The sequence below is a fragment of the Labeo rohita genome, chromosome 11 (assembly GCF_022985175.1).
Source record: "Labeo rohita strain BAU-BD-2019 chromosome 11, IGBB_LRoh.1.0, whole genome shotgun sequence".
Taxonomy (NCBI): Eukaryota; Metazoa; Chordata; class Actinopteri; order Cypriniformes; family Cyprinidae; genus Labeo; species Labeo rohita.
In genome coordinates, this window is record NC_066879.1 from 2342388 (window position 1) to 2414476 (window position 72089).

The 72089-nt window shown below is 35.3% G+C and overlaps 4 protein-coding genes across 5 annotated transcripts in view; 1 reads left to right on the forward strand and 3 right to left on the reverse strand.

The window, feature by feature from the left end:
- Positions 1-44: 44 nt before the first annotated feature.
- On the reverse strand, positions 45-9909 carry agtrap (angiotensin II receptor-associated protein). Its single transcript, XM_051123226.1, has 5 exons — positions 9752-9909; positions 9203-9237; positions 8575-8686; positions 6966-7179; positions 45-1828 (listed from the first exon to the last, which is right to left on the reverse strand). The coding sequence occupies exons 1-5, from the start codon at positions 9776-9778 to the stop codon at positions 1701-1703; spliced, it is 516 nt and encodes a 171-aa protein (XP_050979183.1). The 5' UTR covers positions 9779-9909; the 3' UTR covers positions 45-1700.
- Positions 9910-15961: 6052 nt separating this feature from the next.
- On the reverse strand, positions 15962-44266 carry draxina (dorsal inhibitory axon guidance protein a). Its single transcript, XM_051122564.1, has 7 exons — positions 44161-44266; positions 30153-30630; positions 27801-28000; positions 20981-21101; positions 20618-20710; positions 18233-18322; positions 15962-17989 (listed from the first exon to the last, which is right to left on the reverse strand). Exons 2-7 carry the CDS (start codon positions 30610-30612, stop codon positions 17877-17879), a joined length of 1077 nt encoding a protein of 358 aa, XP_050978521.1. The 5' UTR covers positions 30613-30630; positions 44161-44266; the 3' UTR covers positions 15962-17876.
- Positions 44267-47046: 2780 nt separating this feature from the next.
- On the reverse strand, positions 47047-68451 carry pank4 (pantothenate kinase 4 (inactive)). Of its 2 annotated transcripts, none has more exons than XM_051122563.1 (19): positions 68322-68451; positions 67846-67928; positions 63947-64155; positions 63669-63852; positions 63460-63552; positions 63227-63380; positions 62778-62959; positions 61208-61289; positions 61015-61115; positions 55306-55461; positions 53505-53617; positions 53195-53282; positions 52825-52976; positions 52697-52752; positions 51480-51529; positions 50686-50790; positions 50462-50562; positions 49133-49201; positions 47047-49037 (listed from the first exon to the last, which is right to left on the reverse strand). In XM_051122563.1, the coding sequence occupies exons 1-19, from the start codon at positions 68437-68439 to the stop codon at positions 48809-48811; spliced, it is 2325 nt and encodes a 774-aa protein (XP_050978520.1). In that variant the 5' UTR covers positions 68440-68451; the 3' UTR covers positions 47047-48808. The 2 variants fall into 2 exon arrangements, with proteins under 2 accessions (XP_050978520.1, XP_050978518.1); XM_051122561.1 differs by having other exon boundaries at positions 67834-67928.
- A 3575-nt stretch (positions 68452-72026) lies between these two features.
- Positions 72027-72089, forward strand: part of rap1ab (RAP1A, member of RAS oncogene family b) — a 13263-nt gene continuing 13200 nt past the window's right edge. The window contains exon 1 of the mRNA XM_051122828.1: positions 72027-72089. This exon is cut by the window's right edge and continues 2 nt beyond it. The gene's annotated coding sequence lies outside the window, so the exon portion shown is untranslated.

Sequence of the window (72089 nt, forward strand, 5' to 3'; positions counted from 1 at the left end):
CTGAGCACAAAAGATTGATCCAATGGCAAAAAAAAAGTAAAAATTTAAGATTATTAAAAACACTTTATTTTACAGTGTCTTTATTACACATGGTACATCTATTGTACTTACGAATCAAGTAAACTGTGTGTACTTACAAGCAAGTGATTCTAAACATAACCCTAAACCTATTATGTACATGTTCTTTATTAATATTACTCAGTACTTATTGTGTACTAATTACACTGTAACAAGGACACCTTAAAATTAAGTGTAACACAATCATTTAATAAATGCTTAAATGAGATTTAGTTGCATCTGTCAAGAGACAAAATTTAGAGAACTATGGCACATCACTTTTTTGCTTAGCATTGTTTGGGATCTGTCCAACATACTGAATCAGAGTTCTGGTTTCTGTGGTTAATCTGGTGCAACTTTAACATGTTGCATCAAGCAGTTTGACTCAACAACAACAGATGAAGCCAAACTGACATACATAAGTCAACCACTGAACTGTTGAAAAGGACAGCGAACTACTTATAATAACAAGCTATTCAAGCAATCAAACTCAAACAGATGACAGCATGTAAATGTACTAAACAACTCAATATTCCAGCATTTATTTTCAGTTAATGAAGCAAAAAATGTATCTAAAACACTATCATATTTTGAAAGTTTAACATGATGTTGACCTGTAAAATCTTATGTTGTCTTCTGTAACTGTTAAAAATTACACACACCTGTGTTAAGGAATAGCTCATCCAAAAATCAAATGCTTGTGTCATTTCATATGACTTTAATTCAAACACGGAATGCAAAATGAATGTTCTCTATTCACTGACATGACAGAATTCTTATATTTGGGTGAGCTAATGTTTAATCTAATCCTTTAAGAACTGACATTTAGGGACGTGAATGTCCAAAGCAATCATAGAACGCAACAGATGAATTAATTATGTTACAAATCTATATTCTCAGAATTTTCCTCAAAATACATCATCTCCATGTTTTAATGTTTGACAAGTGCTTAATGCTCATTTACATACTTGTTTGCCTCTAAAAACATTCCGTCATTCCTACATCAAATTTATCCTTTTTGACTTACAGGTCTCAAAATCCCAATTCTCAGAGGCCCAACCTTAGCATTACCAAGCTTAACAAATAAATAATCCAGTGCATGAGCAACCTAATGAATTTCACTACATAAATACAGAACAGATTGCATGGCATAACAAGAATCTTTTGAAACATTGCAGTTCCACTGAGAATAATAAAAATACATGAACAAATCTAGAAAATCAATGCATGGTCTTGGAAAAGAAGCAGCAATTCACCTACAGTAACAGATGGACACTTAGCAGGAGAGCTACTAAACACCCCAAAATACAGCTTCAGGAGGCTTTTCGAAGGTGAAACTGCACAATAGCTTCACAAACCTTTGGAAACACTTAACATCTTACATAAAACTATACTGTTATAACCTGCTGTAAGGATCAAAGCATGAGCCTCGGGACTGAAAACAACAAACACCAACCAAATGTTGTTTGAACAGTATGTTGTTTGCCTAAACCTTTTCATTCATGTTTTGGAGCTTGTTTATTCATGAAGAAAAAAAAAAGAAATATTCTAAAACAAAATAATTCCATAACCCAAACAAAAACCCCTTATACATTATGGCAGCAAGGAAAGCTGGTTGGCTATATCTTGTGTTTGGTCTTTTTTTAGTAGGAACGTGGCGCAGATTTGCCACCTTCTGTTTGGTTGTAGGAGCTGGCGGAGCTGGCAGACTGATCCTGCGGCTGGTCAATGGACTGGTAGTTATCTCTGTTTCGAGTTATTGATGGAAAACCTGAAATTAAAAAATAAGAAAAACTCTGAAGTACTGAACCTGTGCAGTCTGCATTGATAAAATATATTGTGATTATAATAAAATTGTGAAATACATCATAATCCTAATTGCTTTGAAGCAATTAAAAAAAAAGTCTCAATAATGTTCACCAGCTGTTTTAACATTGCAACACAATCTAATAGCAGTTTGCAACTTGGTTGCTAATTCATATGAATTCAGATCCAATCTCATTCATACATCTCAGTGATGGACAGTTAAGTTTAGGCATGGGGTTAATGGTGAACCTTCATGCATTTTTCCATGAGATCAGGTTGAATATTTAGGCATGAGTTAAACACACTTATTGATAAACAATACACATGCTGATTTGTTGTTCACACCATTCCTGGACATTTGCAGCATATGTGATTTACACAGGTATCGCTGGAGCAATATGCTAGCTTGATCTTCTTTATTCAACCTGAAGATTCTCTATTAACTGAAGAAATCCCATCACACATCAATAGAATACCAATGAAGGGACGGTTTCAGCATTGTGTGCAATTCAGGCATAGAGGTAAGCTGTTCTCAATTACATTATAGGCCTAATATCCAGGCAAGAGAAAGTGCTTTGTAAAAACAAAAACATCATTTAAGAAAAAGAATCAATTTGCTATTGCTTCCATTTATTAAAACACGACTTGAGAAGTCCAATGTCAATAAATAATTTAAAATAACACAATTCCCTTATATTGCGCAATAAAAACACTGGCAAATATTGACTGGTAAGACACTGCCGTAAATCAGCACTTCTGTGACCATTCAGGCAGAAAATACTACATACAGCTAGAAAATAAAAGCCTCGTGTTACACGTGGTGTGGTTTTAAATAATGCTCTTGGAAAGTTTTCAACACAGAGACCCATATCCAGATTCTCAACCAAACCAAAACTTTATTTTCTCTTTAGCGTTTCATAATAACTTACATTAACAAACAATATTATGGTCAAAATAAATGTGACCCTGGAAAACAAAGCCAGTCATAAGGGTCAGTTTTTTGAAATTGAGATTTATACATCGCTTGAAATCTGAATAAATAAGCTTTAAATAAATAAATAAGCTTTGGTTAGGATAGGACAATATTTGGCTGAGATACAACTCTTTGAAAATCTGGAATCTGGGGGTGCAAAAAAATCTAAAAATTGAGAAAATCACCTTTAAAGTTGTCCAAATGAAGTTCTTACCTATTTATGATAGGAAATGTACAAAATATTTTCATTGAACATGATCTTTACTTAATATCCTAATGATTTTTGGCATAAAAGAAAAGTTGCTAATTTTGACCCATACAATGTATTGTTGGCTATTGCTACTGGTGCAATCATTTTTTTCATCTCATTAAAAATGTATTATATATTTAAAATAATAATACTAGTACTAATAGTAAACTACTTTTCGAGCTGGATATGTTGAGATGTTGTATTCTACTGTACACTAGATGACTATACTGGCATGATATAACAATGACTGCACTCACTGCAATAAATAAATTAATTAATAAATAAATTGGCTATTGCTACAAATATACCTGTGTTACTTAAGACTGGTTTTGTGGTCCAGGGTCACATTTCTGAGTGAAAGTAAATCAAAGTAAATCCCATACTATTTATTTATTTTATTTTATTCATGTATGTATGTATGTATGTATGTATGTATGTCAGTATAAGAGCACCTTTACCTGTATTTTAACAACTTTTGTCATGTGCTGGATTCCTCACACCACTGTATTGTCAAACAGTAAAATCCATGCTTTCATTTATTTGTAGCTTTTACACTGTCATGGAACAAATTAACAACAAATTTCGAAATATACTAAATATTTTATCCATCTGTTTTCCAAAACTCTTGTCCTATGTTGAGTTGTGGGGATACATGGAGCTGAGTGTCACAGGCCGTAGGCAGAGAAACAACTTGGATTCATGGCCAGTAAATATTTTGTATTATATTAATCTATTATAAACCTATAAATATATTTATAAACATTCTGTAGTAAATTCAGTCAATTTTGAGCATTGACACCTCATGTAAACATGCACACACACACCGAGTAAACGAATGTCATGAACATCAAGCAAAAGGAAATGCACAAAAACTTACAGTAGACATTAAAACACAGGACTATTTATGATAAATAGCATGAGTGCAGAAAAACATAAATAACAAGCTATAATGTAAAGAAAAGCAAGAAAATAAGTCAACATGAAATTCACCACAGCAGCTCAGAGATGACAACTGTTTTAAAGGAAGCTGAACAGGACTGCAGGGGGGAAAGGAGGGAAGGTTCAGTAGCGACGGCTGAGCAGTGTGCTTTCAGCACTGTCTGTGGTGCAGCGACTGTCCACGGATGTTTCCAGGTCTGAGAGACAGATACAGAAGACGGCAAGACAGCAAGCAGGGCAGTGAATCAAGACAGGAAGTCACAGAGTATGAAGGACAGGAGTAAACACAGTGGAAATAGATGAATAATGAACACACACACACAAAACAAAAGCCTGAATCTAGTGAAATGTGTCTTAATTGAGTAAAAATAACATTACTGGTTACAGTAAATCAATCATGTAGAAAATAATCTACAGTCAGTCAGTATAAACCCCAACGGAGTTTTTTTGCAATAATTACGGTTGACTGTACACTGTTCTGTTTATTTCACAGTATGGACACTTACCAACTAAACAAATGTAGGTGAAATTCTGATTTGAGTTGAAATTATTTGATTATGTTACTACGAAGTATATCAATGACCTTCAGAATTTAACAGGATATATTAGTTAAAGGATTAGTTCACTTCCAGAACAAAAAATGTACAGATCATGTACTCACACCCTTGTCATCCAAGATGTTCATGTCTTTCTTTCTTCAGCCATAAAGAAATTACGCTTTTTGACGAAAACATTTCAGGATTTCTCTCCATGTAATGGACTTCTATGGTGCCCCCAAATTTAAACTTCCAAAATGCAGTTTAAATGCAGCTTCAAAGGACTCAATAAGGGTCTTATCTAGTGAAACGATCGGTAATTTTCCCAAAAAAAGGTACAATTTCCATACTTTTTAACCTCAAATGCTCGTGTTGTCTAACTCTGTCAACTCTGTTTTTTTCCGGTCATGACAGTTAGGGTACGTCTAAAAACTCCCATCTCATGTTCTCCAACTTCAAAATCGTCCTACATTGCTGTTTTACCTTTTTTTATAAAGGGTGTTTGATCTTCTTTGCATGTTCACTTTGTAAACTCTGGTTTGTTACTTATGCAGCGACGTAGGGCGATTTTAAAGTTGGAGGAGAAAATGAGATGGGAGTTTTTAGACGTACCCTAACCGTCATGACCAGAAAAAAAGTTCTGAGTTCACACAGAGCTAGACAAGATGAGCGTTTAAGTTTAAAAAGTATATAAATTGTAATTAAAAAAAAAAAAAAACAATCATTTCGCTAGATAAGACCCTTCTTCCTTGGCTAGGATCGTTTAGAGCCATTTGAAGCTGCATTTAATCTGCATTTTGAAAGTTCAAATTTGGGGACCACAGAAGTCAATTATATGTAGAAAAATCCTGAAATGTTTTCCTTAAACTGAAATGTTTTCCTTAAACTGTTTTACTTTACGACTGAAGACATGAACATCTTGGATGACAAGGTGGTGAGTACATTACCTGTAAATTTTTGTTCGGTGAAAAGTGAACTAATCCTTTAAAGGGGTCATCGGATGCAAAATTCACTTTTACATGTTGTTTGACCATAAATGTGTGTTGGCAGTGTGTGTACACATCCACCCTATAATGATAAAAATCCACCCAGTGCTTTTTTTTAAATCCCCAATAATAATCACTTTCTCAGATCAAGCTGTTCTGAGATTCTTGGCACAGGCCCCTCCCACGATTATTTATTGACATGACCATCTTATCTTAGACACTCCTTGAGTGAGCTATGAACTGTCCACCATTGTTTCAACACCGGAGCAGGGCAGTGTTGTTAAGTCCTTCATGTTCGTGAGTTTAAGCGACCCCAATAATGTGATATTTATCCCTTGAAATTCTAATTTTACCAGGAGAATCCTGCCAAAAATGTGTATTTTACCCCTTAGAACGCAATTTTTACCAGGGGACCCCCACCAAAGCATAATTGGGCTAGTTTTGAGTAGCAGTTGGGCGGGTTTTCTTGTTAAAACCTGGCAACCCTGGAGCAGGTGTAGACAAGAATGTCTCTGATTGAGCGACTGAGGTGTTTTGTTGTTGGATGTAATAATGTACATAGCAGTTGTCATTTACTTTTGTTTTTGAAGGGAATGCGCCCCCTGATCTACCAACTTACGACTATGTTCGCGCGAATCATTCGTGATCCAGCTTCACCTACAGAAGAAGTGAGTATGTTTTTTTTAATGAATCTATGCAAATCAACTTTCCTAATGATGTGCTACTGGCTAAATGTGGCTAAACTCAGAGAAGAGAGGGGGCGGGGTGAGCAGAACTCATTAGCATTTAAAGGGACATGCACCGAAACGGGTCACTGTGAACAGAGCTGTTTTTGACAAGGTCCAATGACCCCTTTAATATTCTCATGGCTGAGACATTATAGACACGATTTCTGATGATTTCCTTAACACTGTTAAGCTTACTGCATCATGTTTGATACACAACTTTCTAAGGGGATATACTGAGATAACATGATCAATCAAATACTGATAAATCACTTTAGAAATGGATTCAGACCTCAACAAAACAACTAAGATCAAGGATAATAAAGATCTAACACTGAGGAATCAGTGGAAACTGGCCTAATCCCTTTAGGCCCGAGCACTGTTTTTCTGCAGAGATCAGTCAAGCTGTCTGTCTCTTTTCTTTTTTCTGTGAGCCGCTCTGTCAGGCATCTGCCTTGTGACCAGCTCTAAAACTCAATTACCCGCTCCTCTTTTTAACTTGCCATTTTGAGTGAAATGCTCTGCTTGTGCTTCACAGTCGGTGACCTCAGAATTATAATGCTTAAAACAGGCTCAAACAAAAGCAAACAGAAGCAAAATGTAAGACTTTCACGTGCGTCAGAAAGCACTCTGGACCAAAATTAATCAGTCACCCATTATTGTTTCTCCTTCTGGCCTTCATCATCCACTTACCAAAGTTGACGTTGTATTCCCCACCTCGTTCACGGTACATCTGGTAGACAAAGAAGCAGGAAACAGGTTTGAGCAGCAGGCTCAGGATGGCCATGCCCCCACTAAAGCGGAACAAGTCTCGCCCTGCTCTCTCATAACCGATTTCAGCCGCCGCATAGTACAGCCCAAGATGAACAATGTCTGTCAGGATGGTCACTGCCAACCCAATCAAGAACTGAATGAAGAAGAATAGAGATCAAATATTAGAATGACAGATTTTACTACATACAAACATATGTCTCAGCGTGCTTATGGACCATTTTGTAAGCTCTAAACTAATTGGCCGCCTTTACATAACTTTCAGAAGGGCACACAGATTTTTTGTATGGACAAGAGCACTAAATAATTAAAATTAATTCAAACTCACAAATTAATTAAGTTACAAATATTGATAAAAGTAATGTGTTAAACAAAATAAAATCACTTTCAGATAAATCCACTCCTAAATGGCACAAAAATACCAAACAAACTGTCATTTCTTGCATTACATGTCAGTTACATTACATGTCAGCCAGATGGCTGGACCAGACTTTAAACAAAAATATAATCCATATAATGGATTTCTATGGTGCCCGCGAGTTTGAATTTCCAAAATGCAGTTTAAATGCAGCTTCAAAGGGCTCTAAACAATCCCAGCCGAGGAAGAAGGGTTTAATCTAGCGAAATGATTGGTTATTTTCTAAAAAAAATAAAAAATACAATTTATATACTTTTTAACCTCAAATGCTCATCTAGCTCTGCGATGTGCATATGAACTCTGTGTAATCCAGGTCAACAGAGTTAGGGTAGGTTGAAAAAGTCTCATCTCAATTTTTCCTCCAAATTTAAAATCATCCTACATCGCTTTTTTACTTTTTTTTGTGAAGAGCGTTTGAGCTTCTTTGCATGTTCACTTTGTAAACACTGGGTCGGTAGTTCTGCTAGACAAGATGAGCATTTGAGGTTAAAAAAACATAGAACAATTGTACTTTTTTAACAAAAAAAAAACAGATTTTTTCACTACATAACAGCTGGGATCATTAAACTGCGTTTTGGGAGGTCCAACTTGCAGGCACCATAAAAGACCACTATATGGAGAAAAATCCTGAAATATTAACACTCTATTGACCTGGATTACACAGAGTTCGCATGCACATCGCAGAGCTAGATGAGCATTTGAGGTTTTTTTTTTTTTAGAAAATAACCGATCATTTCACTAGATTAGACCCTTCTTCCTCGGCTGGGATCATTTAGAGCCCTTTGAAGCTGCATTTAAACTGCATTTTGGAAATTCAAACTCGCGGGGCACCATAGGAGTCCATTATATGGAGAAAAAGGCCTGAAATGTTTTCCTCGAAAAAACATAATTTCTTTATGACTGAAGAAAGTAAGATATGAACATATTGGATGGCAAGGGGGTGAGTACATTATCTGTAAAATTTTGTTCTGGAAGTGAACTTTTCCTTTAAATTCAAAATGTCATAAAGCTGTGGATTTCTAATCTGTCATCAATACTGAATAAAATGTTTGCTTTTCAGTTATCATGACCTAAAAATCATGCTCTTCTTGGATGAAAAACAGTCACACCTACCATTAATACAGCATCTATGGAGTCTCTCTGTGCAATGGCCCACACTCCTACTGCAAGAACGCTCACGTTGCTCAGCACATAAGAACTAGGAAGCCAGGGAGTCACTAATGCCCTGCACACGCACACACACACACACACACACACACATTTAAACCTGTTAAGACTAATATTTTAATTAGGGCTGGCAGTATAACTCAATTTGGTAAAATAAATAAAACAATAATGTAATTAAAAAAAAAAATACAGCAGATGAACATTGAATTAGCTTATGATCCATAGGTAAATTCATTTTTGTACTGTCTGAGTATTTAACAGCTTGAAATACCACCTAAATGCAAAGCATATTTTTGTGCCATGTGCAGTCAGCACAGCTCCAGCTGCTGCTATAGACAACACTGAGACAAGAGATTAATTCAAATGAATCTATGATATATATTAGAGGGCTTTATGGCTTCAAATGTTTTATATACACACATACACACTTAAAAGCTTAAATTTTTCAGTTTGAAGAAGAAATGTATTTTTTGCTGAATTGAGAACTGGGTGATACAGTTTTACTAATGGTGAAATTCCTCAGGTTAGTGTGAGAAAACAGGCATGAGAAAGGCAAATGCACCATAACTCTCACCAGACTGTCAGTAACCAGTGAACCAACACGATGGCCTGCAAAGGAAACACACACACACACAAACAGCGCAGCTCATGAGTAAATGTACAGATCTGTTCCCTAGACACAGGCCGTGGCTCAAAACCCAGTAAGCATTCAGTCTTACCCAAAAATGTTGCTGCACATTTGATCTCAAAAATTCACAGTGCCCAGAACAAAAACAAATACATTTGATACAGGCAATGCATTTCTAAAACTCACACAAACTCACACAGGTTTTGCAAAACAGCCATTGACGTAAGAAGTGGAACTAAAATCATGGAAACACAACTGAGGAAATAATGTAACATTAAACTGACACTTGCTTTAATACATAAAGGTTAATAGATAATAAATAATAAAGTTACTGATTCTAGAATTATTTAACACATTTCTTTAATAGTTTTCTGTCATAACAGCAATGACCTTTAAAGGTTTTGATGGATCATTTAGCAATGAATTTATTTTTACATCAATGCACTCACTACCCAACACAAATGCTGTAAATGAAACTCAAACAGAAGCAAATACCTTGAGATTTATGGCTGGTATTTCCATAGTTTTATTGCCCCTTTCGATGTTGTGTCCCTCTGTAGTTTTCAGTATTTCACAAACGAAGCTTGAAACACTTTCATCGTAACTGTGTGTAACAGAAGTTTGACCAGCTCTCTGAAGTGACTGCAAACATAACCATGTGATATCAGCCTGACCAGAGCCATGTGACTACACCTCCCCACTGCTCATTACTCCATCTCATCATATGAGAGCGGAACTGGATAACCTATATGTCTCTGTTTATGGCACTATAAACAACTATATTTCATTTTGTTTTCTAAAAGCCAATTAACCATCCACATATATATATTTGTGCTTTTCCTTTATGTCTTCTGTCATTGTTTGGCACTAGAAAAATATCAATGCATCTACACAGAGTTTAGACAGGTTATTCTTCAGCTCCCATCGATTTGTGGCTCATGTTATTTTAATGCACAGCCCTTTAAAGACTTGTCATAGCAGAAACAACCAAAATAAATTGCACATAAGTCTTGCCACATTCATTATAACTAAATAAAATATAGCCTGGCTCATAAATAATTTGTTAAATGCTCCTACACACACACATACAAACAAACACACTTATGGACTTAAAATGACTAAATACAACAAAGCTGAATTTGATAGATCATGCTGCTGGTCCAATTAGCCAGCTGTGGTCTATGATTTTAATAACATCTGGGAGAGTTCATTGGAAGCAGATGTCACTATCTAAGTCTGATGAATAGCTCAGATTTGCTCAATTAGCTTAAAGGAACCAAAATCTGCTTTGGAAGGTTTTCGCATGTCATGTGGGAAATTAGTTCCTTTGTTGTTCGAGAGTCTGGCAGACAGGTTCATCTTCCTTTTTGACCTCTGATATGTATTAGGCTTGTCTTCACAAATTACAGTGTTGTGATGCACATAAGATGTAGCTTGTGTATGTCTGCGTTTATGTGGTACTCCCTTCTTCATGCAAACCAAATTTCCCCAAATTAAAGTAATTTTGACCAAGTGGGGGCATTTTAATATAATAGATCAATAAATCATATAAATGTTTTTTTTTTAATCTAAAGATGCAGAAAGTTTTGTGAGGGGTAGGTTTAAGGTAAGGGTATAGAAAATACTGTTTGGATAGTATAAAAACCATTACGTCTATGGAATGTCCTCATAAAACTCCCAAAAACCCAAAAGACAGCACAAATATAGTAAAACAAGGAAAGGTCGACATTCCTTACATTGGACCCCACAAAGGCATGATCTTTTACAAAAAACTATAAAATGTGACCCTGGACCACATAATCAGTCTTAAGTAGCACTGGTATATAGACAAAAATACATGGTATGGGTCAAAATTATCCATTTGTTGAACAATTTGTTCAATCAACTTAAAATAATTTGTTACCTGGCTGCCTTTAAAAAATTAAGTTCAGTCAACTCAAAAACGTTTAGTCAACGTGAAAAGTTGTACTAAGTGACAACTTATATAATGGAGCTGATTCAATTTTAAGGCTTTTAAGGCTTTTAAGTTTAACAAAGCACATTTTTAGTTTAGTCAACTCAAATATCTAAGTTGTGACTTAATACAACTTAATATTTCAAGTTGACTAAACTTATTTGAGTTGACTGAAGTTACAATTTTAAGGCAGCAGGGTAACAAATTATTTTAAGTTGACTTAACTAATTGTTTTTTATGCCAAAAATCATTAGGATATTAAGTAAAGATCATGTTCCATGAAGATATTTTGTAAATTTCCTACTGTAAATATATCAAAACTTAAATTTTTGATTAGTAATATGCATTGCTAAGAACTTCATTTGGACAACTTTAAAGGTGATTTTCTCAATAATTTGATGTTTTTGCACCCTCAGATTCCTGATTTTTAAAATAGTTGTATTTTGGCCAAATATTGTCCTATCCTAACAAACCGTACATCAATGGAGAGTTTCTTTATTCAGCTTTCAGTTAATGTATAAATCTCAGTTTTCTAAAAGCTGACATTATGACTGGTTTTGTGGTTCATGCACCACTCACATATTCATCAGAATATGTTGAAAAACATACAATCAGTGCAAATCCATACTGACACACATTTAATGTTAGAAAAAAAGGAAGTATCTACCGGATGTGTTACAAAACTTACTAATACCATGCAACACAGTAAAATTTCCAGTGTTACTTAAATTTGTAGAGTTACAGCATTTCAACAGCAGTGCGTAAGGAGACATATCTTTTTCTGTCTCTCACTCTTATCCTATGCTTTATTGACTGTTTTATAGTCAATGCAGCTCCTGAGGTGTTATCCAGTAGGGATGTGTGTGAATGTGATATATCATTTCTGTGGCCTTGGCCCAAGACCGACCAAGCCCAGCATGAGACTGCATCAAAAATACATCAGCTCGATCTGCTTAAAAGCACAAGAGTATGATGCTCTCAAGGGTGAATTACAGATGGTATAGGAGGGAGGTAACATGTCTTTAGATTTTTTGCTTTGTAGCAGCTCATTTTAAACATTTCTGAATGCAGTAGATTATTTTCATTTAATACTGCTTCACTACTTATTGTCAGAACTACGTGCTGGAGTGAAGAAGGAGAGCGCACAACAAAGATAAACTTGCTAAATAATGCTAAATAAATCAGCTAATAATGACACAAGGAGGACAGAAACAGGAACAGCCATATATGGGCACATGAGGGAGAAACCAAAACAGTCCAGGGGTGTGACACTTATGCTGTATAAAATATATTTAAAAAACTTTTTACATTTAATTAAAGTCATACGGTGCAACATGCAGAAAACATAAAACACGATATTTAATTATAGAGAGGATCCCTGCATGACCCTTATCACCAAAATGTAAGCCTTTTATGACAAGGCATTTAGTTCAGGTTGTAAAATATCAATGGTACAACTCCCTAAAAAGGTAATGATATTTATGAATAAATAAACATATAAATAACATTTTAATTTGATATTTTAGCTTTTGCCACTAGGAAAAAAATATAAGCTAAATTTGAAACAGTTGGCATAAGGTAATTTGAGAAATGGTTACACCACGTGATATTTTAGAATCATTTAGAATCAATTTTTTTTTTTTTTTTTTTCAAACCAGGTGAAACCAACACGAAAAAAATATACATTTTCGATATAAATATATGGACAGAAATGTCCACTTTTGATATGGTTAAAATTAAGTAATCCATTTGTATTTTTTTTTTTTTTTTTGCAATTCACTAACAATAAAGTAGGTCACACCAGTGACTTCAACTAAAAGCTTCATATAAAATCATGAGATAAATGAAAGCATTTCTGATAACTGAAAAGAGACAGCTGACTTAACATTTTTCATAGATCTTTAAGAAATAGGAAGAAGAAAGTCAAGTGATGTCATGTGATTTTTAGAAAAAACCTTAATATAAAGCCTTTTTCCTCTGTATTTTGCAGATTTGTGGTGCTTGGAATTCTGTATAATTAATTTAAAAACAAATATTGGCACATTAATGGCTAAAGAATAATTGTAAGTGTAATTGTTCAAATAACATATTGTTTCATTTTGAAATTGTAACTCTAAAGTGTTTTTCAAGTGTAATATTTCTGTAAAGGCAATGGGACAGAAAAATGTATTGTCATAGAATGAACCTATTTAGACTAGATTTTTAAAACATTTCTATATTATAGACACCATTATTTTTTATTGACCCAGTTCTGGTGTTTAGCTTGCATTGTGCAGGTGGAATCACCTGGGGGCCCTGTTGTTCAGCTCTGAGGGCCCTCATTTAAAAGTTGCAGTTATCTCATACTGTATACATGAATGGCCTGGAGGCTTCAATGGTCAGCATGTAATGTGGCGTTAAGCTTCTTTTTTTGCAGTTCGAAGCCATACAGCCTGCGGCTTTGAAAAGTCCCTGGCATTCAAAGGCCTTGTGTGCTATTAACCCACTAGCCTGGTCCATTAACTAGCACCAATGTGCAAAAACTAATTTGGACTCTACCTCGCAAATATTGACATAGGGTGATAAATTGAAGGTGAGAATCAAGAAACAGTGATACTCGGGAATGAAATGTGACACAGAATACACAGAGAGAATGGGAAGATAAATAAACAGCAAGGAAGGCAGAAGGATACAAAGAGAGAGAAAGCAAGGTCACCTGCTCTGCAGAGATCCTCCCTGGACAGAGACGATGCCACAGACTATTAGTCAGTTTAGAGGACACGTCCATGCATTGTAGAGCTCTCGGAGGAAGTTTTTCTGAGCCATCAAACAATGCCTGAGGTTCTAGAATCAACGGCAAGCCTGTTCACTCTAGCACCAATGCTCACATTTTTGTGTCATTGCAATTCAGCTAAAACTAAATATTCTGCAAACCATTCCAAATTTTGCAGCGAAAAAAAAAAGCCTATAACCTAATAACCTAATCAATAATAATAAATTTGTATCTTCTGTATCTTCTTCTGCCTGTTTAGATAATGTCATCAGATGCCCATTTTCCATAAGTTGATATGATTCTTTAGGGTCTTAATGAAAAGTCTCTAATATACTTTGGTTAAAAATTCTAAATGGTTGTGTAAAACAACAACCTTTTTACCTTGTCAAAATGAGCTCTGCAAAAATCAACCAATTCTGATTAAATGCAAATGAGCTCTGCTCGCCCCGCCCCTCTCTTCTCTCTGTGGAGTGACGAGCCTGTTTACTTTAGCCGCATTTAGGGCGTTTAGCCACAAACTAGCACATCATAAAAAAATGTGATTGCAGAGATTCATAAAAAAAACCTTATACTCACTTCTGCTGTGGGTGAAGCTGGATCACAAATGATTTGCATGAACATAGAGGGATATATGTAGATCGGGAGGTGCATTCCCTTCACAAACAAATGTAATCCACTGCATCTTCAGCGGCTCAGATGTCGGGAGTAAATGACGACCACTATGTTCATTATTACATCCAGCAACACAACACCTCAATCGCTCAATCTGAGATATTCTTGTCTAACTTGCATCCCTGCTCTGGCATCGAAACAATGGAGGTCGGACTGGTACAGCTGATCTGAGGTAAGATGCTCATGTCAATCAACTATCATGGGAGCGGCCTCTGAGAATGGCTCGATTTGAAAAAGGGGATATTATTTTTACAGATTAATAAAATACCACTGCATGGATTTTTATCATTATAGGGTAGATGTGTACATACACTGCCAACACACATTAATGTTCAAACAACATGTAAAAGTGAACTTTGCATCCGATGACCCCTTTAATAATCAATATAATTCTTGGATGCGTTTATATGACAACGGTTTGATATTTTAACTTGATATAATGATAATCTATATTATGTCCAGTTTAATCATTGTTGCATTGTGGGATATTGTACCCGGCACAGTATGCTTTCATATACACATATTATCAGAAGTGTATGGTAGCATGCAGTGTACTATTCCAAACATAGGTGTTGTCTTTCCACAGTTTAAAAAGGTTGTAGGAAAAGTTAATATTTTTTTGTGACCTAAATGTTTGCAATAATTGTCACGCTTTGTCCAATTCTCACTGTTAGCTAACTATTAACTATGACTTTTGCCTCAATAAAAGTAGTTGTTAAATTACTAGGTAGGACTAAGGGATCTAAAATACGGACATGCAGAATAAGGCATTAATATGTGCTTTGTAAGTACTAATAATCAGCCAATATGCGATTAATATGCATGCTAGTTATTAGTGAGAACTGGTTCTTAAAACAAATATTACCGCTATAACGTACAATATGTGATCCTGGACCACAAAACCAGTCATAAGTAGCACAGGTAGCCAAAAATAGGCAAAACACATTGTATGAGTGAAAATGATTGATTTTTAAATTATGCCAAAAATCATTAGGATATTAAGTAAAGATCATGTTCCATTTAGATATTTTGTAAATTTCCTACCATAAATATATTAAAACTTTTTAATTAGTAATATGCATGGCTAAGAACTTCATTTGGACAACTTTAAACGTGATTTTCTCAATATTTTGATTTTTTGCACCCTCAGATTCCAGATTTTCAAATAGCTGTATATCGGCCAAATATTGTCCTATCCTAACAAACCACACATCAATGGAAATTTAAAAAAACTGACCCTAATGACTGGTTTTGTGGTCCAGGGTCACATATATCACAGTGTGCTATTGTCTCAGAGGATCTGTGATGGATAAAAATACTGTTAGGATTCTAGTGTCCTTAGTGAAGTTTATTTCTGGTATATCAGTTAAAAATAATCAACGATTTATGCAGCTTGAGAAATCTCAAGCTGAAAACAAGGTGGCAGAAAGGACTTTACAAAGACTAAAGCATATCTACAGCCCCACTAACATAAAAGTCTATTAAACAGTTAAATCAAGACAGTGATGGGACACAGAGGTGTGTCAGACCATAAAAAGCTCAGTGATTTAAACTGACAAGTCATCCATCTCTCGCTCAATCTCCTCTGTCCATCTCTATCCCCATAACCCATGCAGGTAACAATCACTCATTCACCCATCCATCTTTCTGTCAGAACACACAGTCGTTAAAAAACAGCACATTTCCTGTCCATGATAACATCTCTCAATAAAGAAAGCTGTTGGGTACTAGAATAAATAAAGCATATATTACAAATAAATCAAACAAATCAATATCCATTAGAATACAGGAGTAGCAGTAGTTATTGACAGTAGTATAACATTAATCAGTAGAAAAAAGCCTTCCGTTCAGACACAAAAGAATCTGTACGAAATTAAAATGCAACTTTTCACAAACAGCAGGGTTGGGCAAAATTCAAGAATCGGCTTTCTTTCAATGCATAAGTGTGAACTGTGAAATTAATCTGGTGAATTGGAATTGAATGATAAAGAGGAATTGATTGAACTGTAATTGAAAATATAAATCTGATCACTATAATTGAATAATTATGCATATGAAATCCCTGATATGTATTTTACGATACTCCAAATACTAAGAGCTACCGAGCAAGTTTACTACACTAAAAAAGCCATACATATGGAGCTGGTTATATGATGCCAATGTAAAAATATATTTGTTTACAAATCATGTGCTATGGTAAAAACATTCTGAAATTATGTCATAATATGTGCAAGGAACTACACAAAAATAACTGTTTATTAATGGATAATATGTTCCCATATTATAATCAACATTTATTTAACAATTAATAAAATGTGTTGCCATTTTACTGCCTTTTGTTTTTTTGCAAAATTCTAGGTAGAGCCACAAATGTGACCCTGGATCACAAAACCAGTCTTAAGTAGCACGGGTATATTTGTAGCAATAGCCAAAAATACATTGTATGGGTCAAAATGCTAGATTTTTCTTTTATGCCAAAAATCATTAGGATATTAAGTAAAGATCATATAGATATTTTGTAAATTTCCTACCATAAATATATCCAAACTTAATTTTTGATTAGTAATATGCATTGCTAGGAACTTTTTTTTGCACCCTCAGATTCCAGATATTCAAATAGTTGTATCTCGGCCAAATATTGTCCTATCATAACAAACCATACATCAATGGAAAGGGTGATGTATACATTTAAAAAAATTGACTGGTTTTGTGGTCCAGGGTCACACATTTTGCTTAATTTTCCTAATTACTTCATAAAAAATAAAAAAACTTATTATACAAGTTACATAATATATATGTATTATTACATATAACATAATATATTGAGGTGTAAACACACAAGTGTAATAGTAATAAAAGTATATTTAAAAAATGTAATTTGATTATATTTAATGAAATCACAAATTACAGACTAATTTTAATAGGTGGCACTACAAAATGTTATTATTAATATCTTCTAGTGTTTCTTGAAATATCCCCTGTGTTGTGTTGTGTGTGTGATAAGGTTCAAAGTTAATTCAAACTGAAAAATAAAATTCTAAAATTACACTTCCAATTCAGATTCAAGAATTAAAAAAGCCATCAACATGTAATTGTGCGCAACCCTGACAGACAGATGATCTGAGTATGTACAATGATACTGTGGGCTGAGGACGTTCTCAAAACTCAGTCCACCATCAGTCATGGGGTTTGAGGATGTGGTCTCTCGTTTCTCTTTGTCTCTGTTTCTACATTTCTATATGTCAGATGGTGATGAAGGCTCCTTGGTTGCTGTTGGCTGATTCTGGTTCCACACAGCGGCCACGTCTTCGGGTCACCCTCCGCTTGCGGTGGAACTTGGCATAACAGCGCAGCCCTAAAGAATTTTACATTTACATTTATTCATTCAGCAAACACTTTCATTCAAAATTATTTTTTGCTTTGCCCTTTTTTATTACATTTTCCCAGGTAAGAGCCCTGATTTACTGTAACAAATCTTTATAGTTTTAAAAATAAACTTCATCTTCACTTCATTTTTTATGAGATGCCTATGTATAGTTTGTTTGTATCTCTTTAGAATGTCATGTTTCCTTCTAAGAAAACCAAAAGTCATACTCACCTTCCTCACACATGCAGTCATCGTAACACTTGTTGTTCAGGCCGCGGTTGTGAGGTTTGCACTCGTGTTCTCTGAGGTCACAACAGGAACCTGTTCATAGCACAGCAAGATAAAGCACAAATGCAAACAGTGGGAAGTATTTTCTAGTATTTTTGCTAATAAATGTCATATTAAAGAAACAGTTTACAGAAAAAAATATTTTAAAAAAATTGTTCATATCATCCCAACCCATTATGACTTTTGTTCTACTGCGAAACAGGTGTATTTTTTTGGGGGTGGAATCCTTTTGTTCATCAATTTGGCATTTCCCGAAACCAAAGTTCTGCTAACTCTTGCAAACATCATCGAAAAGTTGTGTGGTTGAAACTACTGTATACTCGTGGTTAGAAGCATATGACGTGTGAATATTGGCAATTGCATGGCCTACAACACCTTCTATTCCTATGGCAAAAATCAAACTTTGTCACGCCGCCACGGACATGCCCTTTATTAAAAACTCTAGATCTTCACAATTTAACATTGCAAAGGCATTTAGAGTAGACTGACCAAATATAATGTTGATGTCATTAAATCTGTAGGAGGAGTTTTTAGAGTAAAACATGCCACTTCCCGTTGCCAGCAGGTGGCGCTATGACTATAACTGAATTTGGTCATGGGCATGTGTTCAGGACAGGACTCTTATCAAATATGTGAATTTTAGTGCAGATCAGACATTGCATGCCTGAATTATTTCCACTTCCTGGTTTTTCTTAGTGAAGTTTGTCAGGCCGAAAATATAATTTTTCTATTTTCTATTTCTATTGGAACTGATCAGATTCTTCTTCTTCTCCAAAATTAATTGCATTTTTGAGGGCCTAAACATTCTCAAAAACTCATGAAACTTTGCACATGCCAGAAGTGGTGAAAATTTACATTTGATATGGGTTTTAGAAGTGGGTGTGGCAAAATGGCTCAATAGCGCCACCTATAAAATTTCAATGAAGTGCCCCTCAAGCTATGTTTCATGTACATGTACGAAATTCGGTAGACACATGTAACACACCAATACCTACAAAAAAGCCCTTTGGTGCGAAGTCATAAACCCGACAGGAAGTCTGTTATTGTGAATTTTCTCGTCAAGTTTTGTGTAGTTTCACGTGATGTATTTAAACAAACTCCTCCTAGAGATTTCAACAGATCAACACCAAATTTGGTCAGTGTAATCTAAAGCCCTTTGTGATGTTAAATTGTGGAGATCTTGAGTTTTCGTTAAAGGGCGTGTCCGTGGCGGCCTGACAAACTTCACTAAGAAAAACCAGGAAGTGGAAATAATTCAGGCATGCAATGTCTGATCTGCACTAAAATTCACATATTTGATAAGAGTCCTGTCCTGAATACATGCCCATGACCAAATTCAGTTATAGTCATAGCGCCACCTGCTGGCAACGGGAAGTGGCATGTTTTACTCTAAAAACTCCTCCTACAGATTTAATGACATCAACATATATATTTGGTCAGTCTACTCTAAATGCCTTTGCAATGTTAAATTGTGAAGATCTAGAGTTTTTAATAAAGGGCATGTGGCGGCGTGACAAAGTTTGATTTTTGCCATAGGAATAGAAGGTGTTGTAGGCCATGCAATTGCCAATATTCTGTTATGATCACAGCACCACCTGCTGGCAACAGGAAATGACTTGTTTTACACTAACTTAAACATGCAATGTCCAATCTGCACTAATCTTCACATGCCAATATTCAGTTATAATCATAGCGCCACCTGTTGGCAACAGGGTATGTCATGCTTTGCACTAACTCAAACATACCATGTTCAATCTGCACCAAACTTAATGTTTTATGAAAGTGCTTGCCCACATGCCAATATTCATTTATAGTCATAGTGCCACCACCTGGTAGCAGGAAGTTTGGCACATATAAATGACGTTGACATATTCTTTATATATTTACCACTTTAAATGCATATTGCCCACCGTTCGCTGTTTTCCTAAAGCCACCGGATGGTGGTGAGCCCCGGTGCGAGGGCCCTTTCAATGCTGCTTGCAGCTTTAATTTATTTCTATCTTTTGATTTATTGGTGAAATATAACCCAGACATGTTCCCAACTAAACCAATGTGGTTCGGACAACAAATCTTCAACAAAGTTACTATGGTTTCGGGAAACAGTTGTGACTAGCTGGGTATTTTATTCAACAATGCATCAAGGCAGAGATTTACATCATTGTACCCCAATTGGACTGCGTTCACTTATGAACAATCCCAGAAGATACATTTTTTAAATGTACCTTCTGTGTTCCATGGAAAAAAGAAAATCATACAGGTTTGGTAAAAGTAAATAATGACAGATTTGTAATGCTTGGGTGAACTATACAATTAGAGGGTTGCACTGACCAGGAAGGCAGTCGAGATGATGGTCACATGGTTCAATAGCATCAGCATCAAGCGTCGTGTTCCCATTGCTCTTGTTTTTGCCACGACGCTTATCTTTATGGAGGAAATAGACAGACACAGGCCTCCTATGAAATCCTTTATTCAGAAATCAGCTGTAAGTTTGCAAATTATTTATGCTTAGAGGTTTCATCTGGAAGAACTACTTCCGATCTTATAATCAAATATTTATCCTGATCTTTTTGGTCTAAACTAAGATTTTGGCCTTAAATATTGAAATAAAAAAAAAAAACGGCTGCGGGAAACAAATCTGACAGATTGTAAAATCACTGTTATTGATTAGACCTTGAGAATGTGCTTTCATACCTTTTTTTTTGTTGGATGGCCAAGTGTCTACGGGCTTCATATCCTCATAATCAGTCCAGTCAAAGAGTGTCATGTCCAGAGTCGGCATCACCTCCCCTTGAGTCTTCCCTCTGCCTGACTTCTGAAAGAGACAGATTTAAATCATGATGTTAAAAAGATTTATTCTGGGTGCTTCACTTGATGTCACTTTTAAGCAAGGTGCTAAAACCTGTGATATAACAACTTTGCATTGATTTATATTACAGGATTGCTGTGAAAAAATGGTAAGCACTAACAACACTAAAATAACAAAGAAATTCTTAAAGATACTAAGCTAACTCCTGTGACTTGACATATTATGGTTGTCCTGACTCATACAGGCAGAGCAAGCATCAAAAAAGCCAAGTTACCAACTGGATGCCTTCTGGACAAAAGGGTTTTTGTATTTTAGTAGTGCAAGCAGCAATATGCAGTTATGCCATTACAATCGATTAAGCTCTGGAATCATAATAAAAGGTTATAAATTCAAATCCCACATGGGATGATCTTGAGATTGTTCCTTGGTTGAGACTGACTTTCTCTGGTATTGCATTTAGTGGAAGGTAGCCTGTGTTTGGCCCTGTAATTTTTGCGTACAACTGTGTTGTTTATCACCTTCTGCACAGCTTTGGAAACGTTAGGAAAAATATTATAAGATTTTTTTGTTTTATTTATTTATGAATATTATGAATATTGCATAATAAGATTGGGGACATTTACAATCATTAATAGGCTCAATGTTGATATCATGTTGATTTTAATCAGCACACCATTATTCCAGTTTAAAGGGTTCTTGATGTCCAATTGTCAAATAATTTTAAAAACAGCATATTAAAGACACCCGATCGACCCCCGGGGGGCGGAGATACGGACCCCTGAAGCCCGGATGACTGGATGACCAGTCATTTTATTAGTCAAAGGACCAATATGTTACTCCCTTCTTTATAATTAAAAATCAAGGCAAGAACAAAAAAACAAAACAGCCTTCTTTCACCTTTGAAACAACGCCAAGTTACGGAACATGTTATCTGTTTCTAACGCAGAAAAGTTACCTCATGCATTAATGACCTCAAGACTAGATTATTGTAATGCATTGCAAAGTCCCTGTCCTGCATCCATAAGCAAGCTACAGTTGATTCTAAATGCAGCTCCTGGTGTTCTTGCCAGGTCAAGAAAATATTATCTTATCACCCCGATTTTATCGTCTCCAGACTGGCTACCTCTTAAGTTCCGCATTTGACTTTAAAGTATTGCTTCTTGCTTGTAAAGCCCTAAACAGCCTAGCTCCTTTGTGTTTAACCAATCTTCTATCTCATTACAATCCATCAAGCTCTTTACAGTCACAAAACTCTAGCATATCAAAGTCTGCTAAAGAAGATTAAAAAAATATCTTTAGCCAAGCATTCACATAATGCATTTCATAAAATAGAATTCCAGTTACGTCTAATAAAATTGTAACAAATGCATCATCTTTGTCTAAGATAACAAGCTTTTTGCTTTCAGGTCTCTATCTTAGTATGCCCATGCCAAGGTTGAATCATCACCTTAATGCACTGAAGCATAGCATCATTTTTTCTGTTTAACTAAACCTCAACAAGCTCATAAAGAGCCCTATTGATTTTCTATGGATTTTGTAAAATAAATAAATAAATAAATAAAATTCCACTAACCAGGCATTTTGTGCTCCCTAACATGCTCAAAAAGCACTGAAACGCATACTGGAATTGTTGCCCATCAGGTTTTCATGGCCTAATGGTTAAAGAATCAGACTTGTAACCCAAAGTTTGCAGGTTCGAGTTTTGGTACCGGCTTTCCTTTCATGCAATTGCCACCAATTTCGGTCAACATGATCTCAAGGCATTGAGGATGCTAAATTGTGAAAGAATTTTTGATATCTCGAACGGTTTGGCCAAGGTGAGGAAACTAATTTATGGTGAAAAACAGAAACAGGAAGTGTGTTATAACTTAGCATAAATAACCTGACTTTGCTGAAAATTCAGCAGAGATCATATTAATGTGACTATTGTGAGTTACTGTTATAGCACCACCAACTGGAAGCAGGAAGTGTGCCATTTTCAAAAAGACACGGCAGATGTAAAACTATGAAGGAATTTCTGATATCTTAAATACTGCTGACATGGCAATGCATCAAACTTTAATATTCTTTTATTCTCCTTTTAGCTGTTATCATAGGATTCACAGCAAACTTGATTGTCTACATGATGGCAAAATGCTGAGGAACTAAAAGTATGAATGCTTTTTAGATATCTCAAACGGTGTTGCCATGGCACTTTATTAAGATAACAGCCAAAAGAAACAGAATTTGTCTTATTTTAAAGTGTATTTTTCAAACTCCTAAAAACCTTTTTGCATATGGAGAACTAGTCATTCTGAGGAAACATGCTTAGTTTCATGAATTTCTAATGCTCTGTGGCCTGACAGCAAAAAATAAAGTACCAGGCATTTCAGCTGACAGATGAAGGCTGTAATACTAAAGCTGTCAACTAGATGGAGTCATAGGATAAGAAATCTTGTAAGCTTGTTTTTTTCTGTCTGTTTCTATATGTTAGAATGACAAATAAGTACATAAAATCAGTTGATACGTACTGTACTCTCAAGACAATTTCCTGTCAAAGTCATTTTTGGTTGTGTTAAAAATCCATTTAGGACAGGAAATATAATGCTATGTTTCCCGCAAATTTTACCATGCAAATAATTATTTATTTATTCTACCACATGTCAATTCATAATTTTGGCTGTTATTGTTTCCAATAGAACACAAAGAAAAATTATGAAGAATTAAGAAAAAAAAATGACTCCCGATCTCCAAAAGAAAAAAAGAAAGAAAGAAAACACTACAAAATCAGTGTAAAAGTCATAAGTAGACCTGGATTGGCAATATTCATGACTGCAAATCCCAATTCTAAAATTCCCTGAAATTCCCTTAATTTAAAATCCCTAAAAAGAGAATAAACATTTAAATGTATCTGTTTGTGTTCTAAAATGTAACAGCATAACTAGGGCTAGATTTAGTAAACAAGGCAAATTAACATGAGACCGCAATCCCGTAAGAGCACCGATGGGAATAGAGTGTTCTGCAGGTGACCAACTGACATTGTGCAAATTATAGAACACAGACACAGTAAACTAATTTCCTTATTTACAATAAGGTCGCTAATTTACCAAAAGTTTTGCATGTCTTTAGTTAATCATGAAAGTATTACCAAAAGAGGGTTTGCGCTGGTGTAAGCTGTTAATTAATCTGGCTCCTAGATGTATATACACTGAAGTCTGCACTCTACAGCTTCTGCCATCACATGCTGATTTGTGTGTGAGCTCCTGTAGAGTCTGTCTTTGCCAGCGGCTGGAGCAGCAGCGGCACTGACGCAGTACAAGTCAACAGCACTGAGGACGGTGCTCCTCTGGGAGCCAAATGACTGGAGAGGAGAAGGACAAAGAGAATCTAACCAGAGTAATAACTGACTTTTGCTGGGTTTTTGTGTGTGCTATTCGAAATAATTGCATTTCCATTACATTTTGAGAACCATATTCACTCAGTTTCCCCTACATAAACTTTATTCCTGATGAAAATATACCTTATAATTAAACTACAATAGTACCACAGATAGATGGATAGCTATAGATTGTCTGTAAAGGCTACAGCTGATCTACTACAGGAATGGCAGTTAGATTAAAAGCAAACTGGAGATGTGTTTTTGTATTTCTTTATCTAAGGCTGTTAATGATCGAAGCCTAATTAGAAGTGTCTACAGTACTTTAAGTCATTGAACTGCAATCCACAGCATTTGAGTATCATCTGGGGATTTGTGTGTTACAGCCTGAGCTCTGCAAAGACACAAGCTATTTGCAATGCAGTACTGTTTTGAAATTCTTTAACATTTCTTCTTTTTCTTCTACATCATTTTCTGCAATTACTTCAGCCTGGACTGCTTGAAAAAAAAAAGTTGATTGAGTTCAAAATTGACTGAGATCAGGGTAATAATAATGATAATAATAACAATTGGCTGGTGAATGCCCAATTGTACCAGGCAATTTTTCCAGCACCAGCCATTTGACTTAATGCATTTGACATGCAGCTTTGACAGCTTTTGTTCTGTCTGTTTATCAAGATGTAATAAAATGTGTTTATTCAAGCATGTCTGCTGCTTACATCTAAGCAATAGCATTTGTTGTTAAATTTCAAAGACGTCTCACAGGTCTGGCACCACAGTTGCGACACATAACATTATAAAACGACATGTCATTGCCTTTAAAATAATGTGCAGAGCGGCTGGTGCTACACACAGCCAGAAGCACCACAAGGTTTGACAGACTTTACTGTATTTTGTACTTATATTGTTGTTTATAAAAAGAAATAATAGTTTCTATCCTACCTCTGTTATTTTACCATGACTAGGTGAACTGATATGTACTATCAATTTGTACTATCAGTTAATAGTCATATCCATTCATGTAAAATAAATTTCTGTCAAAATTTGCCATATAGGCTGTTGTTTATGTTATTCATGTAATACACAACTGAACGTGATTAGACAAGAAGCATTTCTCTATTTTTAACATATTAGACACACAAATAATATTGAACGGATGAATATTTCAAAATAAAACAATTCAACTTGATTACAAAAAAGTTTCATTCTTGTTCTTTTTTCTTCACTTCCATAAATCCATTAAAATTCTTTTTTTTTAATTTCTTTAAATAAAAAGACAATTGCCATTGTGGTATTTTAAATAACAAGCATAAATATAATAAAAATTGTCCATTCAATGTTTAATACGTGGTTATAGCATGCTAAATATATTTAGTTGATATTTAGTTTTTGATATTAGACAAGAGTTAAAATTACAGTTAGTTTTAAACTGAAGCATTTGAATTTGAACTCCTTTGTCCCAGAAAATAGAAAGTATATATATATATATATACAGTATATATGCAAGTCCAGCAGCCAGCAGATTTACTTTGTTTTATTGTTATTATTATTATTTGTGTTTATGATTTTTTATTTTTATTTTATTGATAAAGGTTTGTATGTTATGTTTGTTTTATTTGTGCACATTTGTGTATGTGTTGATATAAATAAATATAAACTGATACACATTTATGACCCTGGACAACAAAACCAGTCATAAGTATCATGGGTACATTTGTAGAAATAGCCAAAATTGCATTGTATGGGTCAAAATGATCAATTTTTCTTTTATGCCAAAAATCATTAGAATATTAAGTAAAGATCATGTTCCATGAAGATATTTTGTAAATTTCCTACCATAAGCATATCAAAACTGAATTTCTTATTAGTAATATGTATTGCTAATAACTTCATTTGGACAACTTTAAAGGCAATTTTCTCAATATTTAGATTTTTTTGCACACTCAAATTCCAGATTTTCAAATAGTTGTTCTATCCGAACAAACCACATATTAATAGAAAGCTTATTTATTGAGCTTTCAGATTATGTTTACATTTAAATACAAAAAACTTGACCCTTATGACAGGTTTTGTGGACCAGAGTCACATTTGTTGGTTTTGAATTCAGTGTACATCTTGAAAATATGTCAGTTGTGTGTGCATATTTGGTGTTTTGAATGTAATATATTTACATATTCTTGTACACTTATTTTGTAAACATTTGCAGTATGAATTTATTGTATTACTAAAACTGTATTACATTTCAAAATATATTTGTTAAAAAATATATTTGCATATTTAAATAAACAAACTTTTTTTTTGAAAACAAAGTAGTGTTATAATGTATTTTTATAAAAAAAAAAAAGAAAAAAGATGTAAATTAATCTAAATAATTAACTCAAGTGTTGGGTTACTTTTAACCCAACTGGATTTTAACCCAATTCATTGGGTTAAAATAACCCATAGATGGGAAGGTGCTATACCAACCCATAGTTGGGTTACTAGTTGGGTTATTTTTAACCCAACATTTTTTAGTGAGTATACAAGTTTTCACCAGTATCATCTTATGCTTAAATCGGCCAAAACATATCAGCCTGCTTTAGATGCTAATGTCAGCTGAGTCCTGATATCTCTGTGTCCACTTCTTGCATCTTATTTCCTTTCTGTATTATTTTAGTAAAAACACTATTCTTTTGCTGCCTTGTAAGCATTTGCATTTCCTTGAGGAAATGTAAATCTGTTTTTTATTAATATTAGTATCCAGGCCTTGTGATGCCTCTCGAGAATTTGAATATATACAGTGGTAAAAAGATTTCTAGGAAGGGAATGGAGCAGAACAGATGGCTGTGAAAAAGAGGAGCAGGAGGATGGGCGAGCGACATCTCACCCCTCACTCGCTCTGGTGACAGCTCCCCTCCTCCACCTCCTCCCTAGTGCAAAGCGAGCCGGGTAATTTTACTCATGTATGATCCAGCCCCGGGCGGCACTCAGTAATAAGCACGGCACAGAAGCACAGGTAAATAAATCTGTGTGATGAAGCGCCGCACACCACAAGGATGACAACTACCTCCCGTACTGGCTCCGAACAACATTTCAGTATCTATATCTGCCACAGTGTGCGGTTCAAATGAAGATGTTCATTTTGGGATCTAACAACAAAATGACAGAGTGGAAAACGACTTAAGGCAGTTTAACATAGGCTGAACGCAGCAAAACCTCCCAAGAGTAATGCCACTGACTATTTCCAAGAATAAAATCAGGATGCTGGTGAAATGTTTAACAATAGTTTTCGCAACAGCATTTGGAAAACGAAACACTCTGAACAACACAGCAGACCTTCGTATTCAAGGACGTTATGCTTGCCAGGGTACCTGGGGTTTGGTGGAGGCTGGGGACAGTGTTGGGGGATGCTCGTTGATTGCCGTGGTTACCAAAATGGGGAAGAGAGGGGAGGGAGCTTCAGTGAGCGGGGCACCGTCGTGATTGGGTGGGGACGTGTATAAACCATCCTCAAATGCATTCATATCCTTCAACAAGGAGCCTAATTCTGGTTCAGGGTCATAGAGATCCCCTAGGAGAAAAAGAGAGAGAAACTGTTGTTGGTCTTTCATAAAATTAGCATTCACACATTAAAAAGGAAACATTACTACTCTACTCCATAGGCCCTGGGCTTTATTGTTAAATATATTTAATTCTATACAGTATGCCGTATAATCACAATATTGGAATATACAAATTTTAAAGAAGTCTCTTACGTTACGTTACACTGCGTTACGTTAAGCCAATTAAGGCTGTATTTATTTGATCAAAACACTGTAAAAACAATAATATTACAATTTATTAAAATTTAAATGTAAAATAACTGTTGAAAAAATAAATATAAAATCTTTTTAAAAATTGATGACCCTTTGGTGCAACATTTCTAGATATTACTAATATTGAAAATAGTTGTGCTGCTTAATGTTTTTGTGAAAGCTACCATTTAATTTTTTTTTTTTTTTTGTTACAACGTTACATTTTTATTTTCAAGAAATGCTGTTCCACTGAACTTTCCACTGATCAAAGAATCCTGCTGTTTTCAGCATTTTTATACTAAAAAGAACCATAATAGGAACAATTATTAATAAGTGAGTACCAAATCTGCAAATAAGATTTCTGGTAATCTACTAGTAGTGCATACTACTTTATGTACATATTCCTTGTTCTCTGAATGTGGCTTGAAACTTTTTTGAAATTTATGCATCATCTAAAAGGTGAATAATTAGCCTTTCCATTGTTGTATTGTTTATTAGGATAGGACAATATTTGGCCGAGATACAACTATTTGAATATCTGAAATCTGAGGGTGCAAAAACATGAAAATGTTCAGACAATCGCCTTTAAAGTTGTCCAAATGAAGTTCTTAGCAATGCATATTACTAATCAAAAATTACATTTTGATTTGTTTATGGTAGGAAATGTACAAAATATCTTTATAGAACATGATCTTTACCTAATATCCTAATAATTTTGGCATAAAAAAAAATCAATAATTTTGACCCATACAATATATTGTTGGCTATTGCTACTTATGACTGGTTTTGTTGTCCAGGGTCACATATAATACTGTGAAAATGTGCTGCCAAGCTCTAAAAAGGGCAAAAAAAAAAAAGCATCATGAATGATGCAGTGCATTTTTAAGAACGAACTGTGTTAATTTATATTTAAATATTTGCTAAAACAAACAAACAAACAAAAAAAAACATACTTTTTAGCATTTTTTAGATTACTAATGAAAAAGTGTGTAATTGCCAAAATTAAAGATTGCAGGTTTAACTTGAATAAAATGCTTCCATTTACAACGACTGTATGATTTTAAGACCCATCTTTTCTCACTGAAGACAACTGAGGGACCCATATGCAACTATTACAGAAGGTTCAAACACTCACTGATGCTCCAGAAAGAAAAACTATGCATTAGGAGCCGGAAGTGTAAACTTTTAAACAGAATGGAGATGTGTTAATTTTTCTTATCTTGCCTCAATATCTTTTTTTTTTTCATTTAGTACTGCCCCTCAGAAGCTACAGAAGATACTTACATGTTTCCCAGAAGACAAAATAAGTGAAATTTACGCTGATCTTCAAATTCAAAAAGTTTTCACCCCCGGCTCTTAATGCATCATGTTTCATTCTGAAGCATCATTGAGCGATTGAACCTTCTGTAATAGTTGCATATGAGTCCCTCAGTTGTCCTCAGTGTGAAAAGATAGATCTCAAAATCATACAGTCATTGTTGGAATGGGATAAAATAAACAAAAATGCTGAAAAACCACCGAATTTGTGGGACCTGAAGGATTTTTTTGAAGAACAGCAGGCAGTTTAATTGTTCAGGACAAACAAGAGACTTCTGAACAACTATCACTAAACCAAAAAAAAAAAAAAACACAGCTGTGGATCATTCAGGTAAAAACACAGTATTTAGAATCAAGTGTATGTAAACTTTCAAACTAGGTCATATTTATAAATGATAAACTATTATTTTCTCTTGTGGACTATATGTGAACATCTTTTATGTGAAATATCTTATTCAGGTCAGTACTAAATAAAAAATAACATGCATTTTGTTTGACCCCTCTTAATTTGGTAAAATAATTAACATTTTGCAGATTCTGCAAGGTGTATGTACATTTTTTATACAGTTTACCTCTAACTGTATAAGTAAAAATTCAGCAAATCGCTGTTACCTTTACTTCGACTTTTATCTCTTTTGCCTCCCTGCTTTCTGTGCTCAGCCAGATGTCCATGACCATGTCTCCTGCCTTTACGATTGAACTCTCCCTCCAGTGGATGATTTCCCCGCCGCATATGAGCAGGACGCCTGACCTCATCATGACCCTCCATCCTCATACTGTTCTCAGGCCCCATCTCCAGCCTTACAGGGCTCAGACCCTCCAAGCTCGTCCCATCATCCTCCGGTCGATCCAGCGGCCTTTGAGAGTGAAACCCAGCACTATCCCTGTCTTTACGTGACGAGTGTCTCCGTCGTTGACTGCTGCTTAGAAGTCCCGTGTCATGGTCTTGCTTGGAGTCAGAGGTGGTCAGGCTCCGTTTGCTATTTTCAGAAGGGATTTCAGAGCTGTACGAAGTGTGGGACAGTGTGAAGAAGAGCAGAACTAAGAGACGACACAAGCTGGGAGCCGCCATCTTCAAACACAGCGCCACCTGTCGGTTAGGGCAAGATCAGGTCAGTTCAGAAACAGTAGACTTTTGCACTTCGAATACATGTAACTGTACACATCTTAATTGTTATTTTACTGGAAAGGAGGAGTGCTAAAATAAACCCCGCCTGTTTAAGTTGGAAATACATCACTATACTGAAATAAAGTTCGCAGCATCTTCCGGATCACACAGACTTTAGATGATTCAGATCGGAAACAAATATAAGAAAACTTGCAAGGATTTTCAAGGAAACTTTTGAATTTGAAATCAAGACATTTCAAACCAGAGCATCATGTTACACCCACAAATATACTACCATATTTAAATAATGGCTTGGCTTTGCTTTGCTTTGACATGAAATAAACAAGAGCTCAAAGGCAGCCTAAATGTGTTGAGAAAACTTGCCAGACTAAATATCAGGTTTGGATTCCCGTCAGCCAAGAATAAGAGGATCCAAAGGAAGAATCTTTCCTCAGGTGGCATATCAAAGTCAAGCTTACGAGGAGGTTCTCACCATGCATCTCACCATGCAAATCAGTGACATGGGTCTTACTTTGATCATCTGAGGTCTCTCATCCTCAGATGCTCCCCTCAGTAAATCTGGCCCCTTAATTCTGTCTTTTGTCCCTAAGAACTCCTCACGTTACCCCAAACAGCAGGCATCCATCCTTGCATTTAACACTGGCACCAATGGTACTAATACAAGCATGCTAACTTTACATTCAAGACGTCTTTACATTTTCTGATGGTTAGTCATGTTTGTAATGAGGGCGCAAGACTACTCTTAGGATGGCTTCAAGTCATTGTATTTACAAAAATGTCACCAGTAATTACTTCTGAGATACATTTGTATCCATTTTGTGTATTGTAGATGGGGAATAGCAATAAAACTTACCAGGAAAGAATCACTTAGCCGGTTTACGAGGAGTTTGTGCGATCAAACCACTTTTTAACTAGTGATGACCATGCACAAACAGTAAATCATGGTGCTAGAAATGCCAGTGTCATGCACTGTAAATGGTAAAAGACTGTAAAAATGCTACAGTAAAAACCTATTAATTGCTTAACGGTAAGTTTCCCTAGTATATAAGGTGGAAAACTGTATTGGACATTATGTATAATTTTACTGTAATATACAGTTTATGTAAGTGAAAAAATGTAAATTGACATTCCCAGAATTCCCTGTGTTACATTTCACATTAGATGTTCTTTCGTTGAAATAACTTGAATGAAGAGATGTTTCTTCTAATTTTTTCTCTTATCAGTACTTTAACGCTGTTGCAATCCTATAACATGATATTTATTCCTTTGAATGTGAATTTTACCAGGGGAACCCTGCCAGAAACTTGTACTTTAGCCCACAGAACATGATTTTTAACGAGGGACCCCGCTCAAAACACAATTGGGCTAGTTATGGGCTAATTTTGAGTAGCAATTGGGTGGGTTTTGTTGTGAAAACCTGGCAACCCTGTTCTATATATTAGTATTTTCTTTCTCAGCTTGTGGAAAAGCTGCTTGAAATAAACTTTGATTCATCATGTGACTTTCTCATCACCACCTGTTTTTGGTGATTGTAGGTTGGTATATTAACATTACATCAGTTAAATGTAAATTTAAGTTTAATCCATACAACCTAAAATTATGCATTTTTTACGATAAATTCTGGCAACCACAGCTGCCAGTTTTTACCATAAATTTTACTAATTTTGTTTTTTTACAATGTGGGTTTGATCCCCAGGGAGTGAATAAATTATAAATGTTATAATTCTGAATCCTGTAAATGTTATCGGCAAGTGAAAAAGACAGCAAGAAATATAAACCTTCCCAACAAGTCAATTTTATTCAAAACCCAAAATCACTTAATGCTAAAGATTCCTTGCAGGTAGTAAGACTGTTCTGGCCAATTTAGCTTATGCAACAAATCTAAAAACTGAAAAGATATCAACTAGAAATGCTCTGATGCAGGAAGGCGCAGATAATGAATAACAAATTTCAAAGAATGATCTGAAAAATCTGTTAAATACAGTCACTCCTTGTGTTTGTAATTGTAATTGTAAAATTATAAAAACAAGTAATTGCTGTAAAATTCTATGCTTCAAATGCAATCATTTATTTATTTCTACTTGTGATTTCTTGTTGTGCCAGAATAGAATTTAATGGTGAAATAAATCAACAGTTTCACCATTGTGTCAAAAGTTTCACCGAAATTAATACAAATTCAAAAAAATGTAACATATGATTGCAAAAATATACTTAGATGATATCTTGGTTTTATATTATAACATATATAGTAAAGTAATTTCACATAAGCAAGAGAGATGTTTTCATGAACAAAGAGCTGCTTTAAATGAATCGGATGAATAAATGTTTCTGTGACTCATTAAATGATCTTTCGCCACCAAGCCTCCTGGCAGTTTTAGTTTCATAAAACATTTTATTTTTCGTTCACATTTATATTTTTAAAATAGTTTTTTTGTTTAAAATGGCATCTAAAATTACACTGGAAAACTGCTGAGTGCACCTATAATTCATTTGATGCGACTGAACAAATGATCATCCAAAACTGTACAATTTTTACATCTTTAAAAATTCTTATTGTCGCATAAATTTATCAGAGGAGAACATTACTCTTCATTACCTTTGCAACTGGAGAGCGCATTAGGAAGGCAAAACTTAAATTGCACCTCCATCTCTCACCATTATTGCCTTTTAATTGGTATCTCAGTGTTGTGATTTAGGTAATGAATCAAGCTCAATGAAATAAAGCAGAATTTAATGAGAGGGGTCTGGGACAACCGGGCGGTAATGAGGAGAGCTTGAAATGCCGTGATTTATATTATACATCTCTCACTTGCAAAATCAGATTTTAAAAATGTCTTGCATGCACACGCAGCAGGGTTTAGGACAACTTTCTGCCACCGATCTTTGCTATGCACTTTTATCTAGAGATAATTAAAATAGGAGCTACACTAAAATAGAACCCCATAAATTCAAAGTATATATCGATCAGTCATTCATCTAAGTAATATAACCATAAAAGAGAGCATAAAAACAACACTTATTGGAAAACGGTGCCTGTGGTGACATTTCTACAAAATAATATTGTGTTAAATCTTGCATGTTTTGTGAGAGTTTCAAAGTTAAACATCTAGTGGGAATTTGTTCAACACAATCACACTTGAACCTACCTTCATTTTTGTTTGACCTGCCTATTTCTTTGAAAATAATAATAACAACTGAGCATACTGTATAAACAGCATCTAGCAGCATCTTGAATCTCCCAGGGAATGCACACATGTAGTATGGCATTCCATGTACAGCAACTATATACACATGAATATTCCAATGCCTGTATGCATATAAACATCAAATTCAGAATACAGCTGCAACCTGGCGCAATCCTCTCCCCCATGGCCAGCTATGAACGCTCCATGCCAGGACCAGCTAGGACCGCAACGCAGAATTAACAAGAAGCACGATATTTGTTAGTTTCAGTGTGGACAGACTACAACTTATTTCCACCTAATGATAGCATGACATATCCCGATCTTCAAGCAGAAGCTGTATGCAAAGTGCTTGAACTATATCAGTCCACAAAATCGCACCATGTTCGTTCATTTATGCCAGAAGAGAACTGGCCCATACATTCATCAAGCCCAACTGAAGCTACATGATGACACTATTGTTTTCTGTAGACCTGCTTTATAGCCGAGGCCCTGTTTACACTGGAGCGCTTTTGTTTTAAAACAGCATTTTCACTGTTTTAGAAACAATCTCCGTCTACACTACACAACTGAAAACGCATGTCACATGACCATTCGTGCAGGTACAATCATAGATATGTATAGGTAGATGCCCTATTATTTAGTTAGCGGACGTGTCTACGTGCTTAAAGCGGTTAAATGGGGAATGGGGAAAACTAGCCCAATCGCATTTAGAAGGGGGTACCCTGTTAAAAAATACACGTTTTTTGGCAGCAGGGTTGCCAGGTTTTCACAACAAAACCCACCCAATTGCTACTCAAAACTAGCCCAATTTCATTTCAAGGGGGATAAAATACACTTTTTTTGTCTGGGTTCCCCTGATTAATTCACATTCCAGGGGCTAAATATGACATTATTGGGATCGCTTCAACCTGTGGACATCAAAAGCAACAGTTTGAAAATATACTGATCCAAAAAATATCATAACATCTTAGTTGATAATTCATTATACTTTATTTTTGACGAAACAGCCCATGTTTCAGTAGTGACAGTGATGCTTTAGTAGCAACAACATTACACTAGAACATTTTATCTCACATACTAAAACACTACTAAAGCATACTAAAATACAAACAAAATGCATAGCTATTAGATGCTAATCAGCACATGGTTAGTTAGCACAGTTCTGAACAGTGGTATACATATAATAAAAAATAAATGTTATGGAATAACTCCCAAAATAGTGTGCGTAATTGCAGAAAAAATGTGTTTGGTACTGATGTTCCTTGAAGTTACACACAGATTTTTAACCACATTTACCTCAAAATGATGAGACCTATCTACTCACACCTTATAGCTATGAGAGAGGGGGACACAGGAATATTTCCTGATCATAAATTTACAGGTTTAGTTAAAATTAGTCTTGGCCAATAGACTAAAACATACATTGTTTCAGTAGTGACATGAAAAATGCGGGACACATTTTTTTACATAATTTACAGTTTCATAATTTACAATTTTTTTTACTTCACTTTTTTAAAAGATTCAAACAGATACTTTTAAAAACAACAAAATTATTTCAATATTTTCATAAGTTGAAATTTAGAGGTTAGGGTTCGGGACAGCCACCTCCCAATTGAAAGTACCCAATAAATAATATTTTATATATATTAAGCTTACTAATGTTTTAAATATTATTGTGGGTTTCAATAGATAATAGAAGGATCTTAATAAACATCTAATACTTAAATGTGTTTTTTGGTTGTGTTTGCACTCATTGTAGAATGGCCCATATACAGATTTTGATTGCATTTGGATTTATGCCTGGATAAATGAAAGTATGAGCACATAAGCAGTGGTAGTGTTAGATTTGTGTTGTTAATGGCAGTGTAGGTTTTAGCATTGTGTTAGTGCTACCATTAGCATTAGTATCAATTAGTGTTTGTATCGAGTTATTGCCCACGCTCTTATGGGCTTAGGGGTGTGCTTACATTGTGTTGGTGTCAGCATTAGCGTATTTAGGTCTCTCTGAGACTTTCTTTAATCTGGGCGGTGGTTGTTCATCAACCTGGCAACCCGCTCAGGCAGGCATTCTGCTCTGTGAAGACAGCGGCGTATGATAAATCAATGGGGATGGGGTATTGAGCACGGGTGGGTCGATAGTTGGACCAGCCTTATCAGCTACAGACGCACAAATGCACCTCACACCCTGCAGAGATCGTTGTGTAGGGTTGCTAGCCAGGGGACTTTATTGCGGGCTATTTAAGATCCCGTTCACAAAGACTAAGTGAAGGAAATTGCATATGAGGCTGCCAAAGAACATTTGTATCAAGATTGCAGGTGCTTTATTTGCCAATACACACTAACTGCTTTGGGCTTCATCAGTTAGTTGTACGCACTGTGCGCTTTTCACGACCGGAGAGAGTTTAGCGTGACTGCTGAGCTTTAGTCTTCACACAATTGCTGGTCTCTATTCAGTATGAGCACTCCCCCGTAGACTTTGTTAGTGTGACAAGTGTGTTTGTTAGTAGTTCATTAGTCTCTCATGCACCACACACACACAGAAAAACTGTGTAAACAACAATCAAACAAACAAAAATGTCTGGAAGCTGCTCAGACTCCTGAAAAGTCTTTATAAATGAAGGCTCTGGTGATTTGAGTTCATGCTGATTTGAACTGCCTACTGTCATGTGACTAACAGGTGACCCTTTGAGGGAGCTGAATGATGCAGGGATAAAATAAAGTCTTGAGACATGGGGGTCATGCACCCTGCTGGGCTTGGTAGGACCTCGCCCACAAAGGCCACACACCAATTAAATAGGAGCCATGGATAACAACATCTGGCATGAGATGGCAAAGGCCCAGGGCTCAGCCTTAAGGTGAGATGCTGACCGTGAGATGACAAGAAAGAGAGATGTTAAGGGGGGTGGGGAACCTTATGTATCCAATGCACGATTTGTAAAGACGCTGGGCTGTGCAAAATCAATAATGCAGCCATTGGCTAAAATGTTGCCTATTTGTTCTATACACATGGCTGTTTATCAAAATGTGATTTCCGGATTTTGAAAAGGCCTTAATCAAAACAAGAGCATAAATATGCATTTCGGATAAATCTGTGATGCTATGTCCGACAAACAATGCCACTCTCAAACTACACATCATGTTCTCACACAATTAAAAACACATCGTGGAGCAAAGAGGAAACTGAAAACACGCCAACAGACAAGACAGAGCAGGTTACTTATGGTATGAAACAGCTTTAAAATGTTGTCATTTTTTAAGAAATGCAAACAATACTGTTTTGTGGCTCTTTACTGTGTCAGATCACTGTATTGCCTCAGTAGATCAATGACACGTGAACTGACCGTCTTTTCTTCTTTACTTAAATCATGAAAAAAACATGAATGAACATCAGAACGTATTTTATTTAAACTGTGGAAAGATGTCAATACACACAATTTTTCAAATTTAAGTCCACTGAAGTTAATCTACTCTCCTGTCTTTGGTCTTGTCGGACCAAACGGCGGATTCAGCGATATGACTGGTCAGATCACCTGTCAATCAAGCTGTTTGCGAAGGGTCAATGTTAACAGTTAATGTGTGATTTGATGAAAAGTTATAATTCTTTAAATCATAAAAATGTAAAGTTAAAGTAAATAATTGTAAAAAAAAATCTAAATAAAACACTTTAAATAGTTTTTCTTTACAATCATGTGATGTGACCGTGAATATGTTGTTAAATCATTAAAATATTAACTTAAAATGTCAAAAATGTTTGGCTGACAAAAAAGTTTTAGAGTCCCTGCCTCAGTGAAATAAGAACCCTCTAATGCTAGTATTCTCTTCTTTTTCCTATTCTACCTACTTGTTTTCTTTTTTAATTATTAATTATTAAAAAATAATAACTTGACCCTCTAACAGTAGCTCTATCTATTAGATGTCTTTTCTGTGCACTTTGTATTCTTTTTATTTATTCTAAAAAAAACTTGCTACATGTACTCTATATATTGTTGGTATTTTGTTGTTTTGATTGTCACAAAACCAGTCTTAAGTAGCACGGGTATATTTGTAGCAATAGCTAAAAATACATTGTATGGGTCAAAATGAGCGATTTTTCTTTTATGCCAAAAATCATTAGGATATTAAGTAAAGATCATGTTCCATTAATATATTTAGTAAATTTTCTAGTGTAAATATATCAAAACTTAATTTTTGATTAGAAATATGCATTGCTAAGAACTTTGGACAACTTTAAAGGCGATTTTCTCAGTATTTTGATTTTTTTTGCACCCTCAGATTCCAGATTTTCAAACAGTTGTATCTTGGTCAAATATTAATAAATAAAAATGGACCCTTATGACTGGTTTTGTGGTCCAGGGTCACAAATGTAAATGTACTATAATTATTCTATTATATCTTAAATACGTTTATATTTTTAAAATGCATTGATAGAATATTCAATTTCTTTGTTATGTCCAGTCCATCCAGTAGAAATAATCAAATATATATCCTGGAAACACATCCCAGTAACAAATAGATAGTTATCTGTAGTAAACAAATCACAAACACATGCTTCAGTGTCAGACACGTACATATGAGATACAAGACATAGAGGTATAGCCATACAATAAACAGAGATCTCAGTGAACACATGCGGTAGTGCTTCTGCTGTTTGCAGAGTAACAGCAGGCAAGTTTAGATGATATAAGATATTCAGCAAAGGGTCACAGCATGGAGCTCAGTATGGAGCTCAGCAAAAGACAGCGAGATCCAGACCCAGAAAAAGAATGAAAAAACCCCAGAAAGAAAACAGCGAGGCGGTGAAGTTACCACAGAGGGTATATGTGTGAGCACAACATGGTGTTCAGAAACTTCAGATCCTACTACTGTGTGAATAACTGATAAAAGCCTCCACAAGCGACTTGGATGATATTGTGTGAAAGTTTGAAAAGGAATGCGGAGCTCACTAATGAACTCACTGACATCTCAAGAGGAGGGAGAGCTTCCACTGCGAGGTCTTCAACATCTCCTCCTGCTGAGATCTGGGGCTTCATAAGCCATCTGTTGCACCCCTGCTACCTCCACATAGCAGAAGAACAAAAAAAAAAGCTTTTCACTGGGATGAAAGGTTGATGCTTTTTCTCTATACATACTTTCTCAACTGGAAGATCTAAGAAGGTTACATCTTTGTGAGAGTTTTCTGGTGATGAATGAGGTGAGTATAGACCACATACGGGACACAAAGAACGTTTTCTCAGTCAATACCGGCTAACTCTAATTAGTTTCTATTCTGGGAATTATATGTAGGTCTACCTTAATTAGGATTTGCTTGAGTTAGTGTTAGGATCGGGTCATGTTTGGTGTGTAGACGCAGTTGGCTGCAGTCCAAATAATATGAGGGGATGCTGCCCACGGCAGATTCACACCCACAAAATTTCACACCCATCAAATCTGCCAGACCTAAAGACAGTCAAAGCCATCAAGAAAGGGTGGCACTATTAAGAAGCCTCAAAGATATTCTGGCTGCAAAGCCTTGCTGTCTACTACACATAAAAGGCAGTATCGTCACTGAAATTGTATATCTTACAAACAGTGCAAAGAACATGGGAGACATTTGATTTCATGTTGGTATATTGCTAACAATACACTTCTGCTTAGCACGATTCAGCACTTCATGCAAAGTGACATGAAAGCAAAGAGGTGTAAAATTGAACTTATCTTTACTAATAATACCTGATGTGCCACAGAGACCACAACATTTGTTGAGCATGCCAGAGCCAATTTAAATATAGTTAGATATAACTATATATTGTGTGACACAAAGACTTCATTCTGAAACCAGACTTCATTCCCCCTAACGGAAAGCATATTTACACTGCCTGAATCGTTCCCTATCCCCATATAGTACACTACGTGCCATCAAACATACAGAAAATACAAATTCTGTGAATAAGAAACTGATTTCAGCCACAGCTTTCTATTTATAGTGTAGGGGGTGGGACACTGTGGATTCTAGAGAGCATTTGATTGGACAGAAAGTTTGATGAGAAGCTGAAGTGTAGAGTGATGTCATCAAAATCGTTGATCCATATTGGTGGAAGTTAGAGACTGTAAGTTTTGAATGCTTATGTCTTGTAATTGCAAATTTTGTCACTGTTTTAAAACACACAAGCTTATAGATGACCTTAAAGGAGAAGTCCCCACTTCCAGAACAAAAACTGACAGATAATGTACTCACGCCTTGTCATCCAAGATGTTGATTATGTTTTTTGAAGAAAACATTTCAGGATTTTTCTCCATATAATGGACTGATATGGTGCCCCGAGTATGAACTTACAAAATGCAGTTTAAATGTGGCTTCAAACGATCCCAAATGTGGTTGTAAATGATCCCGGCCGAGGAAGAAGGGTCTTGTCTAGCAAAACGATTGGTTATTTTCATAAAAATAATACAATTTTTATACTTCTTAATCTCAAAAGCTTGTCTTGTCTCGTTCTACCTGAACTGTTTTTTTTCCCGTTCATGACAGTTAGTGTATGTCAATAAACTTCCATCTCATGTTCTTCCACAACTTCAAAAGTGTCCTATATCACTGTTGTACCTTTTTTGTTAAGGGTGTTTGATCTTCTTTGCATGTTCACTTTGCAAAAACTGGGTCGGTACTTCTGCAGCGATGTAGGATGATTTTGAAATGATTTTTGAAGTTGAGGGAGAAAATACGATTGAAGTCTTGAACCATAATACACAGAGTTCAGGGAGAGCAAGACAAGATGAGCGTTTGAGATTAAAAAGTATTTAAATTGTATTTTTTTTTATGAAAATAACCAATCGTTTTGCCAAATAAGACCCTTCTTCCTCGGCTGGGATCCTTTACAACTGCATTTGGGATCGTTTGAAGCTGCATTTAAACTACATTTTGGAAGTTCAAAATTGGGCGCACCACAGCAGTTCATTATATGGAGAAAAATCCTGAAATGTTTCCCTCAAAAAACATAATTTCTTTACGACTGAAGACAAAAAGACATTAACATCTTGGATGACAAGGGAGTGAGTAAATTATTTGTAAACTGTTGTTCTGAAAGTGGACTTCTCCTTTAAGGCTAACATATTCATACTAAAAGCCAAAAAACTCAGTTTTGATTTCATGGGAACTTTAATACTTTGATGGCAGGCAACCATTTAATTATAAATTGATAATAACTGGTTTTGAGTTACTGGTATTAGTTGTTCATTCTATGACCATGATTTAAAGATGAGCTTTGTCTGCCTATAAATGACAGCATTCATTTTGCAAATGTTTCCATAATCATGCATATTTATTAGTCTACCTACTGTCGTTTTGTATTGAGGTATTGATTTATTTATACTGAGGTACAGGGGGCTGAAAATGTAACAAAACCAAAATGTTGGTAGCCAACCATAATCCCTAGATTAAATATGGAAAGACAAGAACCAGACTATAATCACACCAATAATATCACTGGATATCATAAGTACAATTTCATAATCCATTCAGGAAAAGAGTAATGCTTTGTCGCATAATTTCTTTTTAATGGAAGTCAGATATTGCACTGCTGGTGTGTCGGTCTGTATAAGCACATTATACGTGACTGAGATCAATCAGAGGGGGAAAAAACAAGTGTTTCAATCTTGCACTGAGAATCTGAGATAAGGTTGGCCGAAACATTAAGATTTCACAGGCAGCCTCCAAAAATGACAAAAATCAAACAAAAGAATGCTTCAAAAGAGGGAAATAAACCCATCTACGCAATTGAGAGCAGCCATCTCTTGACAAACACTTTCAGCGATTTCACACCTCACATTGTTCGTTTTGGCAGCTCTAAAAGTGTCAAGGACACAAAACGCGTAACAACAGGCTAAGTGTTAAAACTGCCATAAGGAGGATCCATCTGGTGCCAAGAGAGCTGAGGAAAAGATAGAGCGAGATCCCGTCTCCAATGCGACTGCTTGCAACACACGTGGTGCTCCATCAAATATCACTTTTGTTTCGCTGTATCACAACTGGCTCCCTGCAACGTGTCCCCTTATCTTCTAGCCGAGCATCCTGGCAGAATGCTCCTCATCCTCACAGCAGGGAAACCTCCTTCATCCTGTCCCAAAAACAGTCAGACACACAAGCGCACACACTCTCCTGAGCAGGAGCGCAGTCTTTATAGGCATGTTGCGAGGCGTGAAGACAACAAAAAGAAAGGAACGTGGAAAACCACGCCATATGACATCAACCATAAAACTAGTCCACACGGAAATGTCTCTGTTGAGTCAAAGCGGTTCTCCGAACAAGATAAGCGGGAGAGAAAGACAGCGTCTCATTTGTTAAGCAATAGACCAGCTGTCTCCAGTGTTCCACAAAGACTGATTCCCAGTTAGCCAGCAGGAGATTGAGGCTGGAGAACAAATCACACAAAGGTCTTTATTGATCTGCTTTGGGGTTTCTTAATAGCCGAAACGATTGGAAGTGTTTTAGGGATGCTCTACATTTGGAGCGTCTGCTCTCTCTTAACAATCACCCTCTAGCAAGAATCAGCAGAAGGGCATTCAAACGTGGTTATTGATGACTTCTTTGACATTCATTCAGCGTTGTGCAGTCAATGTCTTGATGCAACTGTATGGCGTGATCAATATTTGGATCATCTTAAAAAACGTCATTCTTAGAAGTGTGGCTCACAATTACCAAGCATCACTTTAGGTTTACAATAATCTCGAAGCCAGTTAAGAATAGTATACCGAACAATGGAGCCGAACGACCAAGAAGAAATATGGATATCACACTTTTCAGCACAATTCATGAGCTGTGCAGCTCAGTATGACAATACAGCCCACATGAGATTTAAGCATTTATTGGTGCCTGAAAAAATGCATCTAAAATAATCTTCTGAAGTCACAGTGTTGCCCTGTACTGTAAAAAATACATTTGTTACATTTAAAACTGCAATCTGTGGTTATAAAATGTAAGGTAAAAAGCTGGCTGCGGTTGCCAAAATATTACATAAAACATACAAAGTATAACTGGATGGCATTTTGTCACTGTGTACGTTGCAGTACCTAACTGTACATGTCACTGAATTATATAATGTTAATATACCTACCTATCTGAACTATTAAAATCTGTTAACATAAAAAGGACTGATTATAACACAATAGAAACTGTGGTCAGTAAAGAGTAATAAATTATACAATTAATAATTTTAACAATACTTGATTGTAAAAGTGTATATATATGTTAACATTTGAAGTGGATCAAAAGCTTTTATCAAAGTTGCCCTAAAAATAGGACCTAAAAATATATATTTTAGTGCTGTCAAACGATTAATCGTGATTAATCGCATTTCAAAAAAACAGTTTTGTTTACATAATGTATGTGTGTATACTTATTATGCATATATAAATACACATGCATGAATATATTTAAGAAACATAAGTTTATATATATATATATATTATATGAATATAAATATATGCATGTAAATACGTGTAAATATTTTCAAATTATATTCTGTATGTGTGTGTCTACATACATAAACATACACAGTAAACTCACATATATTATGTAAACAACTTATTTTTATTTTGGATGCAGTTAATTGTGATTAATCGTTTGACAGCACTAATTTGTTTATTTATTTATTTATTTATTTGTACATTATTTGCTATTGCTGTTTCTACATCAGACTAATCAGAAGCATTTCTACCATCATTAAAGTCACACAGATGGACCAAATGGATGTAAAATGATGTGTGCAGAAAGAAAAAGATCCTTCTTTGGAGCCTAATTAAAATTCACATGTAATTGCATGCTTTCAAACTCAGCTGCCCACTCAATTCAAGACAGACAATTATGAACATAAAGATATGATCAAGCTTGTTCCCTCACAGGTGTGCGCTCTCAGACGCACTCGCTTATATTTGCCATTCCTCATCTTTATAAAATAATATGAAACATTTAGGAAAAATGAAATTGCTCATAAATCATTTAAGTATATTAAGAAGAAATGGCTATTGCTTACGGGCTGCACAGACAAACGTGAAAATGCTTATAAGTTTTAAAAGAATGCTGTTATCCATGCAAATTTTCTGAAACATGAGATGTTAGAATAATACAAATGAAAAACATACTTAAAAGATAACAAGGATAGAAAAGGAAGAAGAGGCAAAAGTTGCTGCTATTGCTAAAATAGTCAATAATAACTGAAACCCCCGAGCGAACTGTACAAAAAAGCTTTATATGTTTCCGTCAAACGATTTGTGCAAAACAAACACAATAAAACACATTCTTTAAAGCATGAGAATGAGTATAAGAGCAGTCTCTCACCGTGTAGTAATCCGTTGAGAAGGAGCCGAGTGAAGAAGCGGATCATAAATGAACTGTCTCGGGCTCTGATAGTCGAGCGCGCACCCCGAATGCGCGCCGCTGTGAGGGCTGATGTCAGTGATGATGAGAGAAAATCACCGAGTAAGTTCGCCACACAATTGTCCCGCAGGGAAAAATGACAAAAATCAAACAAGCAGGCATTTTCTCAGACATCTGCTAAGAAGTAAACCTTAAAAGTGAACTTGCTTGTTTGTATATTTGATCATAACTTATAATATAAATAATTCAGTGAAAGGTAATAGGAAATTTACAAAATATCTTCATGATCTTTACTTCATATCCTAATGATTTTTGGCATAATTTTGACCCGTACAATGTATTTTTGTCTATTACTACAGTTATACCCATGCTACTTAAAATTGGTTTAGTGGTCCAGGGTCACATGTGTATGTGTGTGTGTGTGTGTGTATACATACAGTACTCATGACACTAGCATTTTCACCAGCTAAAAAATGGTTTAAAGCAGGGGTGGCAAACCTTGATCCTGGAGGGCCGGTGTCCCCTGCAGAGTTTAGCTTCAACCCTAAAAAAAAAAATACCAACCTGTATCCTGAAGAACTTGATTAGCTTGTTCAGGTGTGTTTGATTAGGGTTAGAGCTAAACTCTAACCCTATGTTCCCCACCCCTGGTTTAAAGTCAGTTATTTCTTTTGCGTGTATCTTTTGCTGTAGTGAGTCAGTATGAATTATCAGTTTACATTTCCAAACATTCATAATCCATTAATTGTAATACTCCATTGAGATTTTTGTTTGCACAGGGAGTCTGACAACAGCCAGTGCTTCACACAGAGATCTGTTCTCATTATCATCATCCAACCTGTCTGCAATGACATGAAGAAACACAACACAACACAAAATGGGACAGACTAAATCCAGAAGAACTGTGGTAATGTCTCCAATATGCTTTAAGAAACCTACCTTCAAAGCTACAGTACAGTAAAAATGCTGTAAATGAGGATACTGTCAAAAATAGTAATAGATTTTATTTATCAATTAACTTCTATTAACCAAATTAAATAATCCAGAGCTTTTGGGTGAGTCAGCTTAAAATAATTTGTTAGCTGCCTTTAAAAAGTTCAGTCAACTAAGTTTTAATTCAAATCAAATATCTAAGTTGTCACTTAGTATAATTTAACATTTCAAGTTGAATAAACTTTTTTTAGGTGACTGAACTTAAAATTTTAAGGCAGCCAGGTTACAAATTATTTTAAGTTGAATCAACAAATTGTTTTTTTTTTTTTTTTACAGTGTAGGTACACTTGCACATAGTTTTTCAGGTAGCTTTGCAAGCATCTTGGAGACGTTTCCACAGTTCTTCTGGATTTATTTTGTCTCAGTTTTTTCTGTTTCTTTATGTCAGTCCAGACAGACTGGATGATGATGATAAGATCAAACCTCTGTGTGGAGCACTGGCTGTTGCCAGACTCTCATTGGATTATTGCAATAAATGGCAAAAATACTGTTTGGAAATGTAAACTGACACTTCCTACTGACACACGATAGCAAAAGGAAAATAACTGATTTTAAACCACTTTTGTTGGTGAAAATATTACTGGCCTATAACTTTATATGTGACCCTGGACCACAAAACCCTAAGTGGCATGGGTATATTTGTAGCAATAAAGAACAATACATTATATGGGTCAAAATGATTGATTTTTCTTTTATGACAAAAATCATTAGGATATTACGTAAACATCATGTTCCATCATCCATTTGGACAACTTTAAAGGTGATTCTGTTTTTATTTCGATTTTCTTGCACCCTCGGATTATAGATTTTCAAATAGTTGTATCACATCCAAATATTGTCCTATCCTAACAAACCATACATCAATGGAAAGCTTATTTAATTGACCTTTATGACTGGTTTTGTGGTCCAGGGTCCACACATATATAACAATTACTCATCAGGATAATAGTTACCTAAACACAGCCAAAGACGAATGAAGAATATCCTATGTTGAAAAACAAAGGAGGAGGCCTTTTGCCTGCGGCTTTGCATTATCAGCATATTTCTGCACAAGAAATACCCTTTTTAGTACTAAACAAAAGCTTCTCAAACGACTGCAACTGCATAAAGATGCTGTTCCTCCAGAAGGACCAAAAGTCTATGCCAGAACTCTTAAAATTACAAAACAAGAAAGCTTTTCAGTGTTCCATTGTAGAATTGTACTTATTAACAGGATTTACCAAGTTAAATGCCTATTACTTGGCTGGTCATGTGATTCATAAGGCTGTTCAAGTCAAGAGGTTAAGATTTTGCTTGTTAGCTTGGTCCAGCAAGCCCCTGTTGGTAGATGGTGTAAATACACCATATGGGCACATTTTTGACTTTTTTGAGATAAATGTTTTGCTAGTAACATATCCATCTATCATATCCATCCAAGTATTCGATTAGTGACGCAATAAGGAATTCTAACTTCCGTTTGGGTGCTTTCGTGTTCCGGTCTCTATGTTAAACTGGGCTAAAAAGATCGACTCAATTTAAACTTTTTCAGTATAACCAAATATAACAATGTGCGTAGGTTTAACGTTATATTACCGGCTCGGAAAACATGTTAATTTGACTACAAAGACAAAAACCGGAAACGTAAAGCACCACTCCAGTCAGATAATTTAACTATAAATTGAGTATATTTCGTTATAGCATGTTTCTCTAGTAATCTGCCTGTGATCCTCCCTAGATTTTTCCTCACAGAATTTCAGTTGCATTTAGAGATACCTCACATTATGTTTATTATATTCCTTCTTTAATGTTATTACAAGCTGTTATGTCATTTTCCAAAGTTATACAAATGTAAAAATAAAAGACAACCGAGCAGAGTGAAGACAGTGTAAAATATATTTGACATAGAATTATATATGATTGTCAAGTGAGCATATTTTTTTCTAAAATCTCGAGAGTTCGTCAAGATATGCAAATAAACAGTACATTTTATGTACAAGTTTACGTTGTATTTACACTTGATTTTACAAAATTTCACAAAAAAGTTAACGCATTAGTAAAGCAAGTTTGGCCAAATGATAAATGACTGCACAATCAGCTTTAGCCCGAGAGAGATCCTTGTTTTCTCAACGTCTACGAAGAACATTTCAAAGCTACCACCCAAATGAATGACTTCTGAAAATGTAACATTCTGAAAGTCAGAATGATGTTGTACACAGTGCATTCAAAATACTGAACATCCTGTCAATCTGTATGCACATTTTGTTTTTTTCCCCCACACACACATGCACATACAGTAATACACAAACACACAAGATACATGGACAGAACAAACCAAACAATCATAATGCAAAAAAACAATGAATGTGCTTCTTACTCTATAAGAGAGCCCTGAAATACTGTGCTTTAACATTTAGTGGCCACAAACTAATGGCTGTTTTATACATTACCTTAAACATGAATGGATTTTTATTCCACACATACACTAACGGTCTGTTTCTGTCTATGAAACAGAAATAGCTGTGATAGTAATGCAATGCCTTGCTGTAGAACCCTGAAATGGATTTTAGATTACAAAGATTTCCACAGATGGTAGAAAGTGAGAGCTGCATCAGACGTCAGGACAAATGCATTACATTACAATGGTGCAATATCTGAAGCAGGCACTGCACACTCTGCTCCTTCTCATCAAAAAATAAAAAAAATAAAAAAAAAACCCTGAATGTCTGTCACATTACCATCTGCTTCTATCAGGAAAAGCATTGGACTAATTATAATACAATACTGACATCTAGTGTTAACGGATGAACAGCCCATTTTAAAAACTGTCTTTTGTTTCTTTATATTTGAGCTTGTCCTAATAGTTCACATCCAGTTTTTCCTCTAGAAGCTTTTGTATTCATTTTGGTTGGGTCAGCACTGCTAATGTATTAAAAGAACACAAAATCATTGTCACTACAAAATGTTGTCATGGGAACAGAGGTGCTAGTCATTAAAAGACAAAACCAGCTCGATTAGATATGATTCGGTATGGCAGTAACAAATGCAGTGAGATTAGAAACATACCAGTTTCATTTGAAAGCAGATTGCTTGTCAAAAAAAATGGTAATACACAAAACACACTCATTTAAAAAAAATTCTAAATGAGACTGCAAAGAAAAAAAAATCTGCCAAATGTTTTCAGTGTGTCAAAATAAAGACCCAAATTTAATAAATGTTTACACATTTAAATATACTGTTAAATTTAGCAAAAAAAGAGGGCTAATTCAATGCAAAACTGTGCATAAGAGTTATATTTGTCGTTGCAATCCATCCTGAATCCAGTGGAGTATCCATCAGACACAGAATCTGGTCTGAGAACAATAAAATTCAATCTCATCAAAAGAAAAAGCCCCTACAGCTGTCATCCAATTGTTATGAGGGAGGCTACAGCAGACGTGCACATTCAATTTCTGAGCAGGCACACACGACCACCTCCTTATTATTGATTTTGATTTAAAAAAAAAAAAAGGAAGCAAAAGCAAAAGCAAACCCCAAATACAATCACTATGTCAATCTCAGAAAAAAGCACGGAGGACACTTGATAGCGCTATTTCCTTTTAGAGCTAGCCATTTTACCTCTAAAAACCTCTTGATTTTCTTAATGTTGCCCTTGAGCTTTAGAAGGGACCTCGTATTTAAAGACAACACTGAATATCTTCCCTCCAAGACGTTCGGCCAGCCAGGAGTTCTTTATGACGGCTAGTTTAAGGCTCTCACAGCTGAGCATGGCGTAGTAGTTTGTGTGGATGGCCCGACCCATTCCTTCAATGATCACCAGATCTGTGCCACGCTCCCTGACGACTGTGGCCAGGACTTTGTCCAGGCGACTACAGAATGAAGAAACACAGGGAACTCAAATAGCATTGTTTTTCTTTTTCACTCTAACAAATTTAAATACAAATATGGTGAGAAAACATTATACCTCAGGTCTAAACAAGGTGAACTAGAACCATTCTGCACCAAAGCAAGTCTGTCCTCTTTGAGTGCAGTGCTGCAAAAGGGAAAATGGAAACATGTTTAATAACAGAAATAATGGGATTTTTTTTTAAACCATTAAATTTTTTTTTTAGCAAGGATGTTAAATTGCTAAAGTTATAGTAAAGCCTTATATTATTATTTTGAATAAATGATGTTCTTTTTAACTTTTTATCCAAAAAATCCTGAAAATGTATCATAGCTTCCAAAAAAATATTAAGCATAACAGCCGTTTCCAATATTGATAATAAATCAGAATATCAGAATGATTTCTGAAGGATCATGTAAATACCATTTAATCATGACTGATGAAAATTTAGTCTTGTGTCAAAGAAATAAATATTTTAAAAGTATATTAAAATAAAAAAAAACACCATTATTTTAAATTGTAATATAATATTTCTTTTTTCTGTATTTTAATTAAATAAAAGCAAATATTTTTTTTTTAAATCTAATAAAAGAAATCCCAGAGAAATTTCCTTGATTTTTTATTTATAACATAACATAAAGTATGATCTTAAAAATATTTTAGACTTTGGAAGGCCTTTTGACATTAGCTTTTTTTTAACATTTGTTTATTGTTTATATATATATATATATATATATATATATATATATATACACATATATATATATATATATGACCCTGGACCACAAAACCAGTCATAAGTGTCAATTTTTCGAAATTGACACTTATACTTATACATCACCTGAAAGCTGAATAAATAAGCTTTCCATCGATGTATGGTTTGTTAGGATAGAAAAATATTTGGCCGAGATACAACTATTTCAGTATATGGAACCTGAAGGTGCAGACAAAATCTAAATATTGAGAAAATCGCCTTTAAAGTTGTCCAAATTAAGTTCTTTGCAATGCATATTACTAATCAAAAATTAAGTTTTGATATATTTACAGTACGAAATTTACAAAATCTCTTTATGGAACATGATCTTTACTTAATTTCCTAATGATTTTTGGCACAAAAGAAAAATCTATAATTTTGACCCATACAATGTATTTTTGGTTATTGCTACAAAAATACCCCAGCGACTTAAGACTGATTTTGTGGTCCAGGGTCATATATATATATATATATATATATATATATATAATTAGCTTCACATTCTTTTAATTTAATTTCATTCTTTCTACTGATGTGCACAAAGACTGCTGCTCTCATGTGACATTATTTACATCATATTTAACTCAAACTCATTTTCTACATAGGTGAAAAGCAATTTTATTTCACCACTGGTAAAGAGGGTGCACACTTACTGAATGACAGGGTCCATGGCAGCTATTCTCTCTGTTAGGATCTGCAGCTCACTGTTAGTGACGTCATTGAGGGCAGGGCCTGAGTTACTGGCAAGCACAACCTAAAAAGCCAACATGCTCGCATGTTTAACTACAACTTAAAGAACACACTAAAAAGACTAATTACAATGAATTAATTAAAGAGTAATTGCATTTTTAAGAATTATATATTGTTGTTTGCTTACCTCTGTGCCTCTGATGAGAAGTTCTCTAATGAAAGGGAAAACCCCGAGAATAATGTCTATTCCACTATTATCTACGAAAAATAATGCACATTTATGAGGAGGACCCTGTAAAAGAAAGCCAGCAGGTATGGTGTTCAATCAATCCCAGGAAGACTTCATCGATGTTTTAACATGCTTTCAGACAAAAATATTAAATTCACAGTATGCGCAATGTCTTGAAACAGATACTAAATATATATGCTTTTGGTAATGTAAAAACCAGCCATAATATAAACATAACACAGGCATAACAAATATATGACCCACAAAATTGGCCTTTTTACTAATAATGTGTGAAGAACACGATCTTGCACAAAATATGTGCCAGATTGACACATTTATTCACAGAAATTTGTTCTGACCATCAGTCTGATGTTGATGATCAATTAGAAGCATTTCATTTATTTTTTAAATTGCAATAATTCTCAATATTTTGATTGTTCTGACATTTTTTCCCCTCAGATTCCAGATTTTCAAAGACTTGTATCTCAGCCAAATATTGTCCTATCCTAACAATTTTTTGCATATTGCATTAGAATACTGATACACCATTTACCATTTGATGAAACTATTATTGTTTGTTAAATGAAGCCCACATGCCACCAACAGGCCTATTACGTGAAGTGTAAGCAGTTCAAGTTCAAAAACAAGCAAAGGACTTTATTTCTATAATTCTATATTTTAATTTGAGCATCTACCCCTGAGGAATTCTCTGCATGTCCCTGTTAAAAGTTATTGTCAATTTAAGATCTGACCTTCAGTCTCTCAATCCACTGGTTGTAGGCATCCACAAGCCATGGCCTCTCTGGGAATAAAAAAAAATGTGTATAGAGAAACAAATTATTATTATTATTATTATTATTATATTTATTATATTTATTATATACTTCTTTAAACTTTAAAATTAGTTTTCAGTAACAGTATAGTGACCAATTAACACTGTTAACTAGTTGCTTATTAGCACGTATATTACTAGCATTTTGTCCGTTCATTAGTACTTATAAAGCAAATATTCTTCCATATTCTACATGCCTAACCCTAACCAATACCTAAAGTCCCCCTGTAGTGAAAATCAAGATTTTTATGCTGTTTATTTGTCTATGTGGTGTTTTTAATATGCTTTTATACAAACCATGTGCCAGTCCATTAATCAACACCACTGCTGAGAATTTTCTACTTAGAAAACTGTAGTTTCCCAAAGGCTGTCCTAGAAATGTGTTTTTTTTTTGCTACATCACAAACTAAGTAACCAATCAAGTCAAAGGATAGATTCCTATCATTAGCATGCAAAATATACCAATAGGATTATCAGCACAAAACCAAATATTAAATAGAGCATTAAATAGAGCACAACTTGAAAAATAACCCGTGGCAACAGTGTAAATGTAGCCCGGAGTCAGATGCACCTCTCCCGCATTGCCGTCTGCACTACATTCGCATATATTTGCGGGCGCAAACTGAAATCACAAGGTAGGCTGCATTCAAGCCTTCAAGGCATTTTGAGGGCACAACATCGTCAAGTAAGTAACTTTAACAAATGTTACACTATCCACTGAAGTTGTCCGCTAGTAAAAACATAGTTTTATCAGTCATTATCCGTGTTTCGCCATTATATCGCGTTTACTACAGTTAGTGGATCAGGGGACTCTGGCTGGTGTGTCTGGGTGGGGGGCGGGGCTAATTTGCATATTCATAAATCTGCATATAGTAAATGAGGCAAGGGGGGTAGAGTTACATTCAAGGTGTTTTAAGGCATGAGAAAATTATTTATTTTCACAAGAATAAACATTTAAATATGTCATTTTGATGATCAAAGATCAGTTTTAAGAGAGAAAATTTTTGATTACAGGGGGACTGTAGTCAAACTACTAACCATTAATACTAACTATTAACAAGTAGCAAATTAAGTGTTTGAGGCAAAAGTTACTGGTTCGTTAACACCTTAAAATCAGGTGTGATCAAGTTTTCATACCTTGTAATTGTTGTTTTGCTTGTTCAAACCCGAACTCTGGATCTGATTCAAGCACGCTGAAAAACAATTAAAGGTAAGAATACACCCAATGCATGTGAAAAATAAACAAACCAAGTCAGTACACTCACTCCGACACAGCTTTAGCTCCCCAGTCGAAAACATTGCCAGCCAGGAGGCCTTTGACCAAAGTGAACTGTCTCTGTTCCCAGCTCAGCTCCTCAAACGACTTCACCACCTTCAGATAGTATTTCAGCGCCATGTCATTCTCCTTCTGCTTAATCTGCAGGCAAACACAGAATTCAGAGTCTGAACTCGATCAGCCACTAACACTAAATCATGGTTTAAGCACTGAAAAATAGACACACAGATGCAAAGAGATAGAGACTGAAACAATCTAATTAAAGAAAAATGTGTTTACAAGATTTTAAATTAGAGATTGTGGGGAAGTGATGTAATTTGAAGCACCACAGACAAGGTGAAGGATGATTCAGTGTAAACCTTAGAGTAGGGGTCAGGAAAGTTGAACTCGTTTAAACAGTGTTCTCTTGTGTCTAAAAGACTTCTGACGGTGAGGGATCCATAAGCACTAGAGATGAGAGGAAAGGCAAGCTACATTAGAAGAGAGAAACACTCATCCAGCAACACTCAAGCACACACACACACACACACACATACACTACAAAGACTGTAACTCATAAAAAATTTCTACTAAGATCTTGGTGAATATTAAGCGACAGATATATCAGTCCAAGCTAAAGAATGAACCCTTGATGAAGCGAGGCAGAGGCTGAAGAATCAAGGTGCTTACAAAGGCTGATGCCGAAGCGTCTGGAGTTTGTGACAGTATTTCTGACGAAACTTCTCTGCCCTTTCGGCAGCTTCTGGTTGGTCTTTCTGGCTAGCTATGGCTCGCTTCACCACCTGTTAATAAGATAAAATGAATTCATGAACATGTGGATTTCTTTGTTTTTCTTTCTTTTGAAAGAGTCTATCTAGTGTACAGCAAATCTGTTACTTCTAACCTTACACTTTCATGATGTACTGGCAAAGTAATTGCACTGGTTTTTTAAAACAGTATGTTCTGATGACCAGAATTTGCCATGATTTTTTTTTACATTATTAAATATAATACTGATGATGGTTCAGAGTTGGCACAGTAACACATTTAAGCTGCTGGAGAGGACAGCGTCTGGTAAATCTGTTACTTGCCAGTTACATCAAAATGTAACTTTCAACATCAAAGTTCAACTACTGCATTAGATAGGTAACACCACCCATAGTCTATGAACTACTTTTGTTAATATTTAGTATCTTTCCTTAAATCACCTGAAATGTCAGCTAGCACATACATTAGAGTAGCACATCAGTTTATTATGATGCTCAAATTAATGTTTCCATTCATATAAATATGTTTAATATTATTTGTCAATACTGTAAATGATTATACTTTTGATAGTATTTGCCATGTCGTAATTACTGACATAAAGTCACAAAGCTGCAGTGTGTATTATGTAAACACAGTGCTACATATACTTGCAAAAGAGTTTTTATTAAGGTAAATTAAGGTATTGAGAAATAATAAATGTGCTTTTTTGCAAACAAAAAGAATTGCAAACAAAAAAAAAAAGAATTATTGCGAGAAATAATTTTGCAAGGGAAAAAACCTCCCGCAAACTAACACTTGATGGAAACACAAAATAAAAGAAGCGCTGCAAATAAATTAGTAGCTATGGCCATGGAAAATACGTGTTGCAAAATTCTTGCTTTTTCATTTAATTAATTTCATTTTGCAGTTCTTTATTTTTTTAGGTTAAACTAGTGCATGTTAAAAACACAATTACTGATTCATGACAGTGCCACAACGTCACAATTACTAACCGACAATGTCACAAATTTACACTGCCCTCCAAAAGTTTGGAAACACCCCCTGGCAAAGTGTGGTTAAATCCTTATCACCTTTTGGTGCAAAATACTTAAAAGTAACTTGACCTTGTCACTGAAGACCAGCAATAATAATTTTCATTTTGATTACATAATAATGGCAATATATACATGTCAAAGTCAGACGTGCCGCTTTGCCAGCTGTGATGCCTGGTTACTGGTTTAAACTTGGCCCAGGTTTTTCAAAGAGTTTTGGGTCAGCACACCTTAATAACTTCAAAACCCCACTTTTCTAGGGCGTTTCCAAACGTTTGGAGGGCAGTGTACATTGTAAAATCGGGAATTAGGCTTATCTGATATTTTACACTTTCTAGCTATGTTGAATGTGATTAAAGTTTATTCATTATTTTACATTGCAGTTACGCAACAGTAACGGCATTACGGTAAGCTGCGTAGTTATTGGGCTTATAAGCTAAGCAACTTTGTGAAAGAACTAATCGCATTTTCACTTCTGTCTGGTTTCCACATCTTAACTAATGGAAATTCAAGTCAAAAAGTATCAGTTGGTGGTTGTTGGTCAGAATAAGCTGCAAAGTTAACCAGTCTTTATGCTGAGTTGTGAAACATACATTTATTTTCTAACAAGTTAGCATAGCAAATTAGTATTCAAAGTCTCAAAACAAAACATACAAACAAACAAAAAAAAAAACAGAGCCTGGAAGTCTCACCCCGTCCAATGCCTCCTCAAAGCAGTAGAGCCAGTACTCCCGCGCCAAAGCATCCTCTGTCAGGTCCACTGTGTCTGGAATATAAGAGGTTGGGTCTTGCAGCAGGGGAAGGTTCACTAGCTGCCTCTCCAAACGGTCCATCTCCAACATGTCAAACTGGAGACAATGAATAACCAGGAATAAGTACCCACAATGCACTGAATGGCAATTTGTGCATTCAACTGCACAGGAAAGACAATACATCGTCAGCAGACATTTTGATGAAACTAAAAAGAGTTTTTAAAAAATAAAACAGGCAAACACATCTGGATTCACTGGTGATATTATATAAATATTGATTCTTTCTTATAGAGTGCTGCAGTGATTACAAGTTTTGTAGGCCAACCCAGAAGTTAGCATCACCCTGGTTCCCTTGACAAAAGACATTTACATAAATTCATTTAGTTAATTTAATGACTTACTAATAAGGAATACAACAAGTACTAGTAAATACAAGAAGTGCTAGTAATACAATGTCTCCGAAGTTGTTCAGAAAGTACAAGACAGAGCAGGAAGGAATTACAGGAGGAGTCCACTTCCAAAACAAAGATTCACATATAATGTACTCACCCCCTTGTCATCCAAGATGGTCATGTCTTTCTTTCTTTAGTCGTAAAGCGTTTTTTTTTTTTTTTTTTTTTTTGAGGAAAACATTTTAGCATTTTTCTCCATATAATGGACTCATATTGTGCCCCAATTTTGAACTTCCAAAATACAGTTTAAATGCGGTTGTAAACGACCCCAGCCGAGAAAGAAGGGTCTTATCTAGTGAGACGATCGGTTATTTTCATTAAAAAAATACTATTTAAATACTTTTTAATCTCAAACGCTCGTCTTGTCTTGCTCTGCCTGAACTCTGTGTATTCTGGCTCAAGACAGTTAGGGTATGTCGAAAAACTCCAAGTATTTTCTCCCTCAACTTCAAAAATTATTTCAAAATCATCCTACATCGCTGCAAAAGTACCGACCCAGTCTTTGCAAAGTGAACATGCAAAGAAGATCAAACACCCTTAACAAAAAAGGTAACACAATGATATAGGACGATTTTGAAGTTGAGGGAGAACATGAGATGGGAGTTTTTCGACATACCCTAACTGTCATGAACCGGAACAAAAACAGTCCAGCCAGAGTAAGACAAGATAAGCGTTTGGCATTATTTTTATTAAAATAACCGATCGTTACACTAGATAAGACCCTTCTTTCTCAGCTGGGATCATTTACAACCGCATTTGTGATCGTTTGAAGCCGCATTTAAACTGCATTTTGGAAGTTCAAAATCGGGGCACCACATCAGTCCATTATATGGAGAAAAAATGCGGAATGTTTTTCTTCAAAAAACATCATTTCTTTATGACTGAAGAAAGAAAGACATGAACATCTTGGATGACAAGGGGGTGAGTACATTATCTATAAATTGTTGTTCTGGAAGTGGACTTCTCCTTGAAGAAAAAGTGAAAGTACAGAGGAAGTTAAGTGCTGGCAGAGGAAAAGAAATGAGTTGTCTTCAATACAGTCAAAGATTCAGTGTTCAAGAGATGAGGGTGGGAAGATCATTCCATCAGCAAGGAACAGTGCAATGGTACAACAAGTGCACTTACCGGCCACAGGCTTGGAGTGAAAGTAGGAGGGTGTGAAACCCATAGCTGCTACGTACACAAGCATCATCGTCTTGAAAGCCGCAATCAGTAGTCAGTGCAGAGAAATAAAGAGAGGATGTGACATGGGCTCTTTCAAGACCAGTCACACCGCTGTGTTTGGAATCATTTGTAGAGGTCTGATTATACATGATGGAAGTCCAGCCAGAAGAGCATTACAACAGTCGAGCATATAAATAAGGAGTAGTTGTTCAAGGGCCTGATGTCTTTGAAGGTCAGCTGGTCATCAAAGAGTACCCCAAGATTTCTGAGCAAGCTTGATGGAATTATTGTAGATGAACCTATCCTATCTGGATGGTGAAATGATGCTGTACAGTCGGAGTGGCAGGGATAATGAGAAGCTCTGTCTTTGCCAGGTTGAGCTGGAAGTGATGTTCTTCATCTATGCTGAGACGTCCACAAGGCAGTCTGAGATCCGCGCAGCTACCGTTGGATCATCCGGTTCAAATCAAAAACAGTGCACAACAATGGTACGAGAAACCATGTGCCTGTACAGTGGTAAGAACTGGGTAGGAGAGGGAAGAGAGGATGACACAGAGGAAAGGTGGGAGGGAGAAAGGGAGCGTAGGTTTAATCCGAATGCAGCTGGCAGGGGGTTGGTGGCATACAAGAAATAAGTTGAAATTAAAAGTAAAAAATGTTAGGAAATGTGCAGAGGTTTCACCAAAATATGATACAGCCACATGTGTAAATGAGGTTGAGAGAGGTTGCCTGATTTTTGAGTTCCTGTGGAGTTAAGCCACTGAAGATTAAATGTGGCTATGAGAGAGTGTAAGTCTGAAGCCTAAGGCTTCTCAGAAAAGACTACAAGTGGGCTGATGTCTTCAAGCAATGAGGACAGCAGCACATCCAGATCCTCTAATTGGTGCCCAATTGACCTGGAGGGCGATAAAATTACAACCATTTTGAATTTTACAAGACTTGTTACTAGGGCTGGGCGATTTTTTCAGATTTTATTGATTAATTCGTATTTACTATTTTGCTACGGTTTTATTTTCAGAAATCAAGGAATCATGATTTTGACTAGAAATATTCAAAAACATTAGAATTACACACTTTGACAATATGGCGATGATAACATTAAAGAGAAAAGAACGATCCAACCAATTAACAGCTCACGTGATGCGCTCAAATCGCTTGGCAGTGTTGCAAAGTACAACTGGGCTACTTAAAGCCTCATAATATGTAGCCTCTGGAACACTAATTTTACCAGAGGAACCCCACCCAAAAAAAACCTGTATTTTATCCCCTGGGGCGCAATTTTTACCGGTTGAGCTAGTTTTGACTAGCAATTGGGCAGGTTTTGTTGTGAAAACCTGCCAACCCTGTCACTAGGTGCCATTCACACAGTCCACGCTTTTGTGTTGACAAAGATCTAAATGATCTAAAATCTAAAAGATGTAAAGAACTAAACAATCAAACATCTCATTATACTTTAGGCCTGTGGCTGTGATATTAAGCAAGTTTTATTGTTGATTTCGATGTTACCTTCCAAGGATCATAAAAAAGATGATATGAGGTAAAACTATTCTTTCAACTTCTTTACCTTCACAGCGGTGCGCATTCGTTCCTCTTAACGTCAGAACCAGCACAATCAGTGATTGTTGTAAAATGCAATCTTTACTGTTGATAAATTGCAGGACATGTTTGATAAAACATTGAAATCGCAGTAATCCATGTAAGAGACGTTGTTCCCCCGGCTGAACTGTGTGCACTCTCCAAAACGGACAAGCAAATTACACTTTGTATCAATAACACGAGTTTCTGTTACTATGCATATGATACGCAATGATTAGGATTAGGGGTGTGGGGTAGGTGCATATTATATGTATGCCAAGACATTGTGTATCATGTGCACATCAAAACTGCGCATCATATAAAAGCCAAAAATTGCAAATGTAAAAAAAACTCTGCACACTGGTGCGTTTACAAATTGATATTTTATATTTGTTTCATTAAATGTTTATTTTGCATAATATGAAGCAATGTTAATTAAGTTCTTCATTTGTTTCGTTTATATATAGCCTACATAAACCTAAAACAAAAAGTACTGACAAGAATACCGCTAAAGTACCGAATCTATAAGCAGTATCGGTAAGAGTAGTAATACTGTTAAAACCTTAACGATACCATCCCTATGTAGTTCATGCATCTTTTCTGCAAAGACATTTAACAAAGTTAGTTTTTAAACGTTTATATCGTATCAACTATGTGGTCCACTTGGAATAGAATTTTCTTTAACTAGAAGGTTAATAAAGAAAATGTTACTTGAATCATGTTGTAGTTACATTTTCAAGTAAAAAAAAAAAAAGACTAGTTAAAACAGATTTTAATTTTTTGCCATATCGCCCAGCCGTAGTTGTTACAGTAACAGCATGAAATTCAAAAGAGTTACTATTATTACAAAAGTGTTAGATTTATCCATGTTTTGTTCATCATGATAATCTTCACAACTGAGCACAAATATGAATTTTGAAACCTGAACACACCAGGAGTAAAAGGCTAAATGTAGGCTATAAATGACCCACCTTAAGCCTGTGTTAACCACAGACCTTAATTCAGGCATTGAACGTTTTTTGGCTTTTAGTATGGATGTTAGCCATAAGGTTATCTGAAAGCTAGTGTGCTTCAAAACAATGACAAAATCAGCATTTAGAAGATATAAGCATTCAAAACTTACAGTCTCTAACTTCCGCCAATATGGATTAACAATTTTGATGACATCACCCTGCACTTCAGCTTCTGGTCCAATCACATGCTCTCTAGAATCCGAAGGTATAAATACTATAAATAGATGCTGAAGCTGCGGCTGAAAGTGGTCTCTTCACAGAATTTGGATTTTCTGCATTCCACTGGGGCGGAGAAGTCCAGAAACATGATGGCGCGATGAAGTCGGCACAGATCACAACATATCAAACCTATTTGAATTCTACCAGAATGCTATTTTATATAAAGACAATGAGACATGGATGAGATTGTAGCTGTCATATGCGATGTCTAACGCGGTTTAACCAAGCACAATGCTCTCTCTCAAGCTCTGCTAGAAATGAAACGCTACTGGCTTGGACCTTTAACCAATCATCCATTCAAAAACCCATTTACTTTGGGACCATGAAACCAGAAGTACTAAAATGCTAACTCGTTTCTGGGTTTTGACCTACAAAAAAAAGTAATCTCTGCAGCACTCTATTTACTAGCTAAACCAACCATTATTTGTAGCTATAGCCCTGGAGGCCCATTCACACAGGTGCCACACAACAGTTTCCAACTGCAGAACTACAGAGCTGCTAAATGGTAAAGTAGGCAGTGTCTTGAAACGCATATTAAAAGGTTAACTTGACAGCGTCTTAATATTGCGCTAATGCGTGAGACACCGGAAAAACAGTGACAAGCAGCGCAATAGTCAAAGACTTATGTTTAGCACATGGTTGCACTGAAAAACAAGTACAAAGCAGCGCAGTGGAACACAAAAACGTGTTCTGTGTAAACAGACCCTAGCAGTGCGATCAAAACGCCACCTTTATGACAAATTTCCCACAGCAGAAACTGACATACAAGACAGTGAGTTCTCATCTGCAACTACAGTAGGTTAGCTACACCGTTTACACTCATGAAAAACAAGTGCATCACACAGGATATCCACAGCAACACCAAATACATTCGTAATGATAAATCATAACCTTCTGAAACTGCTACCAGTGATTACATTTTTTGAACGCAAAGAGCATGCAGAGAGAGCAAAACCACAAGAAAAGCCTGGATGGAAATGTACTTACTGGAAACTGAGGGAAAAATATTAAGGAATAGATAGAGAAGATGGACGGATGGATGAAATGGATGGATGGAGAAGAAGAAAAGAAAAGAGATGAAATAAGAACATTACAGAGAACACAAAATAGTTCATGAAAGATAAGTAGCATGCATCTCAATTGGCCAAATCCATAAATATAGCGCACTTAAAACACAAATGCAACTACTATATACTTTCTTTTTTCTCCTTTTTGTGCAAACTTACCGTTCCGCTGCGAGCCCGCTGCACGGGATTCAGGTCTGGAGAAACACTCATGAGACCAGAGCTGCCAGCATAGTTCTCTCCCCAGCTGTACTGGTTAGGATCTAACACAAACAAACAAGTACGTAAAACCAACTACACTCAGTGACTGCAGCACGTACTAAACAGTTTAACTGTGCATACGACAATAACTCACTGTCTTCTTCCGCCCCCTTCAAAAAGGCCCCAATAGCACCAAGATATCCTTCATGTCTTAAAAATAAAGCCTGGACTTCCCCCTACAAAAAAAAAAAAAAAAAAAAATACAATTCGTTATGCAAAGTGACCACATGACACAGCCTGACATAATCAGGGCTCTACAGTGCGACTGAAAACTACTGTGTGTGACTAAAAAAAAAAAATATTTAAGAGCACCAGTGAGACTGACCCGATCAGCATATTTGTGTTTACGCTGAGGGGAGCTTCAAAGCTTCTGCCTGATTTTGCTCTATTTTGTCATCAAATTGTCTGAAACAAGTCACAACTGGGCAGCTGCTCATCATTCAAACACAGCTGTGTTTCATTTGTGGATGAACGTGTGTTTTTAAATGAATCTAGTGAGTCAATGATTCAAACTCCTTATTCATAAAGACAGTCACTTGCTTTTTTCCTGAATGAATCAGCCGTTCGAACAAATCAAATGAATGATTGATTCAGCAATTAAATCAGTGACTTGCTGCCACCTACTGGCTGATTTAGTTTCATTTTTAAAGTATCTTTTCAGTTATTTAATCATTTATTATTTCTGTATTCAAAATTTTATATTTAAAACATTAACCTCAACATGAAGTTATGTATGTGACTGCATTCATGCCACCTCTGAGCCTCATTAAATATATGAAAATACACCTACAAGCCACTTTTGTGTTCTTCTATGCCACCTCTGTAGTACAAATTAATTACTGGTAACTCATTCTTATTCTACTTGTTCTTATTCTGTTGTTTTAGTTCGAAATTTTAAAAAGCTTATAAAGTTACATTTTTTAAAAATTTGACATAAAAGATGACATACGTTTAATAAGGTTAGAAAAAATGCCATTACAAAGGTAAAAACAAAATTCCCCTGTAAATCGCGTAATGGGAAGGCTAATGTTTGATCAGATTTTTTGATTATTGATTAGAAGGCGCCCCTAAAATTTTGACTGTACTCCTAAATTTTTTTACTTTTTTTTTCCCTGACATGTGTGACCCTGGACCACAAAACCAGTCATAAGGGTAATTTTTTTGGTTTTTTTTATTGAGACTTATACATCATCTGAAAGATTAAAAATAAGCTGTCCATTAACGTATTGAAGTAGGACAATATTTGGCCGAGATACAACCATTTGAAAATCTGGAATCTGAGAAAAAAAAAGAAGCTTTTAGCAATGCATATTACTAATCCAAAATTAAGTTTTGATATATTTACGGTAGGAAATTTACAAAATATCTTCATGGAACATGATCTTTACTTAATATACTAATGATAGCTGGCATAAAAAAAAATAGCTATTGCTACAAATATACCCGTGCTATTTAAAACTGGTTTTGTGTTCCAGGCTCACATACTGTCAATGCATTACTGTATTATACAAGAAAAAAAAGAGAATTAGATGATAGAAAACTGGATAAATTAAACAAAAATATTTTACAGAATTTGACAATATTAATAATTTTATCAATCCCTCATGTACTCATTATTTATAAAGGATTACACAAATTCCGACTAAGGAAAAAAGGTTGGAGACCTTAGTGAAGAAATTGATGCTGTAGGTGATGGTGTGCATGGTAACAGGATGTCCTCGAATGAAAAATCCTCCGAAATAGACTCTAGTAAGGTTGTGCAGTTTGGCGTAGAGGCAGGCAAGCTGTCCAATGTCATTGCTTATCATGTGCAGGAGGCTCTTTGCCATGTCTTCTTTGGAGAACTCTGAGCAATGTACAACAAAATGCCCAAGTAAGTGAAATCTGCCATGCAAGCTCAAGGTGCAAAACAGTGCATAACTTCATAGAAATGCTACACTGCAGGTCACTCCGTTACACTTCCCTCATGCCTTTGTGAAACCAAAGACCTTTGGCATCATTTCACATTAATAACATTGCAAACTGGGTGAAGGGTCAAATGACTCCCACAGGCCACACAAAAGACTGCCTCATGTTAGAATAAAACCACTTCAGATTTATTCTTCTGCTTTACCTTTGTCTGTGGTGGCTGATTTCCCAAAGCTACTTGCAATGAGGTCGCCAGTTAAACCCAGGGAACCGTAAGCACCTCCATAGATGTCTTTAACAAGCATATCCACATTTGTGTGCTGTCCTTTGGATGCTAACTGCAAAAGCTCATCAAACCTCTAAGACAGAGAATGGGAAGGGATATTCAAAAATAAATAAATAAACAAACAAATGAAGAATTTTGACAAAATTAACCACCTTGGTTTTGGTAAGTAAAGCTCCAAGACCCCAAAAAGTGCCACCACCTATAGAGCTGCCACCAATACGCTCAAATTTGTCCTCTGCTTCAACCTTCAAAAACAGCACATGGGCGCTCCTATTAGAAAGTCTGCAAACTCAGGATTTTTGTTTTGTTTTGTGTGTATAATGTCACAGAGGCATGTAGATCCAGTGCAGTACAGAAATACCTTTACTATTGAGACTCCAGAGCCAATATTTATAAGCAGGTAGGGGAAGATGTCCGGATGTGTATTTTGGAACCGGAATTCGGAATCTGCATGTTTGGCGTACACAAAAGCCTCATGGGGGATATTCTTCAGAACAAAGTTGCATCCCTTAATCAGACAAGTCATTTCATCCTCTTTGTCTACTCTAAGAGAAAAGCAACACAATATAATTATCATTACAACAACTTACAATAAATACTTGATCATGTCTTCTTAGTAAGCTCTAAATTTTCACTTACTTTAGCTTTAACTTTTTCTCTATCAGGTCCTTGAACTTGTACGCCCCTCCACCAGTTGCTTTGATGACTTTGGTTTCTGTGTTGACCAGGTGGTCCTTAATAAAATCTAGGCAGGTTTCAATGTAAGCATTCTCAAACTTGATAAAGTGAAGACGGGCAGTGATCTCTTCCTGTACGGATATCTCATAAAGAGGGTCACCATCTGTTTCCTAGAAACAAATAAAATGAAAAAGTACACAATTAGACTAAATAATTACAAAACTATTATTTTTCACTAATGTTAATGTAAGGAATCTTACTATAAAAAAAGACTACCATAACGTATACACTGCCGCTCAAAAGTTTGGAATCAGTAAGATTTTTAATGGTTTTTAAAGACGTTTCTTATGCTCATCAAGGCTGTGTTAATTTGATCAGAAATATAGAAAATAATAATATTGTGAAATATTATTACAATGTAAAACAATGTTTTTATATATTAACATACATTAAAATTTAATTTATATCTAGAATATAAGTTGAATTTTCAGAATCAATACTCCAGTCTTCAGGGTCACATTTATCTATTATCAGTGCTGAAAAACAAATATAATATTAGTTCCAAAAATATAATTATAATTAAAAATATAAAATATAATTTTTGGAACCTGTGATACTTTTTTTCAGGATTCTTTGATCAATAAAAGGTTAAAAAGAACAGCATTTAGTTAAAATAGAAAGGTTAACTAACAATATACACTACTTCAAAAGTTTGGGGACAGTACATTTTTATTCTTTCTTTTTTTGAAAGAAATTAATACTTTTATTCACCAAGGGTGTGTTAAATTAATAAAAAGTGATAGCAGAGATTTACATTGTTAGAAAGGATTTATATTTTAAACAAATGCTGCTCTTTTTAACTTGTTATTCATCAAAGAATCCTGAAAAAAAACACAAGTTCCAAAAAAATATTTGGCAGCTCAACTGTTTCCAACATTGATCATTTTAATAATAAATCAACATATTAGGATGATTTCTGGAAGATCATGTGACACTGAAGACTGGAGCGACAACTGATGAAAAAATTCAACATTGCATCACAGGAATAAATTATATTTTAAAGTATAGTAAAATAAAAAACAGTATTTTATATTGTAATAATATTTTTGCAGTATTGCTGTTTTTTTCTGTATTTTTGACCAAATAAATGCAGCTTTGATGAGCATAAGAGACTTCTTTAAAAAAAAAAAAAAAATGACAAGTCTTACCAATTAGAGGGTGACACGGGAGTGGATTTTCAAATCTCTCCCGTCCCACTCCCACAAAAAAAAATCCCATCCCATCCCAATCCCACGAAAAAACTGGGAAAAAATCCCGTCCCGTCCCAATCCCGGAAGAATGACTCCCATTCCCTCCCACTCCCGTATTATTATTATTATTATTATTTGGCTAGAATCTGCCAGTTACAGTAAAGAATACAGTACAGATCACAGTATGCCCGTAATTTTTTTTTTTTTTTACATTAGTTGAATAAAAATGCAAAATTTTGTTTATTATTATTATTATTATTGAACTGAAAGCCATCTTAAACAAATGCACAGTGTGCATTGCACACACATTAAATTTCACGTAAATCATTCATGCAGACACACGTTTCCTATTTGAATTGGTCCATTTGAAAGTAGACATTTCACTCTATAGATATATTTTTCTTGTCTCTAAAGCAAGTATACACGGGGTTTCGAAGTGACGCGCTCAAGTTCACAGAGACAGGCGGTAGAAAGCGCGTCCTTTTTGCTTTAATTAGTTTACAAAAGCGCAACGTTTCTTTGTTTTTCTGAGTGCACACAAATAAACGTTGAGTCTTTACAAATTCGAAAGATGCCTATCACTCTTATCTGTATGACCAAAAATGACGGTATTTTAAGAGCAAGTGACCGCACCGGCGCCTCTGTCATGCAGCACCGCGCTACTATTCGGCTTCCACACTCGCACTGACACTTCAATAGCGCACATTTTTCTAGGTTAACATTAGATTGAGCGGCCATGTAAACTTGCTACTACATACATCTTCCAGATGAAAAGCCATATGGTCGATGAATGATAGGTGAGCATTTGGATGTCCTGCTGTATTACAAGTCGTTAACGATTTGTCCGTCATGAACTCACTTGCTTAACCAGCCACACCAAAGCATACAGAAGGAGAGAATAAAGAGACAGGTCAACTAGAATTAAGTTCAAAATTACAATATATCGTTTATAGTTTATTTATATAAAAGGTATATTTGTCTGTAAAGTTGGGTTTCATAGCGTTACGATTCCCGGTCCCACCCACTCCCGCTGACATTTTTTCCTGTCCCGTCCCAATCCCGTGATTATTAGTGATTTTGTTTCCCATCCCGCGGGATTCCCGTGGGAATCCCGTGACCCGCGGGATTCCCGAAAAAATGTCAGCCTCTATTACCAATCCCACTTTTGAGTGGTAGTGTACATATAGTGTAATTTAATGTAATATTACAACTATGTTAAAATTATTAATATTTAAAAAAATAATGTTAGTTGTAAAAGAGGTCTGACTGACTTTAGATAATAAACAGACTGATTTCCCAAAAAACTGCACTCTAATATCAAAAGACAGAGCTTTCTTTGCTTTAAAATTTTTAAATTACCAGGAATTCATGACCATGAGAATGCTGTGCAGTCACATCTGGCAGTTCATTGATAGACTGAGATCTTATGCCACGTTCCTATTTGTAAACCATCACACAGGAACTAAACTTATTCACAGCTCTGACAACACGCTGACTATCATGTGCAGTCAAAACAACCTGGCGCTGAACGCACTCAAAACAGTGGAGATGATAATAGAAGTTTTCAGACAAAGGCGCAGCTGTATTTCCTTGGCCACCAAATCAGACAGTCAGTCCAACTGAAAAAATTACCAGGAACCCCCACTTCCAGAGCACAGATAAATGCATGAAAAACAATCACAGACAACACATCCCTAGGATGCTATCTTGTTGTCTTCCATCATCATCTTATATTACAAGTACAGAAAACAGAGCACCAAAACAACAGTTTTCTTCTGTCTCTTCAAATGCAAATGAGCCGCTGCTCTCTGCCTCCTCATCATTAAAAGTTTATTCTTGCATCTAAAAAGCCATCAGTTTAAACTTTTAATAGAGTTTTCTCAGCGCACAGGCAAGCTAGCTCTTTCATGATGTCACTAACACACTCAAGGTCCATAAACACAGTTGATTATGTCAATATGCAAGGAAGAGCTTTATTTTCACATTTTGTACATACATCACTTTGCACTTTAAAACTACATTTCTGTTCAGTTTTTCCAAGGAATAAGCCAATTTAATTGTGGTGCTTCTAATCAAGTGGTAAAATGCAGCTGCAAACGTTTTACAAATACACATATGAATCTTTGTATCAATAAAATCGATCAGTTTTACTCAACATCTCACAATTTCAGGACACGCGAGTTCCTGAACTTGATAACTCATGGGATACCAGTGGTATTAAAGAAAGTGTGGATTTAGTGTGCATTAAGGCCGCTGAGCTTGGCCATTTTTCAGACCTTGGACAGTCTTGCACGCTCTCAAGTGGCCAGGAACCTAAGTGTGGGTATTGGGACAGGCCCAGAAACTCCCTTTGGACTGGACTTTGTGCTTTGTAACGTTGCAGATCTTTTTCATACACAGACAATAACACTGTGCACTAAAAACAGTTGAAAATGTAAAAGAAAACAAATTTAAAAATAAATAAAAAACGTATAAGTATCACTTGTTTTGTTTTGATTTTTGTATAATCAACTAATTTATAATTTTTCTGAGCTGCCTCCCTCCAAAAAAAGCCCCAAATGTTATGTGTAATCATGGGGTTTAATAAAAACATCTTACCTGCAAGCTTACCTTCGCTGAATGATCAAATGACCTGACTTTGGCAACTTTGTGCTGAACAGTGGAGTAATACGCCAGTTTCGTCAAAGAGCCACCTGTCACATAAGATGAGGTCAATTTGTTTTCTTATTGTACGTTCATACACATTTAACCTTCTCTTTTACCATTATTATTCTGTTATTAATATTACATTATAACATTACATCATAACGTGACGTTTACACTTGCAGTCCAATAGTACAAATGAACCTGTCCTCATTCCGCTCTGTTTCTATAATGAACAGTTGACATTTACAGTTTCAACGTCTTCATAAATAATATCAGGGTTGTTATTTCTCAAATCAATTGAAAAAACTGTCATATTAGCAGCATGCGCTAACAGGTTTGAGCGCAGCCCTGCCCAACAAACTCTGACACGTCCAAACTCCACAAGTGACTGTACAACGTAGGAAAAAAGAACAAAGGTACAAGTTTGCATGTGATAATACCTATATCTATAGCGAACCTCTTGGCGTTCTCTAAATTGCGGAAAATTTCATCCGGGGGGAGTGTAATGCTCTTATCCATGCTGTGGGAACCTCTGTCCGCCCCTCCAGACAGCGCCATCTTACTGCGATTGTTTTGCAAACTGCTACGCAACGTGAACGACGCAGCAAAGCGCGGAGTTACGGCGATATTTCACAATAAAAGTCCTATTCATACGTAGAATAGAATATAAATGAATAGAATATAAATACACACACACACACATACAGTTTATATTTTGAAAATATTTACATGTATTCACATGTATATATTTTTTTTTATATATATATATATATATATGTATGTTTAATATATGAACATTTTTATATATTTTCTTAAATATATCCATGCAGGTGTATGTATTTATATATTCATAATAAATATACACAGTACACACACACATATAGTATGTAAACAAAAACTTTTATTTTGGTTACGATTAATCGCGATTAATCTTTTGACAGCAAAGTACCTATTTACTACCTACTCATGAAGTGGAAACAATTCTTCCTCATACCTTCTAATGAGAAAATATGGTCAGCATCTATTAAATTTTTACTCCCAAATAAGGTAAAGGAAATACATTTTAAGATATTGCACAGGTACTATCCTTGTAACTCTTTTATTAACAAGTTTAGAAAAGATGTCTCACCTAAATGTTCATTTTGTAATTTAGAAAATGAAACACTTACACACTTATTTCATAATTGTAAATACTCTGAAGATTTTTGGAAGCAGGTATCTAGGTTGGTTTTTGATATATTTTATAAAATAATTAAAATAGATGAATCTATGATCTTTTTTTGAATTGCAATACTGGATCAGATGTAGTAGATAACACTTTAAAGGTGTTAATACTTCTTGGGAAGTTCCATATACATAAAACAAAAATAATGTCTATTACTCCCTCTTTTAATTTTTTTTTTTTTTTTGTAAAGACCTTAATATATTTTATGACTCATTGATCTCAGGTACTAGAAACAAGAAATGCATAAAAACATCTCTAATGTTAAAAAATGTTGATTGTAAAATTTAATTTTTTACCCTCCATGATGCATACTTGTTATATGTGTCCCCCACTTTTACTTCTGTTTATTTTATGTTTGATGTTATGTATCTTTGTATTTTTGTTCTTGAAAGAGAAATAAAAAAAAAAAAAAATGTGCAAAAAAAACAACAACTATTTACTACCTATTTACTTTTCAGTCTGAAACTAAATCATCAACATTAAGGATAAAATGGGCAACTACAGTAAAATCTACTATTTAAAAATCTACTATTAACATTACTTTGATCATGTTTTTTTTCCCATTATTTAAGTCAGTCAGCAACGATAGTTTAATAATATAGGGTGTACATACATATGCTAACACAGACCTATTGGTTAAGTTGCTGATATTACAGATTTGTTGTTTTATTGGCTAAATTAAATTATACTGTATATTATTGCGCATGGTCATTTGCGTTGTCTGTAAATTTACAATAACAGTAACACGCGTTTAAACTTTGAAAACACTGATAATTCAGTAGCAATTTAAAACGCAATCTTCATTAAAAATCTATTTTTCATAATGTATATTGACGTGCCAAAATACGCTTGTATCATTTAAAATAATTTATTTTAGTTTGCAATGTTTTATTTATTTATTTATTTATTTATTATTTAATTAATCAGACAAATACTTTTATGTGGGACATTTATCGGCTATCAACCATGACATGAAAATAATTATCAGCTTATGGGTATTGACAAGAATTATAATAATGATGTAGTAATTGTTTAGTAATGTCAAACACCACAAAAACCTATTAGTCTGCTTGGCTGGCAAACCTTGTAAAAATTGCTAGGGTAGTCACTTGGTAAACCTATCATCAAAATTGCTAAATTGCCAACACTGTTTTTGTGGCTGTGGGCTTACGTAAAGTGCAATACCGCCATCAAATGGTAAATAGTGTGGATCAGGATTTAATCTGATTTATTTATTATCAATTTTATTGTAAACAAACCTAAATTCAAATATTGTAATAAAAATGAAAACATTCATATTTTAATTTCCTTTTTTTTAAAAAAAAAAAAAAGATTGTTGTCTCACAATTCATTTTATATTTCTTAAGTTTAGAAATTAGTTTCTTCCTTAATCAAGACATCTGTTTCAGTATGTTGCCAGTGTTAACCCTGTCCCTATGTTAGCCTAACTCTGACCCTGGGAACATCGAAGCATTTGTTTATATTTGCCATCTGTGACCCTGGACCAAAAAAAAAAAAAAAAAAAAAAAAAAAACGTCTTATTTAGCACAGGCATATTTGTAGCAATAGCCAAAAATACATTGTATGGGCCATTATAGATTTTTCTTTTACGCCAAAAATCAGTAGGATATTAAGTAAAACTAGATAAAAAAGTTTGTCAAGACAAACTTTAAGTTGGCTTGAGAAAGCCGGAACAGAAAGTTTTAAAAAGATTGAAAAGTTTATAAAGTTTAAAAAGTTTAAGAAGTTTTAAAAAGTTTTTAAAAGTTTTAAGTTTGATGGTTTTCAGTCTGCAATAGTTTGAACTCTAAAGTAGTTTTAAAAGGTTAACGTTTGGACATTTGTTTTGAAGGCAATACAGTCTGTCAGAGAGATAGATAGATAGATAGATAGATAGATAGATAGATAGAATGTTGTTAGCATGTTGTTAACATGATTAACATGTGACTAGCATGTTAGCATGCTTATAGGATTATTAGCAAGTTACTTGCATTTTACTAGCATGGTGCTAACATAATTAGCAAGTTACTAGCATGTTGTTAGCATGATTATAGGATTATTAGCAAGTTACTAACATTTTACTAGCATGGTGCTAACATATTTAGCAAGTTACTAGCATGTTGTTAGCATGATTAGCAAGTTACTAGCATGTTGCTAGCATGACTAGCAAGTTACTGGCATGTTGTTAGCATGATTAGCAAGTTACTAGCATTTTACTAGCATGGTGCTAACATAATTACCAAGCTACTAGCATGTTGTTAGCATGATTAGCAAGTTACTAGCATGATTAGCAAGTTGCTAGCATATTTCTAGCAAGATTAGCAGCATGTTGCTAGCATGTTTCTAGCATGTCGTTAGCATGTCGTTAGCATGTTATTAGCAAGTTACTAGCATGTTACTAGCATGATTAGCAAGTTACTGGCATGTTACTAGCATGATTAGCAAGTTACTAGCATGATTCTGGTTGCTAGGCATAGATAGATAGATACATCGATGAGTTTGAATGAGTTTGAATGGATTAGAAATACAGTACATAGAAGGGAAGTTTGATTGAGTCTCAAAGGATTCTGGGAGTTTTGACAGTTGAAATTTGAAAAGTGTTGGCTCATTTGAACATTCCATCAATGTAAGTCTATGGAATTTTTCCCAATTTTAATCGTCATTTTTAGGAAGATCGTAAGTCCGATCAGTTAGAAAAGATATAGCACACCCGGCCAGATCAGTCTGAAGATCTGGGCTGAGTTTGGAGTTTGTAGAGTTAAAGCTCTAGAGCGAGTTAGTGTCGACAGATTTAGTCTCAGAAGAAAATAGCATATCAGTAAATTGGCTTTCTCAAGCCAACTTAAAAATAAGAATAGTGTTTGATCGTCTCATCGCGACCTTTGTTTTGTCGGGTGGCGGCCCATAATTCAACCCGACACCGGAAGCTGTCATGAGACTCTGCGCTAAAATCGCGGCGCTAGCTCGCGCTGGAGCGCTGACT

What these genes read in the sequence shown, in the direction of transcription:
- draxina (XM_051122564.1), bottom strand. Translation starts at nt 30,612, where the DNA reads ATGGCGGCTCCCAGCTTGTGTCGTCTCTTAGTTCTGCTCTTCTTCACA. An exon ending in GCCATCCAACAAAAAAAAAG is followed by an intron (nt 20,711 to 20,980) that starts GTATGAAAGCAC and finishes TCCTCCATAAAG; the next exon opens with ATAAGCGTCGTGGCAAAAAC. An exon ending in TGACTGCATGTGTGAGGAAG is followed by an intron (nt 17,990 to 18,232) that starts GTGAGTATGACT and finishes AAAATTCTTTAG; the next exon opens with GGCTGCGCTGTTATGCCAAG.
- agtrap (XM_051123226.1), bottom strand. Translation starts at nt 9,778, where the DNA reads ATGGAAATACCAGCCATAAATCTCAAG. An exon ending in CCATAGATGCTGTATTAATG is followed by an intron (nt 7,180 to 8,574) that starts GTAGGTGTGACT and finishes TTCTTCATTCAG; the next exon opens with TTCTTGATTGGGTTGGCAGT. An exon ending in GGAATACAACGTCAACTTTG is followed by an intron (nt 1,829 to 6,965) that starts GTAAGTGGATGA and finishes TTTTAATTTCAG; the next exon opens with GTTTTCCATCAATAACTCGA.
- pank4 (XM_051122561.1), bottom strand. Translation starts at nt 68,439, where the DNA reads ATGGCGCTGTCTGGAGGGGCGGACAGAGGTTCCCACAGCATGGATAAG. An exon ending in GAAGGGGGCGGAAGAAGACA is followed by an intron (nt 61,116 to 61,207) that starts GTGAGTTATTGT and finishes TGTTTGTGTTAG; the next exon opens with ATCCTAACCAGTACAGCTGG. An exon ending in GGAGCTAAAGCTGTGTCGGA is followed by an intron (nt 52,753 to 52,824) that starts GTGAGTGTACTG and finishes ATTGTTTTTCAG; the next exon opens with CGTGCTTGAATCAGATCCAG.